General features: G+C 34.2%; 3 protein-coding genes across 3 annotated transcripts; 2 read left to right on the top strand and 1 right to left on the bottom strand.

The window, feature by feature from the left end:
* Nucleotides 1-18753: 18753 nt before the first annotated feature.
* Nucleotides 18754-44973, top strand: LOC133189767 (uncharacterized). The gene is made up of 11 exons (XM_061325168.1): nucleotides 18754-18820; nucleotides 20209-20461; nucleotides 21762-21804; nucleotides 23290-23568; nucleotides 23894-24340; nucleotides 38502-38747; nucleotides 38976-39518; nucleotides 39679-39788; nucleotides 40238-41434; nucleotides 41628-41664; nucleotides 43101-44973. The coding sequence occupies exons 3-11, from the start codon at nucleotides 21789-21791 to the stop codon at nucleotides 43955-43957; spliced, it is 3732 nt and encodes a 1243-aa protein (XP_061181152.1). The 5' UTR covers nucleotides 18754-18820; nucleotides 20209-20461; nucleotides 21762-21788; the 3' UTR covers nucleotides 43958-44973.
* Nucleotides 44974-52735: 7762 nt separating this feature from the next.
* On the top strand, nucleotides 52736-59865 carry LOC133189693 (uncharacterized). The gene is made up of 4 exons (XM_061325092.1): nucleotides 52736-52870; nucleotides 52967-53195; nucleotides 59124-59462; nucleotides 59629-59865. Exons 1-4 carry the CDS (start codon nucleotides 52736-52738, stop codon nucleotides 59829-59831), a joined length of 906 nt encoding a protein of 301 aa, XP_061181076.1. The 3' UTR covers nucleotides 59832-59865.
* A 2132-nt stretch (nucleotides 59866-61997) lies between these two features.
* LOC133189692 (trypsin-1-like) lies at nucleotides 61998-66079 on the bottom strand. Its single transcript, XM_061325091.1, has 6 exons — nucleotides 66074-66079; nucleotides 65553-65653; nucleotides 64812-65080; nucleotides 64111-64253; nucleotides 63325-63379; nucleotides 61998-62151 (listed from the first exon to the last, which is right to left on the bottom strand). Exons 1-6 carry the CDS (start codon nucleotides 66077-66079, stop codon nucleotides 62048-62050), a joined length of 678 nt encoding a protein of 225 aa, XP_061181075.1. The 3' UTR covers nucleotides 61998-62047.
* Between the last annotated feature and the right edge of the window lie 6010 nt (nucleotides 66080-72089).

Here is a 72089-nt window from a genome sequence, read left to right as displayed (position 1 = left end):
ATTGATCATTTTCCTGATTGGTACTAGTATATAAAATATGCCATCTTTTCCAAAACAGCTGGATTAACAAATGTCTTGGTGTCATGTCAAGACCCTTAAAGGACCTTCTTGTCCCGACGTGCACTGCGCACCGTTTTTGCCAAGATATGAAGTTGGTGATTACTGAAGGTGGTCCGTGAGGTTGCGACGGGAGCAGTCTCCTACTTAAAAATCAAATGCTATACCCTGATTGACTACCATATTGCTTAATAGTCACCCAGTGCCTTGGTGTCCTTACCAAATCCACCCAACTTCCGGTTGCCTCAGTTTTGTGAAACAATCTTGAAGTTATTGTGTGGTGCTTACTTAATGCCGTCGATATCTATTGTAAACATTTTTATGATCGTTAATTCATTTTCAACAATTTTTCACCAGAGAAATGCATAATCTTTGAATTGTTTTAATTTTTCACAAATTTCTTCAAAGGAACCCCCTGTAGATACCATACTGGCTGCCTGAGCGGTCTCTTCTAGAGTCAAACGCTGCATACGGTGTAACTTTTTTTCTGAGTTTTTAATTAGTATAAACATAAAGAACACAACCACAAAGAAAAAATTAGAAATTTATTCCACCAAAAAAGTATGGATATGATTTCAATTTTTTCTATGAAGTGGTTACGCTTCAGTAAACATTTCTGTTATTTATCAGTTAAAACATTTAAATGTCCCATTTTTAAATGAAGTAACATAATTATATATCAAAAACATCATAAACAAATTTTGAAAAGAAAAATGTTAATTTATTTAGGTGGTGCGTTAGCAATTTTGTCTAATGTAGACATTGAAATATGAAAGCCCTAGCATTAATTATTCAAAAGTTACGGCAAAGGTCAACGTTTTTTTTTTCAAAAGTAGGTCAAACCCCAAGGTCAAGGACAAAAGTCAAAACTGTCGTACTCAAGGGAGGGTCTTGTCACAAGAAACACACGTAAAAATACGAAAACCCTAACACCAACCGTTGAAAAGTTATGAATGAGATTAAAATGTTTCAAAGGTAGGTCAAACTCTAAGGTCAAAGGTAAAAAGTCAAAACTTTTAATTTTTTTTTTAAGTACGACAAACTCCAAGGTCAAGGTCAAATAGTAAAAATTGTTGATATCCAATGAACGGCGTTGTCACAAGGAATACACCTGTGAATGTGAAAACACTAGTCCCAACCGTTCAAAAGTCATTGCCAAGGTTAGATTTTTTAAAAAGTGGGTCAAACTCCAAGGTGAACGTCACAAGGTCAAAATATTTGTTCCAAAGAAAAGGTCTTGTCACAAAGAATTTCGGATGTGAAGTATGAAAGCCCTAACGCCAACTGTTCAAAAGGCTAACTTTTGCATAGTTGGTCAAACTAAAAGGCTGTAGAAAGGATAAGAGAGACTCCGAGATATTCAATCAAGTAAACTTATGATATTGCAGATCAAATAAAGCATGAGCTATAAGAGCAGGCACGTAGCATCAGGCTCCCCCTTTTTTCAGCCCTAACTTTTTACTTTAGTAATGTTCATTGAAAGTCCCGTTCGACCCCACTTTTTGTTGCAGTATAGTCCCGTTGTCCCCACCCCCTTCCGCCAGGAAATAGGATTCTGGGCTATTTTCCTATTTTAGTTTTGCTTGTGAAGTCTTTTCAGGTAAGTTAATTTTTTTCTCTGGCTGCCCCCCCCCCCCTTTTCAAAAACGATGCTATGTCCTTGAAAAGTAACATGTAGAAATGTCTGTCCTGGCATATGTTATAGTTTTATAATCTACAGCCTAACTTTGCTCTTAAACCACAAACACATACGTGTAGTACAAAATAATGTAATATTAAATTATTAAGATAAAAAATGAAAATAATAAAAAAAAAAAAAAAATTCCATATTACATATATAGAGAGATTGTCAATCAAATGGCATGTTGAACGCAATAGGAGCAATAAGAAACTCGCCGACAGTTTTTATGCCCCACCATGAATATGGCCGGGGCATATAGTGTTTGTCATGTCCGTCTTCCGTCCTTCCGTCCTTCTGTCCTTCCGTCCTTCCGTCCTTCCGTCTGTCCTTCCGTCACACTTTGCGTTTAGCTCTGTTCAAAGCTCAGTTTAAAAGAAACTATCCAAGATATTTTTATCAAACTTCATATGCTGATAGATATTGATGAGGGCTATGCAACTGCATCAACATTTTTTGACCTTGACCTTTCCTTTGACCTTGACCTCACTTTTCTTAAATTAGTGTTTAGCTCAGTTTTAAAGATACCATTCAAGATAGTGTAATCAAACTTCATATGTTGATACATACTGATGTAAGCTATTCAATTGCATCAACATTTTTTTGACCTTGACCATTATTTTGACCTTGACCTCACTTTTCTTAAATTAATGTTTAGCTCTGTTTTAATGAAACCATTCAAGATATTTTTAACAAACTTCATATGCTGATACATACTGATGAGAGCTATTCAACTGCATCAATATTTTTTACCTTGACCTTTCCTTTGACCTTGACCTCACTTTTCTTAAATAAGTTTTTAGCTCAGTTTTAAAGATACCATTCAAGATAGTGTTATCAAACTTCATATGCTGATACATACTGATGAGAGCTATTCAACTGCATCAACATTTTTTGACCTTGACCTTTCCTTTGACCTTGACCTCACTTTTCTTAAATTAGTGTCAAACTTCATATGCTGATACATACTGATGAGAGCTATTCAACTGCATCAATATTTTTTGACCTTGACCTTTCCTTTGACCTTGACCTCACTTTTCTTAAATTAGTGTTTAGCTCAGTTTTAAAGAAACCATTCATAATATTTTCATCAAACTTCATATGCTAATACATACTGATGTAACCTTTTCAACAGCATCAACATTTTTTGAACATGACCTTTCCTTTGACCTTGACCTCACTTTTCTTAAATTAGTGTCAAACTTCATATGCTGATACATACTGATGAGAGCTATTCAACTGCATCAATATTTTTTGACCTTGACCTTTCCTTTGACCTTGACCTCACTTTTCTTAAATTAGTGTTTAGCTCAGTTTTAAAGAAACCATTCATAATATTTTCATCAAACTTCATATGCTAATACATACTGATGTAACCTTTTCAACTACATCAACATTTTTTGATCTTGACCTTTCCTTTGATCTTGACCTCACTTTTCTTAAATTAGTTTCTGAATCAAACGTCATATGCTGATACATACTGATGTAAGCTATTCAACTGCAGCAATATTTTTTGACCTTGACCTTTCCTTTGACCTTGACCTCACTTTTCTCAATTTGTGTTAAAATGTTGCATTACTAATATACCCTTGGCGGGGCATTCATGTCCTATGGACATATTTCTAGTTTTTTTTAAATTCCAAATTGCTTTTTAATTTCTACAGATATTTATAATCCTTTCAATGTATGTTCGTGGATTATTGATGGAATAATTTTAGTTACATGTCAAGTTTAATATTATGGTGTTTGTGCTTTGTAGCAAGGATTTGCTAAATACTTATAATTTTCTATGATTGTACCGAAAAGTAGATACATGTTTTAAAGCAGAGCTGCCGCTCAAGCTTTATTTCTGTCCTGTAGATCTAGAGGTCTTTGTGTATATATCATAGGTAAAAGTACCAATACCGAAGATCACATCCCTTCAAAGTTATATTTATTCTTGTTTATTACGCCCCTTGCAGTGGCGGATCCAGGAATTTCATAACGGGGGGGGGGGCAAAGTAGAAGGCAGGGGAGGGGTCTGGGGGGCTGCAATGAAGCCCCCAGCGGGTTTATAACAAAGCCCTGGTGGGGATCCAGGGGCGAAGCCCTCAGAAGTTGACAAATTCTTACAAATAAGAGATGTTTTTTCCTTGATTTTAGGATAATGGACATAAGTTCTACATACAAAAAATTCAAACGGAAGGGGGGGGGGGGATGCGCCCGGCGCGCCGGCCCTCGATCCGCCTTTGCTTTTTTTTTTATTTTATACATGTAGTTATGCACCTCACCTTCTTGTGTTCAAGATGCTTCAGTCGTTTGTTTGCATTATAACTTAACAAGAAGTCAGTGATTTTTTGTGTGAAGTTTAGTTTTTAAAAATCCGAAAATGACAGGCTAAAAGGATATGTATTATTGATGAAAATAATGAAATTGAAATTCAAAGTTCAAAATACACGTGCGGTGGCGATATTAAAAAGTGACAGGAGGTCGTTTGACTTTTTAATACACTTAAAGATGTGGTCAAGAGGAAAGAGTTTGAAAGGTTTGATAAATACACACCATGCATCACAGAGTTGACCAATATGAATGCATTATGATCAGGTCACATGGTAAGTACCTCTATAACAATAATTGGCAAGTGGATCACCTGCATTGATTTCTTATAATTAAGTTAAAAATTTATTTTTTTAAAAAATGAAGATATTAGTTAATTAAACTGTAATGGTTTGGGTCGTGGATATCGGCCTGGGTAGCTCAGTCGGTACAGCACCAGACTAGTGATGCAGGGGTCCCGAAGAAAATTAAAGAATATTTGTTAAAGGTACGTGTATAATCAATCAGATTAGAAATACAGCGACTATCAGAATTCCGGGCCGTAAAAAAGATCTGATTTTGATTAGATTTCAGGTATAGGCGAATGTGTGTGTACTGAAGGGGTTAGTTAATTCATTCAAGATTTATTATATTGTTCGTTTGACATCTTAGTATTTGCCTGTGTAATTACGATGTTACAAACCGTGACGATGACTGGCCAGGAGGACTACCCGTTATAAAAACAACTCATGATCAACTCAGCGGACCTATAATTCATTTTAATATATGCTGTAAATCAATAAAATAATTTCAGTGTAGTCGATATTTTATTGCAAAGACAATGGGAAAAAAAAGACGGGATTTAGAATTTTTCTGTATTTCAAACGCTCGATATGCATATATTTGGGGTGCTCTTGCATATGCACTTATAAAACGTGCATGTTTTGTACTTGCATGCGTGTACATTGTATGTGTCGGTAAAACCTTAAGAGAGCTGATAAATGTGTTCTGATTATCAGAAAAAATAATGGGAACCTATAAATAATTACATGTTTATCATTTTGTTCGCATACAATAACAAGTTTAGTAGAAAAAATAATTTGTTCATTGTTAGGTGTCTAATAAATTTGTAATATTCAAATACAGTTTGTCTCATTCTACATATTTTGGAGGCGCGTGTGAATGTGGGATTTTGTATTTCCATGTATACTTATAAAACGCTCGATATGCGTATATTTGGGGCGCTCTTGCAAATGTATATATACAGTTGTACATTTTAAGGGCGTCGACAAAAGAACGTATATTAGATTACATACATGTACATTTAAGTTTCAAAAGTTCCATTACTAGTAGGAATTAATTAAGGCAACATATTTTGAATTTTATTTTAAATAAAACAGACAATTACCTCGATATCGAGAAATAAATTGTTTATAAAAATAACTATGCAACTTTCCTGTAATTCAGCGAATAAAATATTAAATAAAATGCACTAGGGATTTAATCAAAGATATTATGAAATAATCTGAAAGATTCAACATATTTATCCACTCATGACTTAGTTTACAAAATGAATTTGGAATGGCCATTCTATGATTTGTTTTGTGTATGACTATGTCGCTGGATCACACGCCGATTGATCCCCGATGACCTCCTTTGCCACGCGCTATCGAGGGAGGTGTTACATAATTGTAAACACACAAGGTGAATGTAAAAGGCGTGCACTTCAAAGTTATGTTTTATTTTCTCACTATATTGTTTGTTTTTATATGATAAGAAGAAAAGATTATCTTTTTCCCTTTTTTTTAAGTAGACTGGTATATTCGACTTTGAAAAAATGAAATAAAAGGAAAAGTTGTCAAAAAATAACTTGGAAATAAAGCACAAAACACTTCAAGAACCTTATTCTAAAGAATATTAGCATCTAATGTAGCCAGATTTATTATTTTTAGTAAGTTTATTTTAGTTACACGCATGAAGAGCTCTCGTTCACTTGCTGAATGAGAACAGTTACCTGTATATGGGTCAAGCTTCTGGCGCATTTAAAACACAAGACTCGAACAGAATTACATTTTCATGTGATCAATAAGATGTTAAAGAACAACTTTTTTTACGACAGCCATTTCGAAATATTTACCGTTTTTGAGTTATAAAGCAAAAACTTTAAAGGGCTCCAGATCCCTTATTTGAGGGGCCAGCCCCATTTTAGTGGTGTCAAATTAAAGGCCTTGAAATTATGCGCAACTTTTATTCTACATGTCTTATCAAAATATTTTTAGTTTTAAAGATACAAAGGAAAATATGTCTAAATTTTCGCTCTTTTAGGCGTTCTAAATTTTGACCCCTATATAGCGCCATTTTGAATACAGAAATCGAAAAACAAAAACCGATGTGCACAACTTCAATCCTTCTATTATTTAAAATCGGTAGAATTTCTGCTCTCGCTTTTGTAGTCTCGGAGCCTTTGTCTGGAATTGAAGCCTCCTAAATTTTCATTTAAAGGGAAATAACTCAAAAGTGGAAGTGACTTTTTGAACTATTTGACAGCATTCTGATAGAGGTTTGTAACGTTTATAAACTCTGCAAATTTGAGCAAAATCCGTTGAGAAATGAGCGAGATATGAGGTCTCAAAGTGGGCGTCTAGGAAAAAGAAGAAAAAAAAAAGAATAATAATCTTAACCATCAGAATCAGTAGAAGGTCTTCCGTTGGAACGGAAGACCTTAAAAAGAATGTAGAAAATGAACAAACTTCTATGATTCTCTCTCTCTCTCTATATATATAAGCATTCAATTCTTATTTTTGGATGTCATCGGTCCTATGACAGCACCTGATCGTGCCGACAAATATTGACTACATATGACTAGGATTGACTAAATATAGATTATTTTATTCATCAAGAAATGAATCTAAAAATCGAATCGCACACTTTATGGAAGGATTTCCTGAAAAAAATGTGCGATTTTCGTTTAGATTTATTTCTCGATGAACAAAATAATCTTTATAGTCAATGCTTTTAAATCAATTTTATTGACAGATATCTCCTTTTCATATACATACTCATCATTTATCAAAGTAGAGAAATTCATCGCCGACAGAGCTGCGTAGAAATGTATATCGATTAGAAGATTTCTCGGGAACGAAGCCAGAGGCACTTGGCGGATTGTACTCTCTAAAAATATTGAAATAGAGAAGTCTCTGTCATAATAATGTACCAATACTGGGCTAATATTAAAAAGTTAATGAATTCCATAAGTTATGAAAATCTGCACATGCTACAGTCGTTTGACCAGTTCCGAATTTTGATTAGTTCCAAATAATTAATAATTTAAGAACTGATACTTAATAAATTCAAAAGTGTAAACATAAATTCATACATATGGTATGAAGGCTTATCTATGAGTGTTAGAATTACGTGAAGTTTTAATTTTTAGCCGTCAGTTTGTGTTTGCTATCGTACTTGAAACAGGCGACATACTTTCGCAATGCAACAAGTCTGAATCACCGCGACGCGTTTGTCTGCAGAAAAAAACGTCTGTAAAGACGTCAAATTTTCACATAAAACAACATTTCAACTATCAGAAGTAAGTTTCATACGCATTTTAACAAATACCAAAAGCTTGCCGAAAATAAATAATTAGACCACCCGAAGATATCGGAATATTTTCGTGTTTTCATTTTATTCTGACACATTTGTTTCATATTTGGATATTTTACTTGAAAAAAGACGTTAATGGTAACCGAACAACGAAGCTTTATGATAAACGTGATGACTTCGATTTTTCAGTCGTCAATTTACCTAACTTATGTAGCAATATACCCTTATCACCTGCATATGGGGTTTTTGTCTCCAGGTTGATTCGATACGCAAAAGCATGCTCTACGTATCAAGGCCGTAACTAGGCTCAAATTTTAGTGAGGCAAGGGAGGGATTTAGGGGCCACCTAGTCCGAAGGGGGTCCAGGGTAGAGTCCTACTTGGGGTTACGGGGGGGGGGGAGGGAGGGAGTTCCCTAAACCTGGGTTTTAGCAAATTAAAGACTTTTAAATCTTTGAAAGTTTCACTTTATAATTTTTTATGCGTTCTAAACTATAATGAGGCATCTGATCGATTTAGAGAAACTGAAACATATAAGTTGAAAGTATTAATTTAGTACAAAGACACACATAATTAAGTAAAACTTTTTTTTTCATTTTTCAGAAAACTCTAAAAAAAAAAATTTCAGTGAGGCATTTGCCTCACTTGCCTCAATGATAGTTACGGCCTTGCGTATGAACAATTTCTAAAATCGAGGCACGCTAATGACAACAAGTTGATGAAACAAGGATATCAACAGTCTCTTACCATTGGTTCCGATCTTTATTCTGTAGCACATTAAACATACATTTTCTTGATATACATCCACTTATTGATACAGTGATGTATATTTGTTTCATGATTTTTTCCCGGACCACCCCTCTAAAATTATGATGAACATTTCTTATTTCCGGCCATCGAATGGATATATGATATCTTTTTTATCAAACTTTTTATATCATGATAGTGAACTGCTGGGAACTTTTTGGAGAGGGATTTCTTAACCAAGTAACCTGTACAGAGTTTATAAGTGGATGTCCAGAATCGTCGTACTTAAGTGAAGAAATATACAGATGTGAGTATTATAAACATCATAAATACCTAGATATTAGACGATATGAGATTTAATAAGGGATTCATTACTGCAAGTATTCTTCACGTCAGCAATTTAATCTCCATTATCTTCAGAGCAAATTTGAAGTTTATTAATAACTGATTAACAACAAACAAATGTTCTACAATAAAATCAGAAATATTACTTTTCTGAGGTAAAAGAACAAAGAGGAGACAAATATTTTTTTAATTTTGTTACTGACTCACTCAGTACTTAATAAATTTGGCTGATCAATCTCATAGAAGGCGAGGCGAAGCTAAGCCATCTGTGAGAATAATTAATACAATATACTTTCATAGACATTTAATAAATAAGTGATTTATTTTCTTGAGAAGTACACTGTTAGAAACATATAATCAAAATATCGAGATGGTTAGGTGGCCGTCATATCGCTGGATATTAAACAATTAAATGATTTCTGAATTTGTTAAATAGGGGACTTATGGTTGGAACTATAAAAAAAAAATGGAATGCATAAAAAATACATAATCTGCGTAAGCAGGTTATGTGAATTTATTCTGCAATGGTTGTAACTATAAGTCCCCGTAACAAACAAAGAAATTATATTTATATCTGTATTAATTGTTCATATAAAGTTGATGAAAGTACGTAAACATTACACTATTGATGCATACATGAAATACATTTTATTTTTTGAATCAGTTGAATAACGGGATTGGTTTTCTTAGACTATGAATATATATATATATATATATATCGGTGCCACTTGGACACTTTTTTATTTTTCAATTTCCACACTTTAATCTGTAAATTTTACACTTTAATCTGTAAAATTTACACTTTAATCTGTAAATTTAACACATTAATCTGTAAAATTTACACTTTAATCTGTAAAATTTACACTTTAATCTTAAAATTAAACCTTTAATCTGTAAAATTTAAACTTTAATCTGTAAAATTTTCAGTAAATTTGACACATTAATGTGTCAAATTTACACTTTTATCTGTAAAATTTACACTTTAATGTGTAAAATCTACACTTTAAACTGTAAATTTTACACTTCAATCTGTAAATTTTACGCAAATTCATTTGATGCGCTCGGCAGTTCAATTATTGATAGCATTAAATGAATTACATTTAACATTTATTACGGGCACCAATTGAATTACTTACTGAATTGAAAAATTTTAATAACCAATTCATATATAAATTATTAAAGTGTATACATGTAAATAATTAAGGTATATGATTTTATATTAATTTTGGAACAGCATAGAAATTAATATCCTATGATTCAATTATGTTTCTTTATTGTTACGTTCTAAAATCACCGTAAAGGTACAATTCTGACTCCTGAATACAAAGTTCAAGTCCAAAGGCATTGCGAAGTTGGCATTATATTTTTGAAAATCTTCCAGGCTCCTGGCCCCGGGATAATGAAACAGATATAGTTTTAAAGGTCAAAATCTGATTCATTTGTAAAATGTTTATTAAATGGGAATTGAAATGAAATGTGAAAGTAACGGACAATAATCGTGTTCAGTGTCATATCAAACAGTACAAATTGTACGCAGAGGAAACAGGGACTTCTGAAAACAAAGTTGAGATCAGGTGTCATGGAGTAGTAAGCATACCCTGTCGATCGGTCACACCCGCCGTGTGCTATTTGTCATTATCTGGTAAATAGAAAAATCTGTAGACAATTCAGTGTGAAAATAATGGCCTATCAATTTGTATAAAAGATGTCAGACCACATTAGACTTAACGATGGAATGCAATTGCAAACAAGGTCATTGTATCGACCACAGAATTTGCGAAATGTTGACGTTAAAGAGATCCTTGATATCCTAATTATCTTCCAACTTATTTGTCAATAGCTCGCCTTGTTTAAGAAATTGCTCGTATGTAGAACGTGCTCTTGCGTATCGATTCAAGAGGTAGACATAAACTCATATGCAGGTGATAATGGTATATTGCTATATAAATGAGGGAGTTGACGATAGAAAAGTTGAAGTCATAATACTTATTACACAGTTTAGTTGATAGCTGGCCATCAAAGTCTTTTTCTAGTAAAACATCCGAATATGAAAAAGGTGTTTCAGACACTGTGGTGTCTTTTATTTTAAGTTCGATGGGAATAAAACATCGTTGCTATATCTAAAGGTCAAATTGAAGGGCATAGCAAGAGACTTCTTTATTATATATAGCAGTTTTTGAATAAATTCTGCTTTATAAGAATACAAAACCAGTTCTGCTAATAACGGGGCACAATAGCTACCCATGGAAATTCCAAAGATTACATAGATTTTGTCAATGAGAAACTCTAGCATATTTTTAATATCAGTTTTGGAGTACTTGTGTTTAGAATTAGAATGTTTTTACTCATAATTTACAGATATAAGCACTTTGATGATGCCATTCTTAAAACAATATTATTTATGTCACTCCGACCGTTATCTTGGCTTCATGTATTTATTGCTCAACCAATAATTTTGTTCAAGAATGTTTTTAAACAATTACGCTGAATCTTTGCAGAAATGATCATCACCAAGTCAAGTTATGCAGTCAACATTCAAAATTTTCAAAATGGCCATCATTGCCATGGAAACGGATGAAATATAACTTTTCTAATTTCCTCTGTTTTAGTTACTGCCCAATCTTTATGACACTTTAAAGCCTTGTTCCTTACACTGTGTAGAAATGGTTTCTGAAAAATGTCTAGAAACGGTCGGACGGTCACAATTACAATGGAAATGATTGATTTTATGTTGTTTAACAATCCATTCGAGATTTTTCCCCTCATACAGAGACGACACCATATACCGGTGAAGGGCTTCAAATTAAGACCTACACTCGGCACTCAGGGTTATTGAGCAGTAAGTGTTTTTATCGTGCCAACGCCTTCTATGACATGGTACCTTTTTTTTTTTTTTTTTGAGGTCTCATCTGAAAGACCATAGACTTTCACTTCTAATGCCGGGCCCTTGGCGAAGGAACCTGCAGTAACTTCCTATGTTTATGTTAAGTTTGAGGCGGCGCGACGAGAATCGAACCCGGGCTTCTCGATTACGAAGCGAGCATCTTACCACTAGGCTACCGTGATCGGTTGCCATGGAAACAAAGAATGGTGTAATGATATTGTTTAAGTAAACGGTCTTGTAGAATTCTGTAAACGGAACAAATAAATTTATTTCCGGTTCCTGCTATTGACCCTTTTCTGACCTCATAACGAAAAATTGCCTTGTGATGATATCAAGAATGGCATAAGATTTAAAATTAATGTAAAATTTTCAGGGAATAGACTATGATATGTTCTGGTGCAGCAGTTGCTTTTTGTGTCATCGGTACTAAAGGTCCCAATCGGAAGTGAATTAAATATAAAAACACAACTTTTTAAAATAATATTTTTCTATTAAATTAATGGGTTGAGAAGACTATAAATATATTTTTAAATGTGGCTAAAATCATCAACATTTAATCAATCTTTAAAAAAGAGTCTTCTATACACATTGACATCAAGCAGTCAAACAAACTTTGGCATGATTGTAACCAGCATTAAGTCCTCTACCAAAATTATGAAATTCATGGCACCAGGGTCAGGGGTTTTTGTGTAAGGGTGGAGCTGTATTGATCATATAGTTTAAATGCATAAATTCTTTTAAAAGCTTCTTCTCTTTCCCTGTATATTAATCAGACAAACTAAGTGCATGGTTTTGATCAGTAAGGATGCTTCTTCCAAAATTGTTAAATTCTTGGCCCTTGGGTAAGGGGTTCTGATGTTAGGGTAGGGCTCTATTGATTGTATAGTGAAAATGTAATATTTCTTTGAAAATGTTTCTTTTCAAACAAACTATGTGTATGGTTATGTTGAGTAAGTGTGCCTATTCCAAAATTGCATAGCCCCTGGGTCAGGGGTTCTGGTGTAAGAATGAGGCTCTATTGATTATATAAAAAAAAGTCATGTATTCTTTAGAGAATCTTCTCTGCTTGTGGGTATTTAGCAGATGGACTAATTACATGCTAATGATGAGCACAATTGCTTCTTCCAAAATTGTGAAAATTCATTCAGGCAGTCCCTGGGTCAGGGGTTCTGGTGTTAGGATGGGGCTCTTTTCATCATAAAGTGTAAATGCAATTTTTTTCTTAGTGCTTGTTTATGATGAACAAGGGTACCTCTTCCAAATTGTGAAATTCATAGCCCCTGGGTCAGAAGATTCTTGTTAGGGCAGGGCTCTATTGATTATATAGTGAAATTGCATTATTTCTTTGAAAATCTTCTTCTCTGGTCGTGGGTATTAAGGAAAAAACAACATGCATGGTTATAATGAGCCAAAGTGCATCTTCCGAAATTGTAAAATTCATACCCCTGGTTAAGGGGTTCTGGTATTAGGTTTAAGTTAAATTCTTCTCTGAGCCATGAAGTTCATAAGGCCGGTGCTTAATCTCGGTTTCTGTAGTGCTAAGCAGATGAGAGTCATTGAATCCCCTGGATGGGGCACCTGTCCATAGAAGGTTAACCCCCAGCATAATCAAGTACCCATTTCAGCCGGAAGGATTGAGACAATGCAGGTAAAGTGCCTCGTCTATGGACACAACACAGAACATCAAGTGATCTCAATGGGGCTCGAGCCAGCCACATTTGGATTACTGGCATAACACCTATGCTCAGTGAGCCATGTGGACCACCAATACTTTCTAGACGGCTCTCTATTGATTATATAAGGCATTAATTCTTTTAAAAACCTTTTCCTCTACTCATGGGTTTCTAGCAGATGAACTTATTCTATGGTTATGACGAGCAAGGGTTGCTCTTCAAAAATTGTGAAATTCATAGCTCATGGTCAGGGGCTCTTGTGTAAGGGCAGGGCTCTTCTGATTATATAGTAAAAAAAACAGTAAAAATTTTTTTAAAGTCATGTTCAGCAAACATACTAAGTGCTGGTTATGATGGGCAAGGGTGCCTCTTCCAAAATTGTGAATTTCATGACCCCTAGGTCAGAGCTTTTATGTAAGGGTGGGACATTTATAGTGGGAAAAGGCATTTATATAAATATGACTAATCATGGCATTGCTGTTCTTGAGAAGAAGATTTTAAAAAAAAAATTTTTGTACATATTCAAATGTAAGACTTTGTTCACCCACTGTGGCCCCACTCTACCCCCAGGGTCATTATTTGAACGAACTTGAATCTACACTACCCGAGGATGCTTCCATATAAATATGATTAATCATGGCTTTGCTGTTCTTGAAAAGATTTTTAAAGAATTTTCCTTTATAATCTTTTCATCACCCATTGTGGCCCCACACCACTCCCCCCCCCCCCCCCGAGGGGGGCTCATGATTTAAACAAACTTGAATCTACATTATGTAATGAAGCTTTTATATTTGTTTCATCCTTTCTGGCCATGTGGTTCTTGAGAAGAAGCTGTTTAAAAGATGCCATTAAATCTTCACTAATTCTGAATTATCTCCACTTGAAAGAGGGCTTGACACTTCATTTGAACAAACATGAATTCCATTCACCCGAGGATACTTTGTAGCAAGTTTGGTTGAAATTGTCCCAGTGGTTCTTGCGAAGAAGTCGAAAATGTTAACAGTTTACAGACAGACAGACTTCAGACAAAGATCAATTGAACTTTCAGCTCAGGTAAGCTTAAAAGGCCGGTTGCCAATACCCATTTTTTTTTTATCTTTATCATGCCAACGCCTGCCGTGACACGGGTTATCGGTTTTTAAGGTCTCATCCGAAGGACCCGCTACTTTCACTTCAAAGTGCCGAGCGCATGGCGAAGGAACAGTTGCTACCCAATTTTTATCGACTTGGGTCAGTCGCGGCCTAGATTCGAACTCACGACCTTCTGATCACGGAGCGAGCGCTCTACCGACTGAGCTACCGTGAACGGTTATGGAAAAATTGACCATAAATTTAGGATAAATAATAATACGGTCGGCAGGGGATGCTCACTCCTCCGTGGCACCTGATCCCACCTCTAAATTTTGAGGTCCGTGTTTGCTCTGCTCCAAATTTGTATCGATTCGTTTCATTGGTTTTTCGAGATTAGTAGAGTTCGTTATCTTCATATTATCTTCATAATTTATAATGTAAAACGTACTTTCATAGTTTAAATAGTCAGATAAACTTGTAAATAATAGATTAATAAAAATGAGACAAAAATATCTTATCTTTTTTTACAATAGGTATTCTTCAAACAGGCCAATGGTAATATGTTTATTGAAAGTGCTCAAGCACTGACTATTGTTTTGTTAGTCTGCATGATGACAGGACTTGACAAATGGGAATGTATTAGCACTTGCACGTACAAGCAAGTAAATAGATATACGATCTACATTATAATTAGACTTACTATTTTGTTGATCCCGGATCATCCTATTTCTTTTTATTTGGGGCAAAATATCTTCTTCTGTCAGTTTTGATCCATTACAGTGTTGTATTATACTCAGGTAACCGTTAAGGACCTTGGATCTCTTGTTTAAACCAATATACTCTTCTTCCAACTCCAATACTCCAACTTTCAGAGTTAGGTTATTTCGGTATGACATTGATTCTATTGCTTTCAATAGCAGAGTTTCTAGTTTTATTTTCGACTACTTGACATCTTCATCATTTCAGGGAAATAAACTGAATTTTAGTGTTTCGTGATTCGGGGGTCAAGACTTACCAGACAAACTATTTTCATGATTGTAGTGAGTATAATTACCCTCTACCTAAATAGCAAAATCTTTGATGCGTGAGTTATTTACCTTTCGCAATATCCTCCCATTACATACAAGAAAACCTTTTATAATGCACACATTCTGCCTTCTTTAAATTAGTGTTTACCATATGTATTACTTTAAATTACAAAATACTCCATGATATGGCACCGAAATATCTGAGAGACTCATTAGAATTTCTTTCTTCCAATGTTTTTGCTTTACGTTCTGAAACCAAATATGACCTTCGTCTACGAGAGTATCGAACAAATCTATTTCAAAACTCTTTTCAGTATTCCGGCATTCATTACTTTTACACGTACGATTTTCACCAACTGTACAATCCTTTTGTAAACAGGTTTTAATCTTTAACCCTTTACAAGTTATCATTATGTCTCTTTAATTTACACTAAGCAAAATTGCCAAAACACAACCAAAGAAAATTAATATTTTACTTTTCAGAGCTTGTTTCTGATGTATTTGATATTTAAATATGTTACCAATGAAAGTAAACAATTAGGCATTTAAATGTCTAAACTTATTAATTAATACAATTTTAACTGAAGCGTAACCATTTCATAGAAAAAAAGGAAAATCGTGCTCACATTTTTGGAGGAATAAATCGAATGCGAGCACGATCGAATCCTGGTCTGGTCCGTGACCATCCGTCGCATTTTCTCCTTTCCTGTGTATGAATTCTGATATAATATTCTCTTTTCTTCTCTGATATTCTTACATGAATTAGTAAAGCCATTCCAAGTTTTTTCTATGTTTATCGTCCACCCATCTTTCTAAAACCTACCCACCCAGGGATTTATCAGCCTATTTTGGGAAACGCCATTTTGGGAATTGGGAAAAATTTATCGGCTTTTTGATGAAATTGGAAAAAATAAAACTCTTGCTACCATCATGTATTCAGGTGTAATTCATTTAGCATTTTAGCATGATGATTAACTCTAATTTGGGCAACCAAATGACAATTAAATATGATCCAACTTCATCACACATGATCAATTATGATAATGATTAATAGACTTCAATACACTCTGTAAAACTAAATTTGATTTCAATGGATATAAAGTATATATACAACTTGGGGTAGTAATGTATGTATAAGATTCCAATTTAGGTGATTGGAATCTGTTTCTGGAGATTATAAACCTCCGACAAAAAATTATACTATTAAGTACCCATTTTCTCAAAGTCCCCTTTTAATATGTAAAATGCATTGAAGATATATTTTTCCATCTGAAATATATGCCTACAGTTCTTACCATTCACTCGTAGAGCAATTGAATAGGTGGAAATAACTTAATACCGGTAAATCTATATCATCGTTTTTAAAAAAACGGAGGAAATTCGGATTAAAAGTCGGCGATGTTTACTAACAGTGTTTTTCAACACCTTATGACTGTAGCTTTGCTAAATGAGATAAATAGAGGAAAAATACAGACAATCTGACAATTTTACTGAGTTTTTTTAACAAAATAATTAAACATCAAAGAATTGTTCACCAATTGGGAAAAAAATACTGCCAAATTGGGAAAAATTAAACTCATTTTCAATTAGGAATGGGGCCGAATTTCGGCCCCTGAGAAGGTACTGATAAATCCCTGCCACCTATTCGCAAAAAATACACAAGACAAAAACTGAAATACAGACTTTAAAGTCTGTAAAATGACGTCAATCAAAGCATTTGATTTCATTAATCTATTTTTTCTCGTAGAAAGATCTATTCTTCAGCAAAAACAAGGTATTAAATGCTTAAAATATGCCTAAGATCACATATTGTAGACAAATAGAGAAATTGACAAAATTCATAGATTTTGACCAAAATAAACAATTTCAGGACTCCCGATTTTATTTGCTTTTTCTGATATGGGGTATCAAAAACCAAGGCTTACGCAGACGCTAAGCATAGAAAAAAAAATTGGAATGGCCTAAAAGAGAAATGCAGGTGGCATATGAATTAGAAAAGTACAAGGAATGTTCTTTTAAAAACTACGACTGCTAAGGCCCATGGGCCTTTTGGTTTTTACTGGATTTATAATTGAAATCTGGTTATAACTCAAAACTTGATTGGATAAAACATTCCTTTATATATCGTATAAATTGGGTTGCTTACGTCACAATGACTTTCGTCAAAAAGTATCCATCCGCCTGACGTTACATCTAAATTTTGTACAATTCGAAGTAATTTTTAAGGGCGATCATCTCTTTTTTTCTTACACTAAATGAATGAAAATTAAATTATAAGGAATGAAATTAATAGCTACCCAATTTATACGGTATAAAGTGGGTTGGAACAGTTTACGCTTTTTTTATAAGACGCTTCACGGTTTATAAAGCGTTAACTGCCCCAACCCACTTTATACGGTATAAATTGGGTGGCTATTTAAAAAATAATCCCTTAAAGTTATAAATCGAAAAGGAAGTTTTATTTCAAAATCCTGTTTGAAGTTCCTGAAAGTTACGAATTGTCCACTTGGCTAATAGTAGGATTAAGATCTAATGGCCATCTGATAAGAGATAGAGATAATTTCGAAGAATAAAATCCAAAATTAAATATCATCAGGTGTTACTTACATAGCCAAGTATTTGTTCAAGTACCTTGCTTCATTACATGTATATGTTTTCTATTTTGAATTTATCATTTTTGACACTAAATACTACATGTATTTTTATATATAAAGCATATTTTTTAGATTTCCCTTTCTGATGATAAACTATTGCTTTTTCTCTTCAATGTGTCAATTATTTTTCCTGTCATGGTTATACATCAAATTAATTTCTGAAAGAGTCAGCCTTGCTTCATGCTTAAAACTTTTTTTTCCATTGGAATCTCATACTTTTGTTGTTGATGAAAATCATGTTGAGAATTTTCTAATTTTTTCTTCCCTTTTTGAATGAAATTTAGAGCAGAGCTTTATATATAAAACCTTAAATATTCCTTTTAGAAAATGTCCAAACAGGTATTATATCACAATTATACCAATATTGCACAACGGGAAATTCATACTTGGTTTGTGGAATTATATGTTTAAAATTTTCATATTACGATGCTTTCAGATAATTAAATGAACAAACAGATTAAAGATTATAATTATGATCAAATTCAATAACAACCTTTGTCGTTGTTTGAATCTACAACAAAATGATGCAATCTTTGCCCTTTCCTTTTGAATTTAATATATGCAGTGACGAATCACAAGAAAAATTATTTTAGGGTCCAGTGTCAGAGCAAAAACGACTCTTTCTGTCCAGAAAATGAGTTGTGTTTAAATCAGATACTTGATTATAACTGAATATTTTATATACAATAAATGTAATCTTCTCGATATTTTTTCCACAGATCAAAGCTGTCTGCAAATAAATGTTAAGGACAAATGCTATTTGGCAGAAGTAACATGCTCACAAGAAAAAGGGTATTTATCTTTACATTTTTTCAAACCTGGTAATCAAACACTTGTATGTTACTTTGATTATTATAGGGTTTGTCATTATTTGAACAATGTAGTTTTAACATTTTCTAGAGGACCGTATGTTCCTAACTTAATCACACAATTAAATGGTTTGAGCAACCATCACAAACTATAGGTTCACATAGCAATAGGTTTCAAATTTATAGACTCCTGATATCTTTTAGTCTCCTGTCTACAGGTTTTACCGTATGCAATCATCGCAAAAATAATTAACATACTTGTATATTAGACAGACTGTGTATTTTTACCTACTATGCTGCAACCGTCATAATCCGTATAAACACAACATAGAAAGTATTGTATTGTTTAAATAACCTGAAGCCAATGAAACTATACCAGGTTATATACTGAATGGCCAATATATTATCATAAAATATATGTGAACAAGTGAATTCTACACATTCGATGCAGACATGGGATTTTAGGGGAAACGTTAAAACTCGTTGTTACGAAAATGGATAGAAAATTGTGTTTTCTGGAGTAAGATATATCATTCTGTATACGTATTAACGATGAAAACTATCATCGATACAAAAAAAGAAGAAGTATCTTTAATCAAAACGCCACCCTTTCAACAATTTTGTTCTGATTCAAATAAAACATTCTACACAAGTACACTAAACTACGACTCAAAATATCGTCGTTGCCACAACGCAACGTAGTTTTGAACTTAAATTTCTTATTCCCTGTATAATTTAAGAGTTCCAATAATTGAAGAACCTTTGTGCAATTTTATAATCCCTGGATGTTGTACACCTCTAAATCAAATTTACAGGAAATACTAGCTAAACTATATTTTTGTTAATTTTCTTAAAAAACACAAGGATTTTTATCATTTGATAACAGTTCAAAACTCCAAGTAATGTATGCTGATTTTTTGTCTAGGAACATCTGATGGTAGTATGATTTTAAATTAGGAATATCTTGGAAAATTATAATTGGGAAAGGTACATGTAGAGTACATGTACATGTTCGTTGCGTATGTCCTTAAAAAGGAACATGCGAAAATCTTTTCTGAATGCTATACTGTCATGTTGTAAATTTTGAATTTACCGGGTGGCATAGTTGTCATGTTGTAAATTTTGTATTTACTGCCATCCGGTAAATTCAAAATTTACAACATGACAATACCTCCTCCAGTTTTGATTTATTTAACAAACCTTTGTACAAGGAAATGGAACATCAGTTACATATAGATTGCTCTCCATGCATTGTCGCACAGGTCGGTGTAACAATCATTTCCATTTTAATACATATAATAATAATTATTCTTTTTTAACATATGCTTCAATGTATCAATTATTTATTTGATATTTCAACAACATTAACAGACTGACTACAGGTTTCACCATTGTACCTACCAATACAACAGATGAGGAAAGGTTTACAAATAGAAATGAAGAAAGCATCATCGCAATTGTATCAACAACACACCAGTCTACCATTTCATCTAATTCAACATCATCGTCAAATCGGGTATCAACAGAAGAACAACAAGGTTATATTATTGCGGTGGTTGTAACCATTATCATAATTCTTTTAATAGGCGGATTTATTCTTTGGTTGAAACGACGAAAACAAAAAGTAAGTATGCTACAAATATTTTGATTTTGTTTAGAAAATATACGCATTCAACAAAAAAGTTGATAAAAGAATTTTAAGAATCTCGTTTAAAGTCAACATTTCGCAAATTCTATGGTCAATACAATGACCTTGTTTGCAACTACAATCTATCGTTAAGTCGAATGTTGACTGACGTCTTTCATACAAATTTTAGGCCATACTTTTCCCACTGAATTCTCTAGGGATTTTTTGTTTACCCGATCATGAAAAAGAGCACACGGCAGGTGTGACCGGTTGACAGGGGATGCTCAATCTTCTAATGCACTTGACTCCACCTCTGTTTTCAGTTTGTATTGTTTGATTGGACATTGAGCTTGATAACTATTTGTTGTCCACATTTCTATTAAGTATAAATTAATTACAACTAAATCAGTGCAGGTAAGTAAAAAAGCCCCAACAATGATATGTACTTAAAATATTAGCTGGCAGAAGGTTGTGAACTTTCCGGATCAATCTATGACAGCATTTCAGTTGTTTTCCGCCCTCTTCATAATCAAAATTAACAAACACAAAAAAAGAAGGAGGTATATGTCCCTGCTCGAACGAATTGATATTGACTGTATTTAGTTATTTATAGATAATGGAGCAAGGCCTTTAGGTTATAAATGTTATCTTAGTTATCATTGCTATGATGAAATGATAGTTCACTTGACTTCTTCACTTCTTCATGTTCTTCACCAGAACGAATTCAAAAACACAAATTTCGCTGCAAAATGTTGTGCCTCTTTGTTGGTCATTGAGTTATTTGATTCCCCCTCCACCCCCTACCCCCTGAAATTAGGATTGAAGAAACAGCGTTTTTGTTTAAATTTTACAACAGCTAAATAAATGCTTTAATCATGCTGAATCCAGGACCATTTTAAGTCATTTCAGGGGGGGGGGGGGGCTAACATATTCTTGACAAGGAGGAAAAAATATCATGACGGTCCCGTTTTACAGAAGAGCTTACGACTGAGACAAAAATACATGTATAGTTTTTGTGAATATTTAATTATTTTCTTCTTTACGTTAGTCAGAAAGGGGAATTTAATCAAATTTTATAAGAATTTGGAAATACGTTTTTAGAGACAATTGAAATCGGAAATATTGGGTAGGACGGATTTAGAAACGGATGAAATTTTGATCTTCGTTTTAAATTCTTTTGAAAGAAAAACCAGGTCCCTGGAATAATACTTAAAGTTGCAAATATTAAGTGAATATATTGATTAAATGAGAGATGAGACCCTTGTACTTTTAAAAGTTCTTTCTTTCATTGAAATAGACTCACGAAATCTCGGATGAAAATGAAATGCTTCTCCGTAAAAGTAAGTTAATTTTATACAAATAATTTACTGAATTTATGGGGGAAAATCATCAATTTGCCTCCACAAATCATAATAATTTATAAATAAAGAGGATGCAGAAATATGCACATTTGGCTTGTGAAACACTCATATCTCAAATCAAAGCTATACGCACTGAAAAAAATAATACGGTTTCATCACGAATTTAGATGACCACGAACCATAGATTTTACTGTTAGAAATATTATTCTAATATTTAACAAGATGCGTTTGAGAAACACTGATGCCCCCGTATGGCAGCTTATGGTGAAGGTTAAAGTAAAGTTTCTTAAATGCAAGTCAAAATCCAGGCCAAAATATGAAAAATGTTGGTACCCAAAGAAAGGTCTTGTTTCGAGGAATATACCTGTGAAATTTGAAAGCCCTAGCTGCAACTGTTCAAAAGTTATGGCGAAGGTTAAAGTTTTTTAAAAGAAAGTAAAACGTCAAGGTCGAGGTCAAAGTTGTTGGTATCCAAAGGAAGGTCTTGTCACAAGGATTACATATGTGAAGTATGAAAGCCCTAGCATCAACCATTCAAAAGTTATGGCCAAGGTTAAAGTTTTTCATAAGTAGGTCAAACTCCTAGGTCAAGGTCTAAAGGTCAAAGTGGTTGGTATCCAAAGGAAGGTCTTGTCACAAGGATTACATATGTGAAGAATGAAAGCCCTAACGCCAACCATTCAAAAGTTATGGCGAAGGTTAAAGTTTTTCAAAAGTAGGTCAAACTCCTAGGTCAAGGTCAAAGGGTCAAAGAGGTTCATATCCAGAGGCGTCTTGTCATAAGGAATACGCATGTGAAGTTCCTAACTCCAACCGTTCAAAAGTTATGGCCAAGGTTGTAGTTTTTGAAAAGTAGGTCAAACTCCAAGGTCAAGGTCAAAAGGTCAAAGTTGGTATCCAAAGGAAGCCTTGCCACAAAGAATACACTTGTGAAGTTTGAAATCCCAAACACCAACTGTTCAGAAGTTATGGCCAAGGTTAAAGTCTCATAAAATTTTGTTAAAGTGGGTCAAACTCCAAGGTCAAGGTCAAAAGGTCAAATATGATGGTACCCAAAGATAGGTATTGTCACAAGAAATACACATGTGAAATATGAAAGTCATAGCTCCAACCAATCAAAAGTTTTGGACAAGGTTAAAGTTGACAAAGGACAGACAGACAAACAGATAAACAGACAGACAGGACAAAAACAATATACCCCCGGGATCTTTCGATCCCGGGGCATAAAAAATAAGAAAATGTGGTCCCAAAGAAAAAAAGAAAGATTGATGATACCGTAGTATGATTATACAATCAATCAGCATTAGACATGCTGTATCTAAACTGTAGCCACAAATAATTTTTAATAGGGTCATAAACGACATCACTAAATTTTTCTTTCAAATGGTAATTCAAGTACAACCAGTCTCGTGTTTTAACAAAGGGTATGTCTAATATATAACATGTTTTCAAAAATCATTAAAGGTTTACCTGACGATTTTTCTTTGGCGCTGTGCCAAACTGAAACCGAAGGCTTCCTCATTCGTTCCACACAAATCTACGACCTACCTCGTGATTTAGTTGTTACATGGAGAAAGAATGGTAAAAAAGTAAAGGAAAGTGACAAAATACGTACTTCGACACTGGACGGATATTTCATTCTAAAAATTAGCGATTATGATGAGACAGTTGAGGGAAAATACAATTGTATAATTCAAACGAGGGAGAGAACCATCGAGAGCAATATCATAAAATTAAAGATAGGTAATGTACACTTCTATGCCCTTTTATAAAAAAAACCCTTTAATATTATTGCGAAAAAAATACATCCTGTATATTACACTGAAGCAGAAAAACAAAATGATTTTCAACCCAACTGAAGATCACATTGTCGAGTATAGCTAAATGGACTTATGAAGAATTCAAGATGATTTTTAAAAATTTGTATGAGGGGTTTTGAGGAGTGTTTGGATACTGACATTGTAGTTACATGTATATTTTTTCATTGTATATTATTGAGAAGTTTTAATTTACGTAAAATATAATTTTTGTTAAGATTTGACTTATATTCATTTTCATCATTTTGCAGATGAGTTTATCGATCGATCTTGCCTGCTAAATGTTTTGATTTGTTGCATGTTGCTGCAGAGTGAGTACAAAATGCGTCTGCACGAAGATGTATCAATAAATGAATCACTTACAGCACTGAGTGTTCTATTCAAATTAAAAGATCATCCCTCTCTCCAATCACTAAAAGATATTGCTTCCTCCGAGACTGACATATTTCATGTCCAAAATGATATCATATCATTCAAGACAAAGGCAGAAGAAGAAAAACAGCTTGAAATCTATACATCTTGGGATGGTTTCCTCGACATATTTATCAAACATTCAGAATTAGAAAATATCAAGGACTACTGCAGGCAGGAATTAAGAAGAGAAGAACTAGCACCTGTCATTGAGAGGATGGGCTATGATTTTGTTATTCATTATCCTCTTCCAGACCCCTCACAATTTGCTTTTATATCTGCGAAATGTAAGTACATGTTATATGTAAGTATATTCAATATGTTTAAACGTATTACTAGTTTTAACTTTAAAATTTTGATTCATCCACATTGTTGACGAGACGAGAGATCGTTAAAATCAATAATGCAATGTACAGAAAACTTTACTCTTGAAAATCGGGCAGTTGATTGTAGATATGAATATATTTCAAGTTCACTAGGATATATCGAGTCGACATATCGAGTCGACGTATGAACGGAATTAACTATTTTTAATTGTTAAAAAAGGAGGTCTGCAATAACGGGGCGCAATTGGTAAACATGAGAATTCCGACAGATTGTTGGAAGACCTGATCTCCAAAAATTACATTAACATTGTCAACCAGAAATCAAGCATTTTTTTAGTATCAATTTCAGATTTAAGCACGTGTGCATGCATGTCCTTGTATTCAATTTTGATAGTAGCATTATGCAGGAACCAATTATACCCATCTGTATTCTAAATTTCGTTCTCTTTTGTTCAAAACTAAGAAAGTTATAGCTATTTAGAAATTTTAGCCAATCAAATTACAGTAAACGTGGATGTACGTGTTTTCCAGTTTTTTTCGTAAATAGCATACTGTAGAACACCTTATAATATACCGATGATCAAAATTGCAAAAAAAAAAAGGGGGCGGGTTATTGAGATTTTTATTCAGCAAATAAGAGCGAACCACACGTGCATGCACGTGCGTTTATGCCTTTTTAACTATGCCATCTTGTCTAAATCACAAATATATCTCTTCATACTGAGTATCAAAGCATTTCATAGGATATATTAAAGTTACGGCTATATCAAGTATATCAGTCATTTCACTCATTGCACCCGCACGCACGTGCATGCATGTGTGCGCAAAATAATCTTCATTCCGCAGATTTTCACAAAATGCCTACTAACCCTAAAAAGGTTTTAGCTCAATTGGATGAGAAGTTGTTGAGACCACTCATGGACAAAAAAGTACCCAGGAAGAAAAAATATAACTGGAGCAAAGCTCGTTGCAAATCATCAAGTAGGTCTTCCTTCCGATTTTCAGTTTCACTGCTTGGAAGGTTCTCATTATGGCGAACGTCATTCGACGAATTATGTTGGTCTGTCTTTGGTACATTTTTATAATCGAATTCTGGGAAGATATCCGGAAGCAATTTTTAGCTCACCTGAGCTGAAAGCTCAAGTGAGCTTTTCTGATCACCCATTGTCCGTCGTCCGTCCGTCTGTAAACTTTTCACATTTTCAACTTCTTCTCAAGAACCACTGGGCCAATTTTAACCAAACTTGGTACAAAGCATCCTTGGGTGAAGGGGAGTTTAAATTGTTACAAGTCCCCTTCAAAGGGGAAATAATCAAGAAAAGACAAATATTGGGTGGGGTCATTAAAAAATCTTCTTCTCAAGAACCTCTGGGCCAGAAAAGCTGTAACTTATTTAGAAGCATCCTGGGGTAGTGTAGATTCTAAATTGTTCAAATAATGACCCCTGGGGGTAGGGCAGGGCCACAATAGGGAATCCAAGTTTTACATTGAAATATGTAGTAAAAATCTTTAAAAATCTTGTTCTTGAGGACCACTGGGTCAGAAAAGCTGAAACTTATGTGGAAGCACCCTGGGGTAGAGTAGATTCTAAATTTTTCAAATCATGACCCCGGGGGGTTGGGCGGGGCCACAATAGGAAATCCAAGTTTTACATTGAAATATGCAGAAAAAATCTTTAAAAATCTTCTTCTCAAGAACCACTGGGCCAGAAAGGCTGAAACTTAAGTGGAAGCATCCTGAGGTAGTGTAGATTCTAATTGTTTAAATCATAACCCCTGGGGATTTGGCGGGGCCACAATAAGTACTACAAGGGGGGGGGGGGAGGGGTCAGGTGAAAAACAGCAAGGCCAAAGTTACTCAGGTGAGCATTGTGGCCCATGGACCTCTTGTTAACTACTTCCAGTTTGTTTCGATTGTACGTCAATATCTGCAAAATAGGTTATTTCAGGCTATCTCCATCGGTGTGACATTTATAATTCAATTTATTTGTACAGTGGCTGCAACGTTATTGTTGACAACTTACATGAACGATCACGTTACACGAACGATTCTGCACGATTAACGCACGATAAAATCTGTTACACGAACGATCCTTCACGCACACGATTCTACACGTTACACGATTGCTAACGCAAACACACGATTCTTCACGCAAAATAGTTCAAATTCTTTAGGAATGGATATTTTCAAAACGAAATAAGGCTTAATACTTATTTTAGATTTCAAATAATTATTGATATTATTTCATCGACTTTGAAAAATGAAAAAAAAAAATAGAAATGGGTATTTCTAAAACTAAATACATGTAAGATTTATTACTTATTTTAGATTACAAAAAAAATATTTACGTAATTCTCCGACTTGAGAAAACTGATTTTTTTTTTTTGGTTCTATCAAAAGATGTACATGTAGGTGGACCGTGAGTTTTGATTGAATTGGATTTCATAATATGCAGAAAGGGATAAGTTTGAGAAAAAAAATGAATTAAATTATAAGTTATATCCATGTTACCATGAATCTCTAAAATCAACAATTATTTTACAAATCATTTATTTGCAGAAATTCTAAAAATAATTAAAAGTAGTAAGCTCCAGAGATAAACACTGATAAACGAAACCCCGACAATCATGTCGTGTACATGTACATTCGCCGACTAAATATTTTTGTAAGCATTGAGAATTGTTTATTTATTTATTTGTAAATATATCTATTTTGATCTATTGATTTTAAAAATATCTTGACCATAATTAGCAGTAAACATAATTAACACTAGAGAAAAAAATCCTTAAACATCTAAGTACGGTTTATCACAAAAAACCACGCTATTTGACGAGAACATAATATTGTACGACTTGCTATATCGCTTATTTCCAAGCGATAATTAGTTCGTTCTGCTTTCAATTATGTAAATCGCGCTTCATTTATTTTATTTGGATTGAAAAAAAAAACCGACAAGCGAAATGCTTGTATAACAAATAACATTCCGATAAAAACTTACAAAACGAAATGTACACGTTTCTTAACGCACGATTAAAACCGCGAACGATTGAGTCTGATACACGCACGATCTCGCACGTTACACGAACGATCACGCACGTTACACGAACGATTCTACACGATTGGTTTGTCAACAATAACGTTGCAGCCACTGTAATATCTGTTAAAATAAGCAATTTCTGTACTATTTCCAATTTTGCCGGATTTACTTCATTCGAAGATTTTCTCACTAAATCACTAAATCGCTGAGATCTCCAAACCGGAAGTGACATCATCAATTTTTGTTTAAATTTTCTATCATACCTGAGAGTTTCATGCAAATCGAGCGATCCGTTTTCGAGAACACGTTTACACAAAATCGGTTAAAAAAATAAATGACCTGGCCAAACTTGAAGCTGCAAAAGTTTGAAAAAAATACCAACAACAGGAATATGGAATGGAAAGACACAAGACCTTTTTCGACCGAGGCCTCAAGGTACCTCAGTGCAAAAGGAAAATGGAGGAGGCACAGTTTGAAATGAACAGTTTGGAGTTTTTAGATGAAGTATCAGATGAGAATTTTACGGATAAGGAATATCAAAACCTCCAACGAGTTGCTCAAGAAAGATTATAAGACTTTGCGGAGGAACAATCAGAGCTGAAAGCTTTTTTTTTTTTTGGATAGAAAGGAACATAGTGTCACACCAAACAACACAACACTGTCTCCTATGGCACCACCATTTGTACCAAAACAGGACACAAGCAATGGACACATTAATGAAGTGTCGTCTAAGTTCCTCACAAAGAGAGATTTATTGTGCTGACTAATTGGCTCGGACCTGAGTAATCAAGATATTGACAAAGCATAAGGACGCCAGTGTGAATCCTGATGGTGCCTTAGCTCAACTATGGGAACGCTTGGAGGACAGATATGGGAGGCCGGATATGATCGAAGCAGCACTGAAAAACAAACTTTCTGCCTTCCCAAAACTCAGTATTAGAGACAAAAAACGATTGTATGACTTAGTGAACATTATCTCGGGAATAGAAGCAGCAAAAGAAATCCCACATCTCTCTTCGCCTTTCGCATACTTTGACTCATCAAGTGGAGTGAACCTCATTATGTCAATATCCCTTTACCAAGAGAAGTGGACCAGGTATGCAAACAACTCTAAGAAAGTCACTACATGACCTTTCCACCGTTCCATTTCTCCATGACACAGCACGGATGAGGAATGACCCATCCTTTTACGACGACAATGTGATTGAGACCACCAATATTGTTCGGGATGGGAGTCGACGAAAGTCACTGTACCCTACAAGCGCATCATCTGTGTCCGCAAGGAAAATTTACGCAAATGGACAAGTCAGAACATGCACAAATATGTCCCTTATATGAGACTGACCGTTCGTTGAATTGTTGTCGTGCCTTCCAAAAGAAAACTGTACCAAAGGGAAGGGAATTCCTTCAATCAAGAGGGATTTGTTTTAAATGTAGTTAAGAGAAACATTTGGCACAAATCAAAGGGATTCTGAAGGATGTTGGTGCGCACCACTTCCATTTTGAGAAAACCGACAGCTCCTTCCGAGCAATAGAACTTATGCACTTCAAAGCGCGAAACTACTAACTATAAGACTTCAGAAGGACCCTGATGAAAACATCACGTTGTGGAATTCATGAACAAGATTCTGGATAATGGTAATGCTGAGATTGCGCCATCGCTCTCTCCTCCAGAGGAAGAACACTGGAACTTGCCCCTTTTCACAGTTTAACACCCAAGGAAAGAAAGCATCAGATGTGTGTTTGACTCATCTGCCCAGATTCATGGACTCAGTCTCAACAGTGTTCTCTTACTGGATCAGACTTGGTAAACAGCCTTTTTGGGATCCTCAAAAGATTTCGCCAGTTCCACGTAGCGCTTACAGCAGACGTAGAGCAGATATTTTACCGTTTTTCATTTCTAGTGTGTCACAAAGACTACTTACGATTCTTATGGCACAAAGACAATGATATAGAGAAAGAACTCATAGAGTATAGGATGAAGAGACATGTGTTTGCGAATAGTGCATCCCCAGCAGTAGCTACCTTGGCTACCAGGACTTGGCAGAATTGTAAGAAACGCTGATGAGGACGTCCGGCAATTTGTTTGTAAAAACTTTTACGTCGAAAATTGGCTTTTAACTGTAGATACGGTTGTGGAAGCAGTCAACTTACTTTGCAAAACACAGAAAAAATCTTAAGGAGGAAGGGAACATCAGGTTGCACAAACCTCCCTCAAATGACTCAAAGGTTCACATTGCATTTCCAAAGGACGACCTAGCCAAGAACCTCAAGGATCTGAATCTAGATTTGGATGAAACCCATCAATGGACCCTTGGTGTGAGCTGGAATGTGTCCACAGAGACGTTTACATTTCAAGTCTCACGTACTCTTCATCCATATACAAAGAGGGGAGTACTTGCAACTATCAACAGCCTTTATGACCTAATTGGATTCCTTGCACCTGTTATAGTGAAAGGAAAAATGACAATACGCAATTTGATGTCAGGAGAAACTAGACTGACCCACTCCAAGAGGACCAGTACTCTCTAAAGTGTAAGTAGCGAGAGTCATTACTAACTTTAGATATATAGCAATACCTAGAGCTTATTCTTATTCTAACAGTGCAAAGGTCTTGCTCAGAGAAGTGCATATATTTGCTGATGCCTCATAAAAAGCAATTTGTGCTGTGGCCTACATAAAGACCTTCGAAGCTAGCGGTTCTCATCACCTAGACTTTGTTCATGCAAAGGGAAAGGTGGCACCTATACAGGGACATGCAATTCCGCGTCTGTGTGCCGCTGTGTTGGCATTCCAGCTAAAGACTACAATTTTGAACAAGATATATGATCGGAGAGATGGCATGACCATGTATTCAGACAGGAAGTTCGTGCTTGGATAAATAAGTAATGAGCTCAGATGATTATACGTGTATATATATATATATATAGGAAAAAGGGCAGAGAAAACGCCAGGCAACTTCTCATGAATGGGAATTTTGTCCTTCGGAAAAAAACCAAGCCCTGCGACCTTCAAGAGAGCAATTGGTTATGTGGACTATTTTCTCAGAAGCACAGACAACAACATCCCTAACCAATCAGTATATTCCACTGACAGATTTCCCTTAGCGGATGTGGAAAAAGAAAAGGAAGTGAGGCCTCTAGTGAAGACCTTGCATACGACTTGTAGAGATGCAGTGTATTATTCATGGTGCGAGCGATTTAGACATTTCTCCACTTGAATTGGACTCGCCAGAGCTATTGCGAGATTGCAGCACCTTGCTGAGGCCTTTAACAAGTCCAGTAGCTGCTTGGGATGGCACCAGTGTTCAATACCTAAGAGTGCTGAAGCTTACAAAAAGGCAGAAGAATTCATTATGAAGGCAGTTCAAGAATTCTTCTTTGAGGAAGTTGAAAGCCTTATGGAGGGGAGAGCAATCAAGAAAGCAAACTCCGTCTTGGCCTTGTCACCTTTTTTTTATATTACAGAGGTCTTCTCAGAATTGACGGAAGATTAAGACGTGAAACCGGATCACATAATCAGATTGAAGTTTGTCCTATCTTGATACCGAAGGGAAGTCATTTAGCAATTTTGTTAGCTCTGCATTGCAGGGAACTGATCTTTCATTAAGGTCGACGCCCAACAGAATGGTAACTATGCAACATAGGACTGATTGTGGGAGCGAAAAAGTTAATCAACAGTCTTCTGGGGGAAATGTGTCATCTACAAAAATATTACGTGATACATTCTGCTCACTCAAAATTGCCGAGGACAGCTAATGTCCTGCACCCCCTTTTACCTTTTTGTCGGGGTAGATGTATTTGGTCCTTGGAGCATCACTGCCTGCAAGACCAGAGGAAGTCATGTAACACAAAAAAGATGGATGGTACTTTTCACGTGTCTAACCAGCAGGGCAGTCCACATTGAAATTTTAGAGGAAATAAGCACCTCAAGCTTTATCAATGCAATGAGGCGCTTTTTCGTTATTCGAGGGCCAGTAAAAACCTTCAGATCAGATCGTGGTGCAAACTTTATCGGGGGAGTGAAAGAGTTGGGCATGACCTGTGTTGTGGCAGAAGATTGCTCTGTAAAGAAGTACTTAGCAGAAAATGACTATGTTTGGGTTTTCAACCCACCACAAGATTCCCATTTCGGAGGTGTGTGGGAGCGGATGATAGGAATTGCGCGTAGGATTCTAGATGGAATTTTACTTTGCAGAAAATAAATCAAAGATCTTACTCATAAAGTTCTTGTTACCCGCATGGCTAAATTAAGCGCTGTCATGAATTTCTGTAATTTCCAGTTAGTTTTGAAGATATCATAAAAATGTCTCGAAAATTTACACCTGGTTCATGTCTTAAACGACCTCTACAAAGCTTCCATACTAGGCACTTTCGGAAAATTTGAAAATTCAGGTGCAGAACTTCAAAATGTGATCTATAATCGCTGAAAATATCAGCACTCTAACTTTGTCGTTTTTTGAATTTCTGTTCAGACAAAATCGTCAGTTAAAATTGGATTAAAGGCCGACAACTTCCGACCAGAAGTGAAATGTGAGGAATTGAACAAGAAAGGATCATCCTCAGATCTGACACATCTGTTTCATATTTGGATATTTTACTTGAAAAAGACGTTAATGGTAATGGTAAACAACCAAGCTTTATGATAAATGTTTATGCGTCAGATCTTCAGATAAACGCGATAACTTTTCAATCGTCAACTTCCCTTACTAATGCAGCAAAATACCTTCATCACCTGCATACGGGGTTTATATCTCTCAGTTGATTCGATACACAAGAGCATGCTCTACGTATGTACAATTTCTAAAACGAGGTAAATTATTGACAAACAAGTTGATGGAACAAGAATATCAGCTGTCTCGTTTAAAGTCATCATTTCGTAAGTTCTATGGTCAATACAATGACCTTGTCAGCAAATACAATTTATCTTTGAGTCAAATGCTGACTGAAGTTTTTCATACTAATTGTTAGGCCATTTATTTACACACCGAATTGTCGACGGATTTTTCCGTTATTTCCTGATCATGACAAGGAGTACACGGCGGGTGTGACCGGTCGGTAGGGGATGCTCACTCCTCCATGGCACCTGATCCCACCTCTGATGTTTTGGAGGTCCGTGTTTGCTCTGCTCCTATTTTGTATTGTTTAATGGACTTTTGAGCTTGAATACTGTTCGTTATCTACAAATATTTCATCAGAACGCGTCATCACTGAAAATTTTATGAAAATCGATCAAAAAGTTAAGGTCAGACGATACATTCCTCAAATATCTGTTTTGCATATCTTCATATTATATGGAAAATATTCAAAATGTTAATTACCTTCTGATTTCTAAACTAATAGTCCGATTCCGCAATGGTTATTTTACGTAAAAAACCGTTTTCGAGTTTGATATTTATAATGCGCATGGCGCTTCCGGGGAGTTCACGCTTTACCTTAACCCTTTAGTGCACAGAAAAACACAGTTAAGATCAGCGCTATTTATAGATAATAATGACCTAGGACGTTTAAATATTATCGACTTATGTCGAGGACGAGGGTTTCATACCTTGCCGACCTGATCTTTTCCTGATTTATAGATCGACATGTTTGATTTAAGAAAAAAAATGTACAGTTTATATTCATGATATTTGTTATTTTTCTTTTAGCATGGGTAAAAAGTATTGTTGCGTCCCATTGTGCCATAATACGTCTACTTCTGTCCAGCAAGACGGTTCAAAAGTCATTCTCCATAGATTTCCCATGTCCCAGAAAAAAGCGCATATCAGACGTCAATGGATAAGCAAAGTAAAAACTGTTAGGGCTAATTTTATTATAAGCGATAGTTCAAGAATATGCAGTGCTCATTTTAAAACCCCTTTCACAGACGAATCCATTCCAACAATTTTTCCATCAAAACCAGTAAAAGAAATTAAAGAAAGAAGACCATTAACACGACACACTGATTCTACTAGCAACATTACTAATTCAGAGACTAGTTCCAGTGACAGTACTTATCCTGATGAAAAAGGTACATCAGTTGACTGTAATGAAAATGAACCTGTTAAAGAAAATACCTCTGAACAAAACATTTTACCTGAAACAACAAACACAGTACATAAAAGTACCAGTACAAGTCCCTACAACATCACATTTGATGTGGGAGTACAAGCAGGTCACTCTTTCTGCTCAACCAATGATGCTGCTGTTCAGTGTGATTTGCCTCGAATGGTTTATGAAGACATCAGGAACAGTGATGAAAAAGTTCGCTTTTATACAGGCTTCCCTACATTCCAAGTTTTATGGTTGTTCTTTTTAACCCTTCTAAAACATGGTGCAGAAAAATTACACTACTGGGAAGGTGAAAGACGTTCAATGGGTGACAAGCAATATCATCAAGACGGCCATCAGAAACCAGGGAAAAAAGATTTCTACGACCCATAGATGAATTCCTACTAACATGCATGAGACTCCGACTCGGACTGAATCAAGAACATTTAGCTGATATATTTAGAATTTCAAAAACTAGTGTATCAAGAATATTCAATACTTGGGTGAACTTTATATATGATCATACTAGAGGTTTAATTGCATGGGAACAGATACTTGCTAATTTACCGAGACACTTTAACGATCACTCAGATACTCGTCTAGTAGTCGATTGCACTGAATTTTTTGTGGAAAGACCATCATCTCTTGTAGCTCAGTGGTTAACTTGGTCCGAGTATAAGCATCACAATACATTCAAAATACTTATAGGGGTAACACCAAATGGGATGGTATCATTTGTATCTAGGTTATGGGGAGGGAATGCATCTGATAGGCACATAGTTCAAAATGATGACTTAATACCTAAATTGTCCCCAGGTGATGTTATTATGGCAGACAAGGGTTTTACCATAGAAGATTTACTGCCTGCAGATATTGGTTTGAATGTTCCTCCTCGGGTGTCAACTAAAAGTCAAATGTCTTCATCAGAGTTTTTTAAAACTGCACATATTGCCTCAGCTAGAATAGTAGTAGAGATGAAAATGGAGCAAATTAAGAATTTTCAAATTCTGAATTCTGTATTACCTCTCTCGGAAGCACATCTGTCGGAACAATTAATTGTTATATGTGTGTCATTAACCAACTTGTTACCACCTCTTCTACAGTAAAAAATAAATTTATGCAGTTGCTGTTTAATACTTGTACAGAATAGCTTTGCTTACGACACAACATTATATACAGTAGTTGTGAATAGTTTTTATTTAGGGATATTCAATATGAGGCTTCAGGATTACATGTATTAGTTAAACATCATGAACTTATATAAAATCTTACTAATGTATATACATGTATATATTGAGCTAAAGAAATTAAAGTTGAACTGTCCAAAATATAAATGTTATTCGACATCACCATTAGCTTTGTGATCCACCCTTTGTTGTTTACTAAATATATAGAGAGCTGTGTTCTGTACAAGTTTAGAATAAGGGTAATAAAGATAACAAAATTTTGTTTTTTTTATTTAATACAGTATATATCCAATTTCAGGCCTGGTTTTCAGCATAAAATAAGTTTCAAATTGCCCAAATATAAACATTAAAATTTGTCCATGCAATCAGTATAAAGAAATACCACGTTTCACTCTACTGGTAAACAGTTCTGGTATAATTCCACTAAGATAGAATGCTTTCAATTTTGGTAACATATATTTCCAAATTTCAGGTGAAAAAGTTATTCTCTGAACACTTATTCCTCTCTTTGTCCATACAACAAAGTCAACCCATTCAAGTTCATAAATAGCTAATTGTCCTTGTATTTGATACATGTAATTATGTTTTTCTTTCAGAAACAGATTTTCATTGCTTTCTGTACAAAAAAAATTTCCATCCTTCCCACATTCTGTAGGTACCATATGCCTCCATGGTTTTTTACTTTTTAAAGAGCCAAATGGACATTTAACTTCAAGTAACCCAGTCCCACAATCCTCACAAATGACAAGGCCATCAATACTTGCACCTATATATGGATATTTTGGATTAACAAGCAGACCCCTGGATTCTATCTGAACTTTCTTGCACTTTTCCATATGGTTCTGAACATAATGTTCCACAGCCACAGGTTCATATTTACGACCATATTTTAAGCTTTTCACAGTATCTGGAATGGTTACATACCCGCGAATTTTTGTAACAAGATTGTCAGGTTTGGTAGTTAAACGTTTCACAACCTCGCCCATAACCGAGGCTGTAACAAGACAACTTCTTGCCTCTCTCCAGTTTTGGTTGATATGTTGACCCCTTGTTCCTTTTTCCAAATTAAGACTTACTTCATCAGTAACCATCAAATTTGAAAGAAAATTATAAAAAGTATCTATACAGTTCTTGGAATTTAAGTCCACATGATCTGCGTACATGAAATTTGGAATGAAAAGATTTAGAAAAGAACTTATATCTGCCGGTTTTGCAGTAAGAGTTTGATAAATCACACTTTGGGGATATAGATCTTTCAAACCATTTAAAATCTCGTTTAAAAAAATTTCACTATCATCTTGGCTTGGTAAACACCAGGATAAGGCTTCACTTTTTCCACTGGGTTCTCTTTATCAGTTTTATAAAAGCTTATATCACATACTCGCTTTGGACTAGGTTTCCTCCGCAGTGGTCTGGGCCGATCCCATCTGCATTCATTACTTGTGCATGCCCTTTTAGTTTTTACTAATGTGTACAATAAGGTACCTATATGCGCATAAAGTCCTGCTGCTCCTGCTTTACAGTTACACTCTGCCTGAAGAATATGCCCAGATGTTTTCATAGTACAAATGTGTAATGAATAAAAATTTGCAGTTTTACCAAAGTTTCCAACAATAACATTTTGTCTCATTGAAGGCATACAATTGCATCTAATATAACAGTATTTACATTCTTCTTTCACTTCATTGAATTCAATGTCCTTGACAAATCCTTCATTACTCAATTTCTTTGCCTTCTTCATTTGACGTTCAAAATTTGTTGTTCCTCCTGTGGGATTTTTATGGTATAAAAAGTAGGCATCAATATCTTTGATTGAAATATCAGGAATGTCTTCACTTTCAATAGATTTCCAATCTTTGGACAATGTTTGCACTGGAACAATGGATTCATCACTCTTTGAAGGAGAATCATTGGTATCGCTAGCTTCATCTGAGTCTATACTATTACTCATTGCCCTGTAGACTCTGTTTATAAGAACTTCTTTGTTTCCAGACCTCTTCAGTCCTCTTTGTGATAACCATTCCTTCAGTTCTGCCACTCTTAATGACTTCAATTCATCCAATGACAGATGTTTTTCTGCATCACAGTATTCACTCTCTGTGTCTGAATCAGATGACATGACTAAAATAAAAAAAAAAAACACTGAAAAAAGTTTTCTTCATTTTCAACCCTATATCTTCTGACACAGAGTTCATTCAGGAAACTGTAAACATATTACATTTGGCTATGTCTTTATTTACAACCTAATACGTTTTTGAGCAATTTTTCAAGGTTTAAACAGTGTTATCTACATAGTAAGTAGACTAATTTAAGGTCAGGAAAATACTTATTTACAAGTTTTCTGGTTTCATGAATTTTCACTATTAACTGACTAATCAGTTAATCACTTATGTATTTGATTTTATCAGTTGAGAACAATAACTTCTACACATCAAATAGATAAGAATTAACACTTTTGTAAACTGCGTTAAAAAAAACATGTAACCAAAATACTTTTTTTTTCGACATGCTATCCTCCCCCCCCCCCCCCCATATCTGTCGTTTCAAACAAACGTAGCTTCTATTGATTAACACCAAAGTATGAAATGCTTAAATTAATCATATATTTAAAGGAAAACATGAAAACTCACCTGTTTTTTAATCTTCAAGCCAGTAACCACGCTTTGCACATGATAAACACATGGTACGTCGAGAAAATATTGAACTCCCCGGAAGTAAATATTGCGTCAAAAGTAACATCTAAACTGTTGACGGAAATTTTTACGAAATCGGTATTTCGGAACCGGACTATTGCTGGTTGTCTTTAAAAAACTGAAACACTAAAAAATGTGATATTGGCAAATTAGGTTTTTTTCAAAAGGATTTTATAGGAAACATCACCCTCTGGTATCTTGCACAAATGCCTGGTAAGGTACCTCAATTTTTTGCGAGGAAGCTTGTTAAAGTTGTAATACTTCAGTGACAAAATCTTAGAACAATTTATATATTATTGAGGAACGTATCGTCTGTCCTTAAGGAGATATCTTCTGCACAAAAATTTTAAAGAAAAGGTGGAATAATAAGAAAAGTTAAAAAGAAACGATTTAACAATAGAAGAGTCTTCTTTCTCCTGATAATAATAATAATAATAATAATGATAATAAGGTCTTATGAAGAAAGTCGGAAGACCTTAATGATAAGATACAGACGGAAAACAATAAGATCTTCCAAAGGAAGTCGGAAGACCTTACTAATAAGATTAAACAGTAGAATCACCATAAGGTCTTCCGCGAAGACGGAAGACATTAATAAGAAAAAGTAAAAATATGGGGAATATAGTTACCTGTAGGCGTTGTCTAATAGGATTTGAGACAGCTTCACGTAACTTTTTTTTTGGAGTTAAATCAGGAGGACAATTTAGATTAACAATGAATGATGTATGATGGGTTGCCTTCATAACGTCACGAGAATGACATCATAATGTAACTTGTTTATTATTTCAAATCTACTGATGAGCCCGCATGGTGCGAAAGCGCTATAGATTAAAGTTTGAGTTTTTCATTTAAATTTGGAATTTATTTTATCCCTATACCAAGGAAAAATTTTTTAATGAATATATATATATATATATATATATATATATATATATATATATATATATATATATATATATATATATATATATATATATATATATATATATATATATGGGTAAATATCTGTAAGAATCCATGTCGTTATTCCGGTCTCGATTTATTTTCATACAAGCTTAAAATTTCATCTACGTAAAAGTAAGGTATTATGCAGTCACAAACATAATATATTAAAGTCAATTTGTATCATACATTTGCACTAATATTATAGCAATATTTATTGTATTTTACATTTAGTGAAAATCCCGGAGGAAGTTTTGCTTATGGGAAAAAATGATAGAGAAAATTTTGTCAGAGATCTTAAGATAGGTGGCACACAAGTGTTCCATGGACAAGGAATGTTGGTTGGTTGGGCTGGCGCAGGAAAAACAACCTTGATTAAAAAACTTAAGGGAGATCGAGACCTAACTACTACACAAACAAAAAGTTTAGAAATACAGCAAAACCTTTTCAAGATGGACATTGAGGGAGGACAGCTCAAAGGTTTTTTTTCCCTTCTATTTCATTATCCGCAGTATAATTTTATGTGTCTGAATTTTTCTTTTTGTAGAGAAAAAGAATCTAAGTACATACATGTAAATGAAAAGATTATATATATATATATATATATATATATATATATATATATATATATATATATATATATATATATATATATATATATATATATATATATATATTAGATAGATAGATATATTTTTTTTCTGAAAGTTTGCCTTCTTCATGAAAAGGAAGGACCAGCTCTGAACATGTCAATCCGTTCACTGAAATCACAAAATGATCTTAAAGAAAGTCAAAATAATCAAAAGGAAAACGACCTAGCTGCAATCAAAATACACGAAGAACCAAAACAAATTTCGCAAACTACATCAACGAGCTCAAAAGTTGTCGATGATAAGGAAGAATCCACACAAGTGATTAGCAGTTCGTCATCTTCAAATCCTCAAAATGCATGTACATCACATACTGAGAATGAGCTGAGCAGTAATGTGCTACCAAAGAACATCCGAGTCCAACCACAGAAAATGGAGGAGGAGGACGAAAAGTTTTCATTGACAATCCAAGAAAAAGATTTGAAAATTGTAACTATTCTGGATTTTGGAGGACAAAGTGTATACTACGCATGTCATCATGTTTACTTAAGTCCACGGGCATTTTACATTTTAGTCGTAGATTACTCAAAAGATTTCTATTCAAAGGCCAAAGAAGTTTGCGAAATAGCAGATCTTATATATTCAGACTGGAGATACATAGGTATTATGTCACTTTATTTATTTCTTAATAGATATATATTTTTTTTAATAGAGAAATAGTCTAATGAATGAAAGTATAATTTTGTAATTTAGTAATTTTTTTTTACAGCTATAGATATTGTAATGGGCTATTTAATTGAGGTATTCTATCTTAATATCAGATTACATAAGATATTGGATGTCTTCAATTCATACCTTCGGTTCTGTGAACGCACCAGTTATAATAGTAGCCTCACACACAGAAAAAATACCAAAAGAGAGACAGAAAGAGGTAATTTATCGTTGTTCATAAAAAGTTAACTGCTCTTTAAACATGCCATAAGTGAATAATTGTTTTTAAAGAATTTCATTTGAAAGAAGGAACTTGCTAACAAAAATATAGAAATAGCTATTTTTGGCCTAAAATTATTAGTTTTGATTGAAGTTGATTCTCTCATAAAGGGGATTTATTTTCAAGCCACTCATAATTGCAATATATGTAATTTTATATGCAATATATAAATAAATCCTGTAAAAAGTATGTTTTAATTTGTTAAAAGATTTATTTTAGATCTGAAGGATTTAGCGATAAATTGTTCATATGCACGTTTTGGTCTTCATTTTGGACGTTGTTGTATTGGGTTTAAAACATATTTTCAAATTCTAACAATTTTAGTCAATGTCTCATTGAAAAATAAATATGAATGAAGTTTGCTAATAACTTGTTTGATCACTTTTCAGGAAATGAATTCGCTGTGTGAAAAAATAATGAATGATTTACCGGATCCTCTTCGAATACACATAAAAAATGATAGAATTTTTGCAGTTTCCAAACTTTCAAATAAGAATTTGAAGGAAATTAATGGAACCATTGTTAAAATTCTTAAAGACCAGCTTCACTGGGGGAAATTAATACCAACTTCCTGGTTGCGACTGGAAGTTAACATGAGAAACATAAAAAAAGAAGTGATAAGGGCATTAGATCTTTGGGAAGAAATAAAAAGAAATACATCCATTGGAATTGACAGTCAAAATGATTTGTTGACAGCTTTAAAGTTTTTCCATGAAATGAAGATAATCCTTTTCACGACAACTAAACCTGCTAGTGAGTTTATCATTCTGAATGTACAGTGGTTTATTGACGCATTTCAGTGTATAATTGACCCAGAGAGTCCAGCCAGACTTGACAGCAAATGCTGTGGAAAATGGAAAGATTTTACTAAAACTGGTCTTTTGACTAAAGATTTACTGGAATCAATGTGGCAAAGAAAACAGACGTATATCGATCATGAGACACCACTGCTTCATTATATGACTCGCTTTGGATTGCTGGCAGAAGTCGGAGATAAGATTTGGTACGTACCTTGTATGAACAAGCAAACGTTTGAGGAAGGGGAAATTCTTCAAAATTGTACTATGTCCTCTACACTTTGTTTTGCCTTTGAATTCCTCCCAGTAGTAATATTCTTTCAACTTGTTACTCACTGCATTAACAATTGTGGCTGGAAGGTCTGGAAAAGGCAGCTAGAGTGTGTATATCATACAGCGGTCATTCTGGAGCACAAATCAAGTTTATCACACGTATTGCACAAGATTATAATAAAATATTCCGACAAAAATACATCATTTTTTTCTGGTGAAAATTTACATTATTCCATAGAAATAAGAGTATTTGTGCTTGAAAACAATAAGCTGGATTCTAGTCTTGTAACAGAAGTTAGAGACGGCATACAAAGGTTTCTCCAGACTGTGTCATCTGAATCCACGGATCGACATATGAAATTCCGTGTTGGAATACGTTGTAGAAATATAATTGGAAAGGAATCATCAATTCTTCCCGAGGAATTTTTTTTGGATTCACGTGGAAAAGTCGAATGTTCAGGCTGTAAAGACCGTGCGCACACTGTCGAATGTGATAATCTTTATACTATTTGGAATGTAAGTAAATATCGTCTGGTCATTGGCATCATCTGCAGATCTATATTTTACATGATTGCACTTGTATATGATTTCTTGAACATGAATTTGCTTTCATATGTAAAATAAAAAAGGAAAAAATAAAAAGAAAGAAAGAAAGAAAGGTTTTTAGTTCATAATTAGAACTATAACATACATGAAAAATTATTTTCAGAGTAAAGAAAAAGAAGATCACGTATTTAAAGCCGTCGGTGAGTGTTGAGTGTAAACTTTCACCTAAATAAATTGTTTGAAAACATGCAGAAATATTATTTATTTTCTTAATCATTTGAACTCAAACATGAGTCGTTTCAATAACAAAGAAATTAAGAGGTCCATGGGACACATCGCTCACCTGAGTTACTATGGCCCTGCTGTCCTCCAACAGTTTTTTTTCTCTATATTCCTTTGTAAATCTTCAATCAGATATCATGGCCCCACTCTACGTCCTGTGGGATATTTCCATAAATTGCTATTTTGTTTTTGAGTAAGAGATTTTACAAAAATAATTCCTATTTGTTTAATTTTTTAAGAATTCCTATAAACTCCTAGGTAAAACTTTGATCGCCAATTATGGCCCCATCCTTGCTCCGGGGGTCATGATTTTAACAAACTTAAATCTGCACTACCTAAGGATGCTTCCTTAAAGTGCTTCCATAAAGATATGACTTAATCATGGCGTTGCTATTCTTTAAAGATTTTTCCTATGTACTCCTTTCTAAAATATTGATCGCCCATTGTGGCCCCACCCTTCCTACGGGGTTCAATATTTGAAGGGAAAAAAACTTGAATCTACACTACACGAGAATGCTTCCATGAAAATATGACTAATTTAAACCTTGCTGTTCCTTAGAAGATAAGAAGATTTTTTTAAAAAAAAATTCTAAATTTTCGTATGTAAAATTTTGATGGCCCGTTGTGACTCCATCCTACTCAGGGTTATGATTTGAACAAACTTGAATCTACACTACTTGTATATGCTTCTATGTAAATATGACCAATCAAAACTTTGCTGTTCTTAAGGAGAAGATTCTAAAATTCTTATGTACAGTGGGGTCATAAAATTTTTTTTGAGGATCAAAGTTTTACATAGTAATATATAGGAAAGCATGTTTAAAAATCTACCTTATGAACAGCAAAGCCATGATTAGCCATATTGATATGGAAGCATCCTCAAATAGTGCAGATTCAAATTTCTCGAAGCATGACCCATGGAGGTAGAATTGCCTTACAATGGACGAACAGAGTTTTAAATATTGATATATTTGGGGAAAATCTTCTCAAAACAGCAAAACCATGATTATTCATATTGATATGGAAGTATCCACAGGTAGTGTAGATTCAAAGTTGTTCAAATGATGACCTCAAGGAGTAGGGAGGGGCCACATCTTTAAAAATCTTCTTCTCAAAAACAGCAAAGCCATGATTAGCCATATGAATGTAGAAGAATCCTCTGATGGGGTACATGGGGGTAGGTTGGGGTCACTACAGGGAGTTAAAGTTTTACATAGTAATATAGAGGAGAAAAAATCTGCTGATGAAGAACAGCAGGGTCATATTTTAAGCATTGTGGCCCATGGACCTCTTGCTTTCTTCTTAATTCTTTCTTATAAATAAGGTAAACCATGTAAACCAATAATTATTTTAGGCAAGTATGGCGAAGTAAAGTGTGAATACAGGCTCCTGGAGAAAGTGACTGAACTAGAGAAAATTGAAATCGATGTTGAAGAAATTCATCACATAACCTGCAAATATTCCAATAGCATATGGATAAGCGATCTTGACAATCGATTTCTCCAGATTAATTCCACAGGAAAAATTCTCAGTGAAATAAAATGCGATGCCTATACAACAGGATTGACAATGAATGAAAACAATGAGCTTTTGTTCACAGATCCAGAGGAACGTTCTGTACAAAAAGCAAAAGATAATGGGAGTATCAGATTGTTGTCTAGAACGGGAGACTGGGTTCCTCGTTGTATTCATTCGTCGCGTTTTACAGAAAATATATTTGTTGGGCTTACAAGGAAGATAGAAAATGAAAAATTGGTGGAAGAGGAGGCAAAAATTTTGCGATATGAAAAAACAGGCAACAGAATTTTGCAGGAGATCCAGTGGAATGCTGAACATAAACCTCTGTACCGATTCCCTCATCATATAGCAGAAAATTCTGAGGGGAAAATTTTTGCATCAGACTACCATTTGAGAATGCTAATAGCTGTAGATAAATATGCAAATTTAGAGTTCAACTTCAAGACAGATGATTTTTGGCCTCATGGGGTTATTGTTGATTATGTAGGAAATGTCTTGGTATGCAACGCGTCCTACAAAAGTTCTGGGGTTCTTGTTCTTGATCAAATGGGCAATATACTTGCAAAAATATTAACAAGGAATGACAATGTACGAAATGTCAGGAATATTTGTGTCGATGACGCAAATAAGCTTTATTTGATACAGAAAAATGCCAACATGATAAGAGTGTTCAAGTATTTAGAGCGTATTTGATCACACGAAACGGGCAGTTTTTCTGAATGAAATAGTCGGCGGAAAAATTTTAACATTTTGTTTTACTTATTAGAACATTTTCAACTGTGAAATACTGTAATTTATCTATGAAATAGAAGTCATGTGTTTTCACACTGTGAATATATATCAATTTGATATTTTTCACACTGTGAGAAAAATATCAAAAGTTCGGCATAACTCTCGATTTCCCGTCCCTTCACGAAGAGTGTCCTAAAAAATGACCCTTAACCTTTTGTAGGATAGCAAGAGTAACTTGACAGAGACATTACTGCCAAAGTTTCTCCAAATTGTTGTTAAATTCCACGTTTACAATTCTCAATTTCACAAAACTTTATCTATGACGTCTCACAAGTGCTCAACTATGAAGTCAAAGCCCACGACACTGCTTTGCGAAAAAACAAACAAAGGGGGGAAATCGAAAAATCTAGACCCACTCGTGAAATAAATTCCAAACCCAACTACAAAACATTAAATTTCTTTTATAATTTCCCAGATAAAGATACAGAAACCAACAAACTTTTTTCGATTAGAGAAATTACATACTGACATTTTAATTAAGGAAATGAGTTTTTGATTGATGCAATACTTTTTCTTTTTAAAATAGAAATTCTTACTTAGTATATATTTAATTTTTTATGCTCCAAAAAGTCCACTGATGATTGTAATCCTTTGATTCCTTTGATTACTCTTGTTTTTTTTTTAACTAGCACCATTGAAAGGTGGAACAACCCTCTGATAAGAGGGATAACTTCCAGAGAAACTGATTTTAAAATGTATAGACCATTATATAGTCAGTTTGATAAACCAAATTATGACACAAATATTGACTTTTATTTTCTTTTGTCATTTTTATGGCTACTAAAATTATTGATATAAAACGTTTGCACACAGTGTTTTGTAAAAGTTGTCTCTATCTCTTTTAATAAAAATTAATAATTTATTATGTAAAGATTTACAGTTTGTTTTTCATTGGTGCATTTAGTATTTTAAATAATGATAACTGTTGCTGATGGAATTTTGTTTTTTCAATTATATATAACAGGTGATATTCTGACTTAAAAAGCAACGCGTCATTATGTTTTCAAATATGAATTTAATACACATGTATGTATGACACTAAATCTTATTATCATATTTTGTGGTGTGATAATAAATTATTGTTCTTTCGTCTCAAGTTTTTTTCATATAATGGTTAGGCATAAAATTCATTTTTGATAAACATACTTCAACCATGTAAACTATTTTCCATTTGAATCTAATACTTCGAAATATCCGAGGATTCGAAATATCGAGGTTAGAATATAAAAATTATATTTAATAAATTATATTTAATAAAGAGTAGTCGGGACTTCAAACTCAGAGACATATAAGAGGTATTCAACATAATTATGTAAATGTTTTTTTTTTAATTACTGTAAGATTTTTATTTTGGCAAATACCAGTTGTAAAAACTTAACGACAATAATGTTTATACATGTATATTCAAAGTAATTTCAAGAAAAAAATAGACCGAAAGAGAAACTGACAGGGTAAATTCACTTCAGTAATAACGACGTTATTGACCCCCCCCCCCCCCCATTGACAGATGACCGGGGGTAAATTTGCTTTGTTGACATATGACCCTGTGTCTAAATTACAGTGTATTTGATAGATCTGGTCATTTTTTTCACCGTAGGAAATCATTCCATCCACTAAATGCTCATAATTCTGCGACTCCCCTCACGTAGAAAAAGACCCCTGTAAAAATATGATCCTCTACGTGTGTTTGTTTGTAATATATATTCATTTTTTGTAATTTACGATACATTTCTAAGTAAAAATTCGAGTCCCTATTTTTGTCCAACCCTAACTCCAGGGGTCAATATTTGAATCCGAGGATGTCTGCATCATGAACACCATTAACATGATTATCAGTGTGGTACATGTAGAATAGGGTTTAGTCTATAGTTTTCCCACCGGAATCTTACACAATGTTTTACATAGTACAATTTCTCCTCTATTTCACACAATGTTACCATAGTAGAATTTCCCCTTTTTTTATCTCACACAATGTTTACCATAGTACTGTTGAGATGTGAGTTATACACCTTTTAGAACCTGCATGAATGAAAGAAACAACGAAAACTAAATTTAAACAAAATTTAAATAACAAAACAAATTAAAGTAAATTTTTACAGAAACAACAAATGAAAATAAATGAAATGTCTATCTTCTGACAGTTCTGGAAAGTGTCCTCACGTTTGACTGATGTGCAACTGCACAACTGCTTATAAAATTCAGAATCTTGTGTAGAATTTCCTTTTTCCATTGTTTTTTTTCCATATCTACAAGATGTACAAGGGCCCTAACGATCACCTGAGTACAACAATTTATAGGATCCATAAACTGATAAATGAAGCTTTGTTGCCCAATGGCAAGAAAAATAGTATGATTAGGATCAACAAAATAATAAGTCTAGTATCTAATATTTCCCCCATTTATCACTACATGTACATCAAAATGACGCCCTCTCCATGCGCGGATCTAGAGGGGGTCAGGTGTGTGTTCTGGAACCTCCTGGAATTTGCAGATATATTTAATGTATATAGTAAAGCAAGTAAAAGTGACCTTGCCCCCCCCCCCCCCCGAGAAAACGCGGACCCCTGTTAAGCTGGTAGAAAAAGTCCTACATATGCAGCTTAAGAAGTAAAGTGGAGCGGCTCTCCTTCGGGACCTTCAGGACAGGTTGTTACCATTGGAACCCTGCTGCTACTATATTTTTTTCTTTTTATTGTGAAAGGTTTTGTCTGTCATGTCCTGCCATGTCATCAATAGCAGTTTGTACAGTAGGGGCTTTGTAGCCTCTCATGCACAAGTGGGACTTTAGGAGATTGCTCTCTTCCTGGTATGACCGTTCACGGTAGCTCAGTCGGTAGAGCGCTCGCTCCGTGATCGGGAGATTGTTCGAATCTCGACCGCGACTGACCCAAGTCGATAAAAATGGGTAGCAACTGTTCCTTCGCCACGCGCTCGGCATTTTGAAGTGAAAGTTGCGGGTCCTTCGGATGAGACCTTAAAAACCGAGGCCCCGTGTCACGGCAGGCGTTGGCAGCATAAAGATCCCTCACTGCTCAATGGCCCCGAGTGCCGAGTAAGGTCAAAATTTGAAGCCCTTAACCTGTATATGGTGACGTCTCTTGTGAGTGAAAAATTCTCGAATGGGACGTAAAACAACATACAATCAATCAATCAATCAATCTTCCTGGTATGAAGCAGAGGATGATAAGATGCGGCGGATTCTGGTGGCTAGACCCTTAGGCATACCTTTGAAAGTTTGTAGGGAATGACAGCTTGTCGGCATGAGATACAGGTAGAAATCAGTGTGTCGACTGAACATGCTGTAATAAGATACCGAGTTCCTGGTCGTGATAATTTTTATCTGAAAGTAGACATAATTATCTTTCTAGCTGGCATAAATATCTGACAAGTCAACTTAAACATCTGAGAAGTGATGGCAGAAATATACCACCATAAATTCTAATCCGAATATGGCGAATTGTCCTAAGGGCAAGTTGTCGCTAGTGACGAATGATTAGCATTCTCGCGCATGTGTAAACTGATGTAAGCCCATGACACCCGGTTTAACCTCGTTTGTATATTTTCTGCGTGGACCTCAGGGTCCACGCAATAAATAAATAAGTAAAATTACAAAAAATAATAATAATAGATAAATAGAAATTTTAGAGCATTTATTCATGAAACTGATTCATCGGTGTTATGAAGTTAGAATTTATTGTCATCAAAATGAAGATAAAGGCCTATTTGTATTATTATTAGATCTCAAGATGAACCGCAAGCTGATACCCTGAATCTTTGTCGCGTGATGATGCCGATGATTTCTGCAGGGTAGGCTAGCTGTGCTGCACGGCGCGGTGCAAAATATGGATGTATCGTATTCAAAACAACTTTAACAGTTGAACAACTTTTCATTTTTTATTCATTATGCATTTCTACCACTTAATTATTATTCGGAATTTCATAACAAACAGACCTCACAGAAACAAATTTACACTTAAACGGTAAGCTTTCTTTCTGCAAATCTGTAAAATCTGTAAAAATTTCATTCAGATATACCAGGTGATCCTTTCAAGAATCGCTGTAAACACCTATATAATCAATAAAAGTTTCCGCATAATTTTCATATCAAAAAATATCACCAATTCTCGGCTTTGGCAGAGGATCAAACACAGTTACCTTATTCAGATCCCTATAATCCACGCAGAATCTAAGGGTTTCGTCGTTCTTTTCGTTAAGATGATAGGCACTGCGTAAGGGCTATCCGTGTCCTGTTTGATTCCCATCTCTTTCATCTGTTTGATTTCTGTTTTTACCTTTTCCTGTAGCGCATACGGAATGGAAAAGATGTTTCTTCTGGATTGGTTCCTCGGTTGTTGTTTTTATAGTGTGCTGGATGTAGGATGTTTTCTTTGGAACATATGAAAATAAATTCTCAAATTCTTCTACTAACCTTCTTAGCTGTTTTGCTGTTCTTTTGCTGTTCTTCCGACAGTTCTGGCGATAACTCAACATTCTTTGACGATTCTGTCTGTTGAAGAATTGAGGTTCTAAAGGTGGCATAATCGTCCTTATTAGAAACATCTGCAAAAAACTTGATTTTACATCCATACATTCCAAAACTTCATTGCTTTTCAGAAGTTTCTCTTCCGAATCTCTGCTAAACCACTCTTTCAACATGTTGATATGATAAACGGGTTCCTTAGTCTTTGATATTTTTAACTTTGTATTCAATTGGACTTACCTTTTTCACCACTTTCGAGGTTCGTGTTTGCTCTGCTACCTATTTGTATCGTTTTAATTGACTCTGAGTTTGAATACTGTTCGTTATCTCCATATTTCATTCATACCGACCTTTTCACTGTGCCATCGACTTAGAGCTGCTGGTTGCAAGAAGAACAAGAACTTTCTGCCCTACCTCAACTGTACGTGTGCTCGCTTTTCCTCTGATTCTTTAACCAAATCTCTAATATTTTGCATTCTCTCCCTCATCTCCAGGATATAGCTCCATACTGAAGCCCGTTGCACTGTGGGTTCCTCCCACAGTTCTTTCAAGATTGCTAAGGGTCCTCTAACATGCCTATCATACAGCAATTCAAAGGGAGAAAATCCAGATGTCTCATTTGGCACCTCTTTGTATGCAAAAAAGTTAGCATGGGAATACATGTACATATATCTAGAAAAAGTTTTTTAAATGTTCTCAAAATGCTTAATATTACATTCATCCACCAGTTTGACTGCTTGATGTCCAGGAGTAAAGAAGAAGATTTTTAAAGATTGCATTAATTTTGGTTGGTTTTAGCCCCATCTCTCAGGCCGCAGGGGAGCAGAGACCATGAAATTCACAATTTTTATTCCCCTTTACCCATAGATGCTATATGCCAAATTTGATTGAAATTGGTTAAGCGGTTTCAGAGAAGAAGCTAAAAATGTTCAAATGTAAACACACAACACACGACGACAGACAAAAACGGATAGCAATAGGTCACCTGAGTGACTCAGGTGACCTAAATACATGTATGTAGTTATGATGATCAAGGACGCCTCTTCCAAAATTGTGAAAGTAGCCCCAGGGTCAGAGGTTCTGGTGTTACATTGTAGGACGGGGCTCTATTGATTATATAGTGAAAGCGCATTTCTTTGAAATTTACATTGTCCCTGTGAACTTAGCAGATAAACCAAGCATATAGTTATGATGAGCAAGGCTACTCTTGCAAAACTGTGATTATCTTGGCCTCTGGGTCAGGGGCTTAGGTATTAAGGTGGGGCTATATTGAATCTTTAGTGAAAATGGATTATTTCCTTGAAAATCTTCGTCTCTGCTCCTGGGCATCTAGGAGGCAAGTAGAGTATATAAGTTGTAATAAGCAGGGGCGCTTTTACCATTTTTTGAAATCGTGTACCCTTTGGTGAATTTATTAATTTCTACTGAAAAAAAGTAATTCCCCTTGGCTATTCACCTATAATAGTTAATCAATGTAAATAATGCAACTTAAAAGGTCAATTGAATAACAGAATTATACAAAAAAAATTATAATATTTAATACAAAAGTACTTTCATAGATTCTAATGGTCAGGAAAAGTTTTAAATAATAGATAAATGAAAATGGGACAAGAATACCATATTTCTGTACAATAAATAATCTTTAAAGACCAAGAGAGGCCAATGCGAGAGAAACTGATAGTGCTCTAGAACAATTGTTTTGTTTAGTCCCTAAGTGGATAGTGACACATTTAGGGAAAGTACAGGCAAATAAATTGATCATTTTTTTTTTAAAATTTGTTATTGAGTACTTAATATTTTCCTGATCCCTGATTATCTTATTTCTCTTGCTTTTGGGCAACATAGCTTTATTTATCAGCTTATTTTGTTTTTATCTATGGATCGTTACATTATACTCGGGTGACCGTTAAGGCCCTTGGGTCTCTTGTTTTAAATATCAAAAAAATCAGTAAAGAGAGAAAAAATGCCTAGATGAATAATTATAAACTCCCCAAGCAAGGATCGAACCAAAACATATCTATTCCTCACCGTCACTGAATCACTGACAGTTATCATCCCGCTGCGCAATCGTCGCTATATATATCTTTTTTGAGTTTTTAAATGATTATGAAGCAAAACATTCACATGTGATTTTTATGGAAAAAGTTCATTTTTAATGGTCTCTAGGTCATCACTCCATTATTTTCATATATACGCTGGTTTCTTTAATTAAAATGCACAAAAATCCCTTTTTAAAATGCGAGCGATGACTCAGGGATTGTTAATTTACATGTGTATATTAATAACGTTTCTAAAAATATAACATTTTGTACCAAATGATTCATCTAGCCATATTTCAAGGCATATTTTAGCAAATCAAACACAATATCGGGATTAAATTGACCTTTCCTATATCACAAGATTTTGATTCATTAATAGAATGCTAAAATATCACATGTCACATTAATAACATTTTCACTTTTCAACTGGGCCCAGATTCCTGCAAAAACCATATCAAAAGCGCCCTCGTTCTTTGGTTGTGAAAGAAGATGGATCCTTTAAGTATTTATAATGTAAGTATCTAAGGGTATATTGCTGCAAAAGTAAGGGAAGATGACTATTGAAATGTTAAAGTTATCACGTTTATCATAAAGCTTTGTTGTTAGATTACCATTAACATCTTTTTCTAATAAAATATCGAAATATGAAACAGATGTGTCAGATTCTGTGGTAGCTTTTATCTCAAGCTCACCAGGATATATCGTGTCGACATAAGAATGGAAATAACCATTGTTAATTGACAATACCTCGTCGATATATCTAAATGTCCAGTTGAAGGTCACAGCAAGTGTTTTCTTCTTTTCACGTAAAAAATTTTGGACAAATCCTGCTTAATATGAATACAAAAATAGGTCTGCTAATAACGGGGCGCAATTGGTACCCATGGGAATTCCAATAGATTGTTGGAAGACCTGGTCTCCCAAAACCACATAGATATTGTCAATCAGAATTTCGAGCCTCTTTTTAATTTCAACTTCAAAGTACTTGTGTGTACAATCAGATTGTTTTTAATAAAGTAATTTTGCAAATGACAAAGTAAGTAAATTTAAGAGTTCATTTTTATTGAAAAAGCAGCTGTCAACGATGTCAGAAAGTCTGGGCTTTAATTCATCGTGGGGAATAGTATATAAAGTTGAAAAGTCGTAAGTTTTTATGTTGTTGATTTTGGTTATTTTTTGTGATTTCAAATGTTCTTAAAGTTCCTTTTGATTTTTTAGTATCCACAGCTGATTTACACCACTTCTCAAATATACTGTTGCACAGTACTCTTGAAGTTTCTGCTTCACTACTGTTAATATCTTAGTGAGGAGTAAAGAAAGAGGCTTGATTGAACATTTACTGGAACCCGCTATGTATCTTTGTTTGTAAGGATTTTTATGAAGTTTCGGAATCCAATATAGATATGGTAATTCAAATTCATTTTGGTTTTTGGGATTATTATAAATATTCAAAACTGACATAAGATTTTGAAGAATTTCCTCCTTAGAAAGGGAGCTATGGGTATAAGTTGGATTATCACTTGTAGAATTAAATCCCAGTTCCTCTAAAATACAATTTATATAATGAGCCTTACAAACAAAGATAATGTTGTTACCTGCTTTGTCAGCAGGGACCAGTACGTACTGATCGTGTAATCTATCTAATTCTTTTTTCACTTCTGAATTATTGAATATAGAAGGATAGATGGTTTTCATATTACCCCTCAATCGCTTAATGCGAGATTTTAATATATATCTGATACATTTAATCCATTCTGACAAAGTGTCAAGGTCTTCTTTTTCATGTCCGGCCCAACGCCTGGCGTAATTCTCTACAATATTTGATTTTAGAAATGTGATAGTCCATTTTTATAGGACTATTCATTAATATGGTTGACTTTTGACTAGATCATCCATATGTTATTGTCACTTGACTTATATTGTGTCATATGACATGTCATGTGACACAACATAGATCAAGTGACAAGGACGTGACTTTGTTCATGCTTATGTTTTGTGACTACGTAGATCTTCATGTAATTGTCACTAGGCCTATGCTGTGTCATATGATTTGTCGGTCATGCTGATGCTTTTTGACTAGATCATCCATGCATTGTCACTAGACCTATGCTGTGTCATATGATTCGTTGTTCATGTTGTTGCTTTTTGACCAGATCATCCATGTCATTTTTGCAATTGACTTATGCTGTGGTGGAGAAGAGCTCAGTGGATGGAGGCTACATGATAAAAGCATTAAAGCAGAAACAGTTTGTGGATGGACTCCTCTATCTTCTGAAGGAGATAGACCGATCAAAGGTAAATTACAACAAGGAGTAGATGACGTGATTTCAAATGCAATATATTTATTAATAGACAGTGCTTTCATCATGGGAAGTTTTATTTATCTTTTAGCTGGAAGAACCACATGATGAGATGAAAGACAGTGAAGCAGAGTGTGTGAACTGTATGTCAGATATTCGTGACACTCTCATACTTCCATGTCGCCACTTGTGTTTATGTAGTAACTGTGCCGAGTCCCTCCGATACCAGGCTTCTAGTTGCCCCATTTGTCAGTCACCATTGAAAACTTTGGTACAGATCCGTCCTATGAGGAAAAAAACAACCACTGTCTGTACAAACAGTAAGTCTTTCAATTGTTGTATCTTGTTTAGATGAAGTGATTCACATGACCCCATCAATTAGTTTACTCTCAGTCGAGACCTCTAGGGGAATCCACAACTGCATTGCCTCAATTGAATCTACGCTGAAGAAAAGAGAGTAGAAATTGCTTTAGGAAAAAGGCACTAAAGCTGATTGAATCAAATGAAAGAAATGTGGGGTTTTTTCTACACAAATGAAGAATATAATGGTGAAGCATTTTGAAAATTTTAGTCTTTTGAAAGTCATGTCATGTATAATTTTGGATACTATATCATTCAGACCATGGCATAAGATCAAACAATAATAAAGGTATTTTTGTATGCAATGTGAAATTCTGAATAAATTGCAAAATTTAATGTTTGAGTTTCTTTATACCGAAGATTTCGGGGTATATAGTTATGCTTTGTCCGTCCGTCTGTCTGCAAAAACCTCAACTTTGCCCATAACATTTGATTAGGTGCAGCTATGATTTTCACATTTCACATGCGACAAAACCTTTCTTTGGGTACCAACATATTTGACCTCTTGACCTTGGACTTCGACACATTTTTGCCAAAATTTATCAAATGTTAACCTTGTTCATAACTCTTGAATAATTGATGTTATATCATAACCCCTGGGTGTAGGGCAGGGCCTACATAGGAATATATAAAAAATGTCTTTTAAAATGTTCTTCTCGAGAACAGCAAAGCCATGATTAGTCATATTATAATAGAAGTATCCTCGGGTAATATAGATTCAAGTTTGTTCCAATCATGAAGCCTGGGGGTAGGGCAGGTCCACAGCAGGGGGTCAAAGTTTACCGTAGGAATCTATAGGAAATATCTTTAAAAATCTTCTTCTCAAGAATAGCTAAGCCATTACTAGTCATATTAATATAGAAGTATCCTCAGGTAGTGTAGATTCAAGTATGTTTAAATCATGACTCCTGGGGGAAAGGCGGGATCACAACAGTGGCTTGAATTTTACATAGGGATATATAGGTGTATGGTAAAGGGGTATTTGAGTAAACGCATTACAGACTTCAAATCGTGGAATGACCTGACAACCCTTGGAATGGACTAGCCAAACCAAAGGGTATAGAAGGCAAAGCTATGGGAAAGTAAGGCTTTTAGAAGCTAGCTGAAGAAGTTGGCAGCTGAGTCATCAAGAAAGAAGTTAAATTAGGGTAATGGCAAAATAAAAGAATAAAAGGTATAAGCATCAGTGGCAAGTATCCTAAGGAATTGATGTTAAGTTCTGGGTGTAGTAAATCTGTAGAAGATTGAGACAACTGGTTCTTATCTATCAATAGGATCCTAGGGGAGAAACACAGTGTAAGTAATACCTTACCCCGTCCCCATCTCTAGATAAGAGAAAATTTAAGTACTATGTGATATACCCTCAGACATAGTTGTCTTAATAGTCATTCCAGTCTTAAATCAGACAGAGTAAAAGAAATCATTAATCCCTTGTAGGAACCTGATCATACACATTACGTAGGAAATATCTTTGAAATCTTCTTCTCAAGAACAACTAAGCCATTATTAGTCATATTTATACAGAAGCAACCTTAGGTATTGTAATATGAAGTTTGTTCAAATCATGACCCCCCAGATGAGCGACCAGGTTAAAGTTTTTGATCCATTTCCCAAGAAACTTAGAAACTATGAGGTTTATCTGAACCAAACTTCCATGAATGTTGCATCAAGGTATGCACACTACTAGAGTTGCTTCGGATATTGGATATGACCTACATTTTCCAGATGGGTGACTAGTTTAAAGTTAGAACAAGTCCATTTGCAAGTAACTGTAAGTCCTATCCGACCAAAATTGCATAAATGTTGCATCTAGTGATGCACACTACTTGATTGTTAATTTAGTGTGGGACTTTGCTTTACTTAAAGGTTACATTTGTTGAGGTGAGCTCTGTAATCTTTGATTACCTATGTTTTTTGTAACTTGCAAACTGAAACATCTTCATGTGGCACTTTTCTGGATTGAAATTTGTTTTTGTTTTCTCTTTTTTTATAACTTTGACAAATTCTAAACTTGATTCATAAAAGGTGGTTCTGATGGATGGGAAAAGATCAGCGCCTCCAAGAAAAAAGTGTCATCCTATATCCATTATTTACGATACTAAATATGACTAAATTTCATTTTTAACACCATCTTCTGTGTGAGAAAAAGGCCTTTCTCCTGTAAATCTAGTGTTTTAAGCAAACAAGTTGCCCCATTAATTATTCAGAGTAGACAATTCTAACGTTTATTACATGTTAATTGGGTTGATGTATTCAATTCTTCCAATATTTTATACAATTAGCAACAATATTATGTGACTTAATTTTCATGATGTAAACACATTTTTATTTCAAAGCCATAACTTATTATCTAATCTCAGACTGTTCGAACTTCAAAAGAACTAAAAAATCCACATTTTTGTGTCATTGTTGATAGCTTTCTGTGCCACCATTCAGATTCTTTTTATTTGTTTATGAATATATTTGCATACAATTTTTGCAAAGAATGAGAGCAATGCTATGTTAAACTTACTGCTCAAAATTTGATTAATGAAATGAAAATAGCTTGTTGATTTTGATGATTTTAAGTGTGGTCATTTGTGTACATTTTACATGTTTTGAAAGTAGATTTTTAACAGTGCAAAATGAGTACAATGTTTAACAACACAAAACAATCCAGGCCTTTAGCATTGTTTTTCAAAGTGTGGATTGATTTGGGAAGTGGTGGGGGTATTGGGGTGGGGTTGGGAACAAAATTGACGTGCCAAAAAAAAACAAACAAACAAACAAACTAAATGGGTGGGGGTGAGTGGGGGTGGGGGGCTTTAAATGAAAATTTTCTATATGAAGACATATGCTCACCTGAAAAAGGCTTTACTGGGTTTATTCTGGAGTTATTCTTTATTACCATGTTTGAAATAGAGAATAAAATGTTAATTAAACACACATCTGATTGATTGATTGATTGTATGTTGTTTTACGTCCCGTTCGAGAATTTTTCACTCATAAAGAGATGTCACCATATCCTGGTGAAGGGCTTCAAATTTATACCTCAGCAGTCAAGGCCATTGAGCAGTGAGTATTCTTTTTCATGCAAACGCCTACCGTGACACGGGACCTCGGTTTTTAAGGTCTCATCAATAGGACCTGCAACTGTCACTTCAAAGTGTCGAGCGTTTGGCGAAGGAACAGTTGCTACCTATTTTTTATCGACATATGTCAGTCGCGGCCGTGATTTGAACACACGACCCTTCAATCACGGAGCGAGCGCTTCGAGCGCTCTACCGACTGAGCTACCGTGACTGTAAATACTCATCTGATTGCTACATATAGTTTCTGTGTGTGTAACAGCTCTATCAGGATGGTACATGTATTATATATTTCAGTCATAAAGAATTTCTCCAAACATGTAGGACAGCCCTCTACAGGAGGAATAAATTACCCTGAAAAGCAAGAATTCACGATTGTTAGCTCAGAGCTTTTCTGATCATAGTTTCTCTAAGTAAGGGAAGTTGACGATTGGGAAGTTAAAGTCATCAAGTTTATCATATAGTTTTGTTGTTAAATTACCATTAACGTCCTTTTCCAGTAAAATATCCAAATATGAAACAGATGTGTCAGACTCTGTGGTATCTTTTATTTCAAGTTCACTGAGGTATATATCGAGTCGACATATGAATGAAAATAACTATTGTTAATTGATATTACGTCATCGATATATTTAAATTTCGAGTTGAAGGCCACAGCAAGAGATTTCTTTTTCTCATCTATAAGATTTTGAATAAATTCTGCTCTCCATATGAATACAAATGCGTGATCAGAATGCTTTTTTAACAAAATAATTTTGCAAATGACCAATGAGAAGGTTAGGATATTTACGAATTTTTATATTGAAAAAGCAATTGTCTATGATGTCATAAAGCCTGGACTTTAATTCATTGTGGGGAATGGTTGTATAATTGTTGAAAAGTCGTACGTTTTGATGTTATTGATTTTGTTAAACTTTCGTGATTTCAAAGGAGTGAAGATTGAGGCTTAGTAGAATATATACTGGAACCCGCTATGTATCTTTGTTTGTAAGGATTTTTACGGAGTTTTGGAATCCAGTATAGGTATGGTAATTCAATTCATTTTGATTGTTGGGAATATTAAAAATATTTAGAACTGACATAATATGGTTTTGAAGAATTTCCTCCTTTGAAAGAAACTATAGGTATAAGTTGGATTACCACTTGCAGAATTAAATCCTAGTTCCTCTAAAATACAATTCAAATAATGAGCCTTACAAACAAAAAAGATGTTGTTACCTGCTTTGTCAGCGGGGACCATTACACACTGATCGTGTAATCTATCTAATTCTTGTTTCACTTCTGCATTGTCAAAGACAGAAGATAGATGGTTTTCATATTGCACCTCAATCGTTTAATGCGCCCTTTCAACATCCATCTGATGCATTTAATCCATTCTGACAAAGTGACAAGGTCTTTTTTCATATTTAGCCCATTGTCTGGCGTAATCTTCTACATAAAATGTTTAAAAATAAAAGTAGGTTATCACACGATTGGCTGCAGTAATATTTTAAACTTAATGTCGAGGAAAATGATAATGACATTGTACTAAATTTTCTACTAAAATAAGACGGACGATTTTAATTTTAATGTAATTGATCCTATCACTTAGGAAATTGTCTTCTTGAAACTTAAGCAATGTCAATAATTTTAAATACACATAACATGAGAAGAATCCATCATTAAATGTTGTTAGGCTGGAGAGGGGTTTTTGAAAGTAAAAAAAAAAAAACGGTTTTTGAAAGTAAAAACATCGTTATTTTATCAAGCAAACCCTAATCTAAGTGGACTGAACTGAAACAAATTTGAATCTGACGAATAAACAAATTTGGCTGTTTAAGATCTGACAACATCTTCCTAGAATAACTGGTTTTGCATTTGCGTAATGCACCAAAATTATTTTCAATTATTATCATTTTGTGATTTCTAAAACTGTTCTCAAAATGGCAAAAAATATGTTTACCAAAATTAGATTTCAACAAATTTGAGATTTCAAATAGGATTATTTAAGAAATACCAATTTCTCGAATCTTGCACAAATGTCTGGTAAGGTACCTTAAATTTTTGTGGGAAAATAAAACTTGTTCAACCAGCAATACTTAAAAATCCTGGGAAAATTATCTATCATTGATGGACGTGTCATCTGACCTTAAAACGTACCTGTTTAGGGAAACATTTACACATTAATGCTTAGAATTTGTATCTCTAAGACATTATATTTGTATAATGGGGATATTTGGGGATTTTTCACATTGATTTGACTAAAAACAGTCTTGATTTTGTAGATGCCCTTTCAAACATTCCATAAAGTCTTCGAGCCCCTTTTATGATTTTAGCCTATCATAACAAAACTCAATATGATGTATCTAAAACAATGTGTGCCTTGATTATAAATTGAATGCAATCACAGCCTTGCTGTTTTTTCTTCCAAACGTTCCCACATATTCTTCTATGAAATTTGAAACCCTTTTGTTGGACCATCCTAGCTCCAGGCATGATCTCTTTAAGAACAACGGTGATTGGGATTTCTAAGCTTAGATGAGGACAGAGAGGGAGTTTAAGTTTTACATGGGAATTAAGACAAATTTTCTAAATATACTTAAATCATATCCTACAAAAAGAAATTCTGTAATTGTAATTAGTCAAAGTGATACACAAGCAGTCCCTGTATTCAGATTTACTTTGTGCAGAATTTGGCTAAAATTGGCTGGTTCAGGAGAAGAAAATGGAATATGAACCGTTTATAGACAATGGACTACGGATTACAGACTGAGGATGAACAATCTTTGGTTAAACTACATATTTTTATTTTGATTGCATAATCATTAATATTTATTGTAGGAAAAAGCCTTAATCAGGAGAGAGGACAAGACAAAGAGAACATCAGAAAAACTCACGAACAACTGTGTATGGAACTGAACTCACTTCAGCGTGAATACAAGCATGTCAGACAAGTTGTGTACACTCTACAACAGGACTATGAAAGATCTAAAGATTTTGACCCTTTAAGGCGGTATGGTTTACTTAAAGGCATGATAAAAAGAACAATTCTCCATTTTAAACTAAATGAAGATAAAGTACCTGGATCTATATCGATGACTGGAATTCGAAGCCTTGCCAATGGTTATAAAGAATTGTCCTATACTTTAGAACTAACTAGGAGAAAGGCAGATTTAGATGGTTTGTTTTGTTTGATTTCATAGAATTAAGTTATCATCACATAGTAAATTTTATATCACACGCACTTATTTAATCAATTATTTTTACATACTTATAGAAGATAAAACATTAAGGTCTGCGGAAATATTTCATGTCATTTTCTTGAACACATTTTTCATTATTTCAGACATGTCATTAGAACAGATAGAATCAGAAGTTGAACAATTACGTCACCAGGTGAACGGATTGAAGGGGCGGTGCTCTCTAGTATCAGACACTGTCTCTCAGTTAGAAAACAAATACGAACAATCTAAAAACTTTGCTCCACCGAAACGGTACGAATTGATGAAGAAAATGGTCCAAAAAGTCGTAAACGACCAATTCATATGACATGCTTCATATTGACAGCAGGACAAAAGATTTCAGCAACACTGCCCAGATTTCACTTCAATCCAACAATTAATCGCCATCCAGATTAACATTATAATTTCAAAGAAAAACTTGACCAAACACACTAACTGAAGTAGGCCTAGTATCTATCTGTGCAAACCAGGAAAACACTAAACAGAAAATATCTTAAGTAGGTCATTGTTTCAAAAATCTTATATTTTTTTTTTTAATTCTTATCATTTCGAATCTCTACTTTGATTACAATTGATTGTAATAATATTTCTATCTAATCAATTTAAAGTATGTCTTTTATTTAATCACTTCAAAGTATGTTCATTAATTTAAAAAAAAAACGCGTACTGAAAACGGTTCCCAATTCCTAATTAGTCAAAATAAAATGTTTGATGTAAACAAACAGTTCTGTTCAAGTCCAATAATGTAATATATAAAGAAACGTGAAGATAGTGATCAATTTCTGTTTGTAAACAATAAAAATCAAGACAGGGCAAAAACACGGACCCCTGAAAATACCAGAATTGGATCAGGTTATTAGGTGAGGAAGTATCCCGTCGATCAGTCGCACCTGTCGTGAGCCCTCTGCATTGATCAGGTTAACGGAGTAATCCGTATAACTAGTGTGAAAACAATGGCTTGCCTATTGATATGAAATATGTCAGTCAAAATCCAGCCAAACGATAGGCTGTACATGTATTTTGCAAACAATGTTATTGTAATGACCATAGATTTGCAAAATGCTGACTTTACAGGAGACTGTTTAAATCCCTGTAACATTTACACATTTGTCAGTAGCCTCCCTTAGTTTAACACGTACACAGAACGTGCTCTTGCTTATAATATTTTGGGAGACAAACGCACCATATTATACTGGTGTATGTTGTTGCTATATATGTATTCCTTTAAAACCTTGATACATAACTGTACTATTATCAATTATTTGTGCATATGGGAGAGTCTATTCGAGTCAAAAAAAGACAAGGATAAAATTGTTTTATGTGTTAGTAATTTTTTTGAATAAATAAATAAAGTGCAGACATTTACCTGAAACAACGTTTGTGTTGTTCATTTTAAATATGGCAAATACATGTATCTGTCTTCTATAGTTATAATAGTATGGGGATAAGTTAACATATTCTGATGGTAGGTTATGAGCAGACAAAAAAAGTTTAAATTTTTGTTAAAGTAAGAATATTTTCTTTACATTATATGAAATATATGGAGATAACGAACAGTATTCGAGCTCAAAAGTCCATTAAACATTACAAAATAGGAGCAGAGCAAACACGGACCCCTAAGACATCAGAGGTGGGATCAGGTGCCATGGAGAAATGAGCATCCCCTGCCGACCGGTCACACCCGCCGTGTGCTCCTTGTCATGATCGGGAAATAACGGAAAAATCCGTCGACAATTCAGTGTGTAAATAATGGCCTAACAATTAGTATGATAAAAGTCAGTCAGCATTTGACTTAATGAATGATTGTATTAGCTGGCATAATGACTCTATAAGTCGAGAAACATGTTCCTTATATAAAGGATTTGAACGTTCAAATAAAAGGAACTGATATTACTGGCTATAAGCATTGATTATATGTAAATCACATATTATACATGTATAAACAAAAATTGCTATCCAATTGACCAATTGATTTTCGGAGTTAATTCAATATATTTTTATGATTTAATTTTTTTTTAATAAGTTCAAAACCAACTTAAGTATAATTTCCCTACAAATATATATATATATATATATATATATATATATATATATATATATATATATATATATATATATATATATATATATATATATATATATATATATATATATATATATATATATATATATATATACTCCATGTACTCTACGTTGTAAGATGTTAGGAGAATGTAAATAAGATTTGAAGGTGGAGCTAAAAGCACTTTTATTATTGTAAAATAAGTTCTGGTTAGATAATAATATTTGATTTGCAAAAACATTTTATCTCACCTGAGGGGAAAAAGTAGTGTTCCTTTTCAAGAATGATACATGTACTAGTATACAGTGTATTTAAAAGACCATATGTGACAATAAATATGAATCCTAATATTCACGTTTGATAAGGCTAAGACTTAATAAACCCACATAAACATTTAAGACATAATAGCAATCAAGGTATATATATCTCATTTATTCATTACTGGAGTATTTTATATATGTTCACGTGCTCCAGTTGGCTTTAATCCAGCTTACAAAATTCCAGACATCAGCATATACTCCTGGAAGTTCTGGTCTAGCGCACCCATATCCCCAGCTGACCACGCCTAAAACATATAAACACATTCAGAATTCATAGTGTCTAATAGTCTAATCCACATTTTGCAAAAGTTGTGTCCCTTTGTGGGGTCAACCAAAAGTTCAAAAGGGACAGAAACACATTTTTCCTTTACTAAATCATGTTTGCAACTAAATATTTGGGCATGCTCCCCCGATAAATCCACTGTGTTTGATTTGTTTTTCTTTCAACATAGCAATATCCGAGTTGTGTCCAAGACACGATGTAGTTATCAACAGATTATTTTTTTATAGTTAGCTGCAATATTTCTTTATAATTGTGTGTATATTAGAATAATTTCTGTTTTACGAAGTTTTCCTGACTGCCAATATTCACGATATCGTATCGATATTAACAAAAATTGTACTTGCCATCGATATAGACGATATCGTATCGATATCGAATAATTTTCATCATCACTCATGTGGCTGTATTTTTTATGCAATACTTGTGTCTATGTACTTTTTGATTATTACGTTTGCCCTACTGTCGATATAGACGTTATCGTATCGATATCGAATCATGATTGCTAAAAACATAATGTTTTTACTTACTTTCACCCCAACCCAAAACCTTACTCCAACCCTAATCCCTGACAACAACAACCCCTAACCCTTTGTTTGTCATCCTTTTGTTATTTATTTACATATTCATGCCACTAATGAATCAATATCGACATCGTTTGTGACCTTGTAAAATTATGTTATACCTCAACTTTAAATTAAATTGTACAAATCAGGATCGATATCGATACGATATCGGAAAGGTATTGTTGATATCGATGACATCGACATAGCACCTAATCTTATATATGGTATTCAGTATTTCTAAGTTCATAGTACTGATCAGGATCGATATCCACGTCAATACGATATCGACATATTGTCGATATAGACGTAGGCTTCGTTCTCAGACATTTATGCCACATCCTGGAGCAATCAATATACAAGATGCAAAGATTTTTAAAGTCAAATGACAAAATTAAAACCCACAAAACTACAAAGGCTACTGTGAGGATTCTATGGGTTTTTCACAAAGATGGTGGCCAAGGGACAAAACTTTTGAAAAGCGTGGATTCAACTATACAGTTCATTTTTTCCGTATGCTGTAAGTTGAGTATTCATTTAGATATATATTCACCGAATCAGAAAGTGAAACCTACCCGCCAGTTCCCAGACACCATTTCTTTGAGCAACAAAAGGTCCACCGGAGTCTCCCTAAATAAAATGTATGATAAATGTGAATTAAATGAATACAATACAGTGTTGTACTTAGATGTGTTTTATAGAATAACTTTACGCCTATTAGTTATGAAAATTTTACGTTCACATTATTTCAACGAAAATGAAAGACTGTTCTCATAATCTCCTTTTAAAATTTTGATCATGTTGTGTCCTCATCCTATCACATCGTCCATGATATGAACAAACTCAATTTAACATTGTATTAAACAATTGTCTTTTCTGTTTGTATGGTTTTTCATGAGATTTTACACGATCATACTTTATTTTTCTGTAGTTCTGTCGCCAAGTTGCCTCTACTATCAATGTTCTTGACAAAGCGAAACAATCTCATAAGGAAAATTATTATAAAGAAATCATTTCCTTTATTCGTCTTCAGAGAAAGGGTGGTAATGACAAAAGTTGATTAAGACCACATCAATTTTGATTTCAATCCTGGAAAATCCCTGTTTCCCACACTTAGGTTCTGCTTATTTGAACATTTATAAATAACTTGATTTTAATTTACTGGTTATTTAAAATCTTCTCATTTGATGAGAAAGCAGATGAAATACAGGTCTACTGCAAATATACACCTGCATATACATTTACGTCATTTTATATTTTATGCATTTCCCTGTTTTCCCCTTTAAGATATTGATTTAGATTTGACAGAATTAAGGGATTTTTTTTCCTTAAGATAGAACATTGTTATCTGAATCCAATACCTGGCACGCATCAGCGCCACCTGCCTCGTAACCTGCGCACAACATGGTGGCACTCCTGTAAGAACTGCCGAGGAAAGACGAGCAGGCGGTGTCAGACAGAATAGGCTTAGATACTTCCATCAGTCTGTCTGTCGTAGAACCACCTGAAAGGTTATTAAAAAGTAAAGTGAAAGCTATCCTCTTATCTTATATACCATATTATTACAATGTTTATTCTCTCGAAACCTATGACCATAAGAATTATTGCTAATATCTAAATATTTTATTCTAATTTTATCGTTTTTTAATTAAATTCAAATAAAAATTGTTACATTCTAAGTATTTTGAAAAAAAAATCAATTTCAAAGAAAAAAAAAAATTATTAAACGCTTTTTTTTTAAAGATTCAAACTTTAACTAATAAATCACATTTCACAGAAATCCCTTACTAATTAATAAAAGGAAATTTGACATAAATTTTGCAAAACATTTATGTTCGATGAGCTATTAAAAGTTTGCACATGAGATATGAAACCATGCGTTATTCGATTAATTATCAATAGATATTCCATAAAAAAGCTATTTCTTAAAGATTTCTTTAATCTTAGTGTCTTAATTTGAACCGCTTTATTTGACACACCAGGGGTATCTTTGAAAACTTAGTTACATGTAAACACCATTTCACTATTTTATTCTTAGAATACCTCTTTTTAATATTCTTACCTTCAGAAGTACAACATGTAGTACCCCAGCCAGTAACGTAAGCCAACTCGTTGATTCCATGATCTCTGGATGGCAAACACGCTGGCATGACAGAACTGCTTTCAGCTGGTTGAGTGTTAAATGTTAATATGGCAATGTCATTGTTAATTGTTGCTGAGCTATAACTCCTGTGTTTTCTGACTTCTCGGACAGACATACGTTGTCCGAGATTTTGGCTCAACCTCATCTCTCCTACTTTTATTCTAAGGTTATTTGGATTTCCTAGAGATCTACAAAACATAAAATTGTCAAAGAACAAGTCCTAAAAATTCATTTCATATTAATAGGCATTTAATTTCATACCAGTGCCTATAAGGTACCTAGATGTAAACGTCTTATTCGAATGCCAAAAATAATGCCGTGTTTAGAATAGCATTATACAGTAACCTTCTGTATTCAATTCTTGGTTCTGACCAGAATGGACCTTTTACTGATAATTGACAGTTTTGACATATCTACATCAAAATTTAACTGTTGTAGTACAATATATACTACCATCCCTAGAATCTCTCTCTCTCTCTCTCTCTCTCTCTCTCTCTCTCTCTCTCTGAAATACATGTAAATATATTCTCAATCTCCATAACCTAGCTTGTTCTCTATTAGAAAAGGTTTCACCAGCTAATACCAGATTTCTCCCGACTGACTTATTTCCAGATCTTAATAAAATTCGAAATGTTTTATAGTGTGGAACTACATTTTTACCCGTCAACACAATGGGCAGCAGTGACGACAACCAAATCTCCGGCGTCGTTCCTGACAAGGGTTCCACCGCATATGTGGCGACCATTGTACTCCAAACTAATCTATAAATATATAAAAAAAAAAAAAAAAACCTTACATAGCTCCTCTAAGTTTTCTAAGTTGTAATTTTAGAATTTCTTTTCTTTTTTTGAAATTTTAATCACATTTCATCTCATTCAATTATCCTAAGAATATTTACGTGACTCTAAAACTGTATTCACTGAAGGAAAATTTTATTGCTACTTTTCACTAAGTACAATGTATATACAGGGTGTTTCATAATATATATATTACATTTTTAAATCTAATTATTTTTCTTACCTATCATAATTTTATTACAAACTATATATCATTTTAAACATCAAATCCTGCATTTTCATTCCATATGAAAAAGTCAAGGAAATCATGGTATCACAATGATTAATTGTGGCATAAACACCGATGTCAAAATTTCAATATTTTTCGAAATGGGCTTAACTTACCAACATATTGCTAAATTGTAAAGCTGTTTTTTTTTCAATACATGTCGCCAATATTGATGAAGGAAATATTAAAAAAAGAATGGAAGCTTTTTAAAATGCTTATCATAAGGCTAATAACAAGGTTAAAGGACAGGGACGGGCAACATGCGATAAATGACACGTTACCCCAGCATAAGTAAGGGAAGATGACGATTGAAAAGTTAAAGTCATCAAGTTTATCATAAAGCTTTGTTGTTAGATTTACATTATCGTCTTTTTCTAATAAAATGTCCAAATATGAAACAGATGTGTCAAACTCTGTGGTATCTTTTATCTCAAGCTCACCTGGATAGATCGTTTTGACATAAGAATAAAAATAACAATTGTTAATTGACAATACGTCGTCGATATTTCGAAATGTCGCGTTGAAGGCCACAGCAAGTGTTTTCTTCTTTTCACGTAAAAGATTTTGAACAAATTCTGCTTCATATGAGTATAAAAATAGGCCTGCTAATAACGGGTCACAATTGATACCCATGGGAATTCCAACAGATTGTGGGAAAACATGGTCTCCAAAAACCACATAGATATTGTCAATCAGAAACTCGACCATCTTTTAATGTAAACTTCAGAATACTTGTGTGTTCAATCAGATTTTTATTTATCGTGGGGAATAGTGTATATAAAGTTGAAAAGTCGTAAGTTTTTATGTTGTTGATTTTGGTACAATTCTGTAATTTCAAGTGTTCCAAATGTTCCTTGGAAATTTTTATTATCCACATCTGATTTACACCACTTCTCGAATATATCGTTGCACAGTACTCTTGAAGTTTCTCCTTCACTACTGTTAATATCTTAGTGAGGAGTAAAAAAAGAGGCTTGGTAGAACATTTACTGGAACCCGCTATATGTATCTTTGTTTGTAATGGTTTTTATGAAGTTTAGGAATCCAGTAGAGGTATGGTAATTCAAATTCACTTTGATTGTTGGGAATATTAAAATTATCTATAACGGACATATGATTTTGAAGAATTTCCTCCTTAGAAAGGGAGGATTTCCACTCGTAGAATTAAATCCTAGTTCCTCTAAAATACAATAAAAATAATGAGCCTTACAAAGACTATGTTGTTACCAGCTTTGTCAGCTGGGACAAGTACATACTGATTGTGTGATCTATGTAATTACTTTTTCACTTCTGAATTATTAAAGACAGAAAGATAAATAGTTTTCATACAGCCACTCAGTCGCTTAATGCGAGATTTCAACATCCATCTGATGCTCTTAATCCATTCTGTCAAAGTGTTAAGGTCTTCTTTTTCGTGTTTGGCCCATCGCCTGGCGTAATCCTCCACAGAATTCAAAATATTTATAAAATTATGACGCCAGTTGAAAGAACGGGGTTCCCTAAATTTTGGCCCTTTTAAAATAAGGGACATAAGGTCTTCATTATTAACTATGTTTTCATCACCAGTAATGACGTGTCCTGCAGGACTATAGCTGTAGGGTGAAGTAGAACATGAACACGTAGGAGGATTATGTATCAGATGTTCGATATCTAGGCATTGTAGAGTTTTTTTTAATAATTAAAATGTGTGGAAGCAATAGTCGATGTATATTTATAAGAAATACAAGGTGTGGACTTCAACTTGAAATATGATGGAATACAAGACTTGACCCTTTTGTAATTAAGAATATTACCAATATTAACTGCGTCGATTCCTTTGTTTGCAAATTGAAGTTTGAGGAACAAACGGGTTGTTTGAGCTATGTTATCTTTCGTAAAACGTGGCGGTTTTAAAAGCCTATGATTTGCAATATTCATAATCACAGATCCAAGCCTGTATTCTGGTGTCGAAGAATCCAAATATGGACTTTCCTTGACCTTTTCAAATAAACCATGTAGAACCTTCAAAGGGACAGAGTAAAGTTTGGTGCGAATGTGATGGAGACCTAACTGTTTATTTACATAAGGTAGTAGTGAATCAAAAGAAACATTGTGTATAATAGGTTTAGTGACCGATGTCCATGACTACGCTTATAAGAAGATTAAAAATGCAGGGAAAAAGTTATTTATCGACCCCTATTTGTCCCCCAAGTTGAAATGAAAATTCCAAAACCTTAGTGCATATCTACAGGATACCATCAATCATCTTCTAAAAGATGATTAGGCCACTACATAAAATGTAAGAGGAGTTCTGGGAACCTTTTTTGTATTACAAAAACGTCATTTTCGTGTTAATTGATTAGTGCTTAAAATGAAACGGGAGTTTGAGGAAGAAGAAAGCGTTACAGACGGACTAACGGACGAATTGAGCAGGATAACAATAATGTACCCTAACTTTCTTTAGAAAGTGTGGTTATAATTAACTAAGATATAGTGAAAATAATGTGGGGTCATTTCAAATTTTTCTTAAGAACCATCAAGCCAGAAATGAATTTTTTTTTGTGGAATCCTAATGTTAAGAAGATTCAACTTTTTAGCTCACCTGAGCCAAAGGCTCACGCAATTTTTTCTGATCACATTTTGTTGGACTTCCATCTGTCTTTCCGTATGTCTGTAAACTTTTCACATTTTCGACTTCTTCTCAAGAAGAACTGGGCCATTTTCAATCAAACATACCATAAAGTATCCTTGGGTAAATGGGATTCAATTTTGATCAAATGAAGGGTCAGGCCTTCTTCCAAAGGGAGATTATTATAAATTCATGAAAAAATAATGGCGTCATTTAAAAATCTTCATCTCAACAACCACTGTGGTAGAAAATATGAAACTTAGGTAGAGGAATCCTCATAGTGTAGATTCAGTTTTGTTCAAATGATGACCCCCGGGGGTATCTCGGAGCCACAGTGGGCGATCAAAGTTTAACATATAAATGCATAGGGGAAAAAATCTTCTTCTCAAGAAAAGCAAAGCCCTGATTAGTCAAGTTAATATAGCAGCATCATAGATTCAAGTCTGTTTAAATCATGACTCCCAGGGGTAGGGTGGGATCACAATGGACGATCAAAATTTTGAATAGAAATTTATAGGAAAAATCTGATGAATAAAAGCAAAGCCATGATTAGTCATATTTATATGGAAGCATCCTCAGGTCATATAGATTCAAGTTTGCTGAAATCATGTTCCCTGGGGTAGGGCGGGGTCCCAACAGAAGATCACTGGTATTGGAATTAGAAATATGTCCATAGATCATGAATGCCCCACCCAGGGTTCACTAGTAATGCAACATGAAAATTTCTTTTAGTGTATGAAGTTTGACATAAATATCTTGAAAAGTTTCTTTAAAACCTGAGTTTAATACACAATAAATAGTAAAGTCAAAGGTCATTGGGAAGGTTAAGGTAAAGAAAAATGGACACAGTTGAAAAATTCTCACTAAAATGTATCAGTGCTTAAGCTTATATAAAAAAATATCTGGAAAAGTTTCTTTGAAACTGACCTAATACAAATTTGAGAAAAGAGATGTCAAAGGAAAGGTCAAGGGGAAAATTAATGATGCATTTGAATAGATCTCCAATATGTATCAACATATGAAGTTTGATAAAAATATATTGATTTGTATTTTGAAACTAAGCTAAACACAAATTTGAGAAAAATGAGGTCAAGGTGAATGGAAACGTCAAAGTCTAAAAATATTTATGCAGTTGAATAGCTCTCATCTCTTTATAAGGATATATTGTTTGATAAAAACATCTTGAATACTTCCTTTCAAATTAAACACAAATTTTAGGTCAAGGTCATAGAAAAGGTCAAAGTCAAAAATGTTGATGCCATTGAATAGCTCTCATCAATATGTATAAGCAAATAAAGTTTGATAGATATATCTTGAATACTTTCTTTGAAATTTAGCTAAACACAAATTGGAAGTCAAGGTTAAAGGAAAGAGCAAGGTAAAAAATGTTGATGCAGTTGAAAAGCTCTCACAAATATGAATAAGCATGTTAGATTTGATTAAAATATCTTGAATAGTGTCTTTGAAAATGAGCTTAATACTATTTTAAGAAAGTTTCTTTGAAATTGAGATAATCACTAATCTAAGAGAGTGAGGTAAAGGTGAAAAGAAAGGTCAAGGTCAAAAAATGTTGATGCATTTGAATAGCTCTCATCAATATGCATCAGCAAACGAAGTTTGATAAAAATATTTTTAATAGTTTCTTTGAAACTTAGCTAAACACAAATGTAAGAAAAGTTAAGTCAAGGTGAAAGGAAAGGTTAAGGTAAAAAAAAAAATGGTGATGAAGTTAAATAGTTCTCATCAGTATGTATAAGTATTCATGTATAAGGTTTGACAAAATTTCTTTGAAACTGAGATAAACACTAATTTCAGAAAAGTAAGGTCAATGTCAAAGAAAACGTCAAGGTAAAAAAAAATACTGATGCACTTCAATATCTCTCATCGATAAGTATCAGCATATGAAGTTTGATAAAAATATCTTGAGTAGTTTCTTTGAAACTGAGCTAAAGGCAAGGTGTGATGGAAGGACAGACAGAAGGACTGAAGGACGAAAAACGGACATGACAAACACTATATACCCTTGACATATTCATAGCGGGTCATCAAAATCTTGAAAAATCTTCTGAAACCATGATTAGTCAAAGAAATGTGGAAGCATCCTCGGTTAGTGTAGATTCAAGTTTGTTGAAATTATCCACCTGAGTAATTTGGGAACACATATATTTAAACTATTCAATACTGAACTGATCTCTGCTTTTTCCTATTCAGTGTGCTCAGGTGATAGATGTGGCCCATGGGCTTCTTGTTCAGACCATAGCCGACAATATGGAGACAACATAGGGATACACATGGAAAAAATCTTTAAAATCATCTTCTAAAGAATGGAAGTGCCACATATAATCACATTATAATATTAACTGTAAGAATATCCAAATAGCATAGAGTCCTTTCGTGGTTCCTTGGGATATAGTGAGGAAACAGTAGAGGGTTTAAGTTTTACTTATTTTAAAAAGACATTTTTATGCGACTTTTATCAAGGGTTGTCTGTCTGTGCGTCCAACTTGAGTTTTGCCCAAAACATTTGATTGGTTGGAGCTAGGGCTTTCATATTTCCCTTGTATATTCCCTGTGAAAAGACCTTTTGTGGGTACACACATAATTTGATCTCTTCACTTTGGAGTTTGATCCACTTTTGCAAAATTTTACAAAATTTAACGTTGGCCTTAACTTTTGAACAGTTAAAGGTAAGTCTTTCATATTTCACATGTGAGTTCCTTGTGACAAAAACATTTTTAGTACCAACAATTTTTATGCCCCCGGATCGAAAGATCCCGGGGGTATATTATTTTTGTCCTGTCTGTCTGTTTGTCTGTTTATATGTTTGTCTGTTTATCTGTTTGTCTGTCTGTCTGTTGTCAACTTTAACCTTGCTCATAACTTTTGATTGGTTGGAGCTATGACTTTCATACTTCACATGTGTATTCCTTGTGACAAGACCTTTCTTTGGGTACCATCATATTTGACCTTTTGACCTTGACCTTGGAGTTTGACCTACTTTTGCAAAATTTTATGAGACTTTAACCTTGGCCATAACTTCTGAACAGTTGGTGCTTGGGGTTTCAAACTTCACATGTGTATTCTTTGTGACAAGGCCTTCCTTTGGATATCAACAACTTTGACCTTTTGACCTTGACCTTGGAGTTTGACCTACTTTTGCAAAACTTTAACCTTGGCCATAACTTTTGAATGGTTGATGCTAGGGCTTTCATACTTCACATATGTAATCCTTGTGACAAGACCTTTCTTTGGATACCAACCACTTTGACCCTTTGACCTTGACATAGGAGTTTGACCTACTTTCGAAAAACTTTAACCTTGACCATAACTTTTGAATGGTTGCAGCTAGGGCTTTCACTTTCATACTTAACATATGTAATCCTTGTGACAAGACCTTTCTTTGGATACCAACAACTTTGACCTTGACCTTGATGTTTTACTTACTTTTAAAAAACTTTAACCTTCGCCATAATTTTTGAACAGTTGCAGCTAGGGCTTTCAAAGGACTATATTCTGTAGTGGCC

The sequence above is a fragment of the Saccostrea echinata genome, unplaced genomic scaffold, assembly GCF_033153115.1.
Source record: "Saccostrea echinata isolate AGI-Se365-2 ecotype Australia unplaced genomic scaffold, CSIRO_AGI_Sech_v1 ptg000019l, whole genome shotgun sequence".
NCBI classification, from domain to species: domain Eukaryota; kingdom Metazoa; phylum Mollusca; class Bivalvia; order Ostreida; family Ostreidae; genus Saccostrea; species Saccostrea echinata.
The sequence above is the reverse complement of the archived record's forward strand: the minus strand, read 5'-3'. Positions and strand labels throughout refer to the sequence as shown.

Bases quoted from the DNA above. Each gene is read 5' to 3' on its own strand.
- LOC133189767 (XM_061325168.1), top strand. The intron at 23,569-23,893 runs GTAATGTACACT...ATCATTTTGCAG, and splicing joins TATCATAAAATTAAAGATAG to ATGAGTTTATCGATCGATCT. The intron at 41,665-43,100 runs GTGAGTGTTGAG...TAATTATTTTAG, and splicing joins TCACGTATTTAAAGCCGTCG to GCAAGTATGGCGAAGTAAAG.
- LOC133189693 (XM_061325092.1), top strand. From the start codon at position 52,736: ATGTCATTTTTGCAATTGACTTATGCTGTGGTGGAGAAGAGCTCAGTG. The intron at 52,871-52,966 runs GTAAATTACAAC...TTTATCTTTTAG, and splicing joins AGGAGATAGACCGATCAAAG to CTGGAAGAACCACATGATGA. The intron at 59,463-59,628 runs GTTTGTTTTGTT...TCATTATTTCAG, and splicing joins GAGAAAGGCAGATTTAGATG to ACATGTCATTAGAACAGATA.
- LOC133189692 (XM_061325091.1), bottom strand. The intron at 65,081-65,552 runs GTAAAAATGTAG...TATGTTTTGTAG, and splicing joins GCTGCCCATTGTGTTGACGG to ATCTCTAGGAAATCCAAATA. The intron at 64,254-64,811 runs GTAAGAATATTA...ATAACCTTTCAG, and splicing joins TACATGTTGTACTTCTGAAG to GTGGTTCTACGACAGACAGA.